General features: G+C 37.6%; 2 protein-coding genes across 4 annotated transcripts; both read left to right on the plus strand.

The window, feature by feature from the left end:
* The first annotated feature begins 9,188 nt into the window (after positions 1–9,188).
* Positions 9,189–33,722, plus strand: GLYATL3 (glycine-N-acyltransferase like 3). Its single transcript, XM_077159423.1, has 5 exons — positions 9,189–9,266; positions 13,276–13,383; positions 14,173–14,299; positions 29,128–29,254; positions 33,296–33,722. Exons 1-5 carry the CDS (start codon positions 9,189–9,191, stop codon positions 33,720–33,722), a joined length of 867 nt encoding a protein of 288 aa, XP_077015538.1.
* Positions 33,723–58,424: 24,702 nt separating this feature from the next.
* On the plus strand, positions 58,425–70,569 carry C5H6orf141 (chromosome 5 C6orf141 homolog). 3 transcript variants are annotated; one of them, XM_077162034.1, is made up of 3 exons: positions 58,425–59,448; positions 59,579–59,623; positions 61,916–70,569. In XM_077162034.1, the coding sequence occupies exon 1, from the start codon at positions 58,467–58,469 to the stop codon at positions 59,061–59,063; it is 597 nt and encodes a 198-aa protein (XP_077018149.1). In that variant the 5' UTR covers positions 58,425–58,466; the 3' UTR covers positions 59,064–59,448; positions 59,579–59,623; positions 61,916–70,569. The 3 variants fall into 3 exon arrangements, with proteins under 3 accessions (XP_077018149.1, XP_077018145.1, XP_077018148.1); XM_077162030.1 differs by having other exon boundaries at positions 59,068–59,448; XM_077162033.1 differs by lacking the exon at positions 59,579–59,623 and having other exon boundaries at positions 59,068–59,448.
* Positions 70,570–72,089: the final 1,520 nt, after the last annotated feature.

Below are 72,089 nucleotides of genomic sequence, written 5' to 3' on the forward strand. Positions count from 1 at the left end.
TTTTTTATATACTTTTTGTATTTTTAATTTTTATTTTTTCTCTCTATTATCATTTTATTTCTTTTTCTGTTGTCTTGCTATTTCTTTTTCTAAATCGATGCAAATGTACTAAGAAATGATGATCATGCATCTATGTGGTGATATTAACAATTACTGATTGTATATATAGAATGGAATGATTTCTAAATGTTGTGTTAGTTAATTTTTTTTAATTAATAAAAAAATTGAAAAAGGGATCAGACTTTGACTAGAGATATGAATGAAGCTTATCTGGATAGGGTTGGCGTAGATCAGAATACAGGGTAAAGTATAATATCGTCCATATTTTAAAACTTCAACTTCTGTGTAAGACCAATAGGAAAGTTGTTTATTTGGTGCAAAATTTATATTTTGGGTAGTTAAATATTATATAAATATAAATTTTATATGTATATTTTGGTGCATGACCTAATTTAACTTGTATGGTCAGTTTAGTTGAACACCATAAGTAAATGGAATCTTAAATATGGCATGAGATTTTATTGGTTTTTCCAGGTTAGTCTGATGCCTCAAAAGATCCCAGAGTAATTTGGGCAGTGAATAAAGAAGTATTTGCCAAGTCTCCCTGGAGGAATCGGGAGAAAGGAAGTATTCAACTTCCCCATTTGGAGAATTTCTGATTCTCGCAAGCAGTGGGGACAACCAAATCAATAGGCTAAGGCTTCGATCTTGGGATTCGCCCCTATGAAACTTATTCCTGCAAAGGATAAACTAAGCCTACTTAAAATTAAGCTCAAGAGTCACCCCCAGAGAACCTCTTTTGTTGCTCAGATGTGGCCTCTCTCTCTAAGCTGACACAGAAGGTGAACTCACTGCCCTCCCCCTCTACGTTGGGCATGACTCCCAGGGTGTAAATCTCCCTGGTAACATGGGTCAGAACTCCCGGGATGAGGCAGGACCTGGCATCAAGGGATTGAGAAAACCTTCTCGACCAAAAGGAGGAAGAGAGAAATTAAACAAAATAACATTTCAGTGGCTGAGAAATTTCAAACAGAGTCAAGAAGTTAGCCTGGAGGTTATTCTTATGCATTATATAGACATCCCTTTTCAGTTTATGTGGTGTATTGGAGTGGCTAGAAGGAAGTACCTGAAACTGTTGAGCTGTATTCCAGTAGTTTGATTCTTGAAGACGATTGTATAATGTTATAACTTTCGCAATATGACTGTGTGATTGAGAAAACCTGTGTCTGATGCTCCTTTTATCCAGCATATGAACAGATGAGTAAAAAAAATACGGATGAAAAATAAATAATAGGGTCAAAAAGATAAATATATGTATGAGCTTTTTTTCTTATTTCATTTTTTGGAGTGATGCAAATGTTCTAAAAAAATGATTATGATGAATACACAACTATGTGATGATATTGTAAGCTGTTGATTGTACTGTATGTGTGTAAAGATTTGTCAATAAAAATATTTTAAAAATAATAATAACAAATGTTGGTGAGATGAAGAAATCAGAATACTTATTCATTGATGGCAGCATTGTTAAATGGTGCAGCCATTGTGAAAGACAGTTTGACAGTTTCTCAGAAAGCTATGTATAGAACTACCATATGACCTGGCAGTCTCAACTACATTTAGGTATATTCCCAAAAGAATTGAAAGCTGGGTTTCATACAGATATTTTCACACTGATATTCACAGCAACATTATTCACAATTGCCAAAAGATGAAAACAACCCACATGTCCATCAGCTGATGAATAGATAAATGTGGCAGATATATGATAGATTATTATTCGGCTGTTAAAAGAAATGAAGTTCTGATACATGTGATGACCTTGAAGACATCATGTTGAATGAAATAAGCGAGATTCAAATGGACAAAAATTGAATAATCTCACTGATTTGGATCAATTAGAATTAGCTTACTCATTGAGTCAGAATCTGTAATATAGGTTACTAGGGGATGAAGTGGGGATAGTTCCTATTTGTTATGATAGAAATGTTTATGTAATGGATGGTGGTGAGGGTAGCAAAACATCGTGTACACAATTAACAACACTGAGATAAATATCTGAATATAATTAAAAGGGGGGAATTTTTAACCCTAAGTTAAACCATGAACTTTCATTAATAGTACAATTATAAATTGTAACAAATGTTCTGCACCAATGCAAGTTATTGGAGGGTGGTGTATGGGAATCCTGTATTTTTGCATGATTGTTCTGTAAATCCACAACTTCTCTACTAAAAAAATTTTCAAAAAGAAAAATACCAATAGGAAAATGAGCTCTTCTCAGAGGAAAATATATAAATGGCCATTAAGTATCTGAATGTTCATCTTAATGATAATCGCTTAAATTCAAATTAAAATGAAATATTCTCACCTATCAGATTAGCAATTTTTTTTTTTAAGAAAAGGCTAAGAGGAAAGTTGCTGAGCATACAGAAAAAATGGATGCCATAATGCTGACAATAGAAGATAAATTGATGTTAACTCTTTTGGGAAGCAGTCTGTACAGGTTGCAGAGCCTTCTAATATCTGTTGTTTAAAATTCTTTCCCTGAATCCTTCTCTTTCCCCAACACTCAGATATACATATGTTTAACGAACAGGTCTTGTTTAAATAAGAAACTCCTGTGCTGGAACCTAAAATTAAGGGATTTACCTTATTTTATTTGGTTGGATAGAATTTCATTGCATTCTTTGTTTACCAAAAATAAATGCAGTTGCACCTGTCAAAATTAGTATTTGATCATTCAGGTTGGCTTAGTTTCTAAACATAAGTTTTTAAATCCTCTCATGTTTCATTCATTTGTCAAGTAATATTTAGCTTTAATCAGAAAAGAGAGAGAGAAGGAAGGAAGGAAAGAAGATAAGAAAAGGCAGAAAAATATTTAGCTTTCCTGGTCAGTTTCATCATGCCCAAAGTGACCTAGCAATTCTTATGTTCTAACTAACTTTTCTTGTTAAGAGCTGCCCCTGTTGCATATATTTCTTCACTGCTAAATCGCCATAGAACTACCATGGGTTTCTTGGCTTAGATATTTATTCTCCTCATTAAAGTGGCCTCTTCTATAATCAGGGGTATAAGGTTGCTATCACAACCATATGCAAAGATTAGTTATAGTTATTAAAATTGGACGAAGACGAAAATGAAGGAGGGATTTTTCTCAATTTGATAAACTACTATATACTATAGAGCACTTTAAAAAATAAACAATTTCACTTTTTAAGTAACAGAAACAACTATGCGTGCCTCTTTTCCACCTCAAAGAAGTTCTTAAAATAAATGTAGGATTTCAAATAGAATGACTAGTCTATATAATAATAACAGTGATAAAAATGGCTCACATTTTAATGTCAGGCACTGTGTTAAGCCATTAAAGTATTTATACTAACATTTACTTCTCATAAAAACCTTAGAAGAATCAAGCCCCATAACAATCATTCCCATTCTGCATGTGAAAAAATTGAGGCACCGAGAGGCTAAGTAACATCTTATGTTCATGCAACTCTAAGTGCCAGAACTAGGAACTGAAAAAAATAATTGAAACTTTTGACTTATTAGAATTTGCTGATAAACTACAAATGGAGCTACTGGATGTAATGAGTAAATCCTATTTCAACAAAGTGAAAAACCCATCTGTTTTTTTAGTATGATAATAAGTATTGTAGTTTTGTTCACTTGGGTTTATAGAAGAAAGTCCCTTTAAATTTAACTTTCATTGGCAACCTCTTTTTTTTCTTTTTCTTTATCCCTGTTAACCTCAAAGTTAAAAGTTCAGCTTTCCCTGAATGACAAATTTTAAATTTACCTTCAACAAATACAGTTTTCCTGGAAAAAGTAATATGTTCGTGCCTTTTTGGCTATCTTTTCTTAAGGCAAAGAACAATTGTTCTAATTAGTTCTGTATATAGAGAACAGAGAAGTTTGAAAAAAGAATAGAAATGTTTGAGCTATTGGAAAGAGGATGTCATCTAAAATTGGGAAAATCTTTATATGTTACTCTGAACCCATAAACAGCCAGCCCCTAACTTTTTAAGATGCCCCTGATATTATACTTAATCTCTAAAATCGTTTTCTGTTTAGATTAGAGCTTCTGCTCAATTTTTTTGTTTGTTTTGTTTCGTTCATTATATTTTGATTTTATGAGACATAAAGGTGGTAAACAGAATCCTCCCATGTGACCACATTCAAATTGAAGCACTCTTATATGCCTTTGGGACATTTGTACTGTTTATTATTCCAAGGCTCAGGTAGTATACGTCCTGTGCCGAAATGCCCATGCAAATTCTTTGTGGTGGTTTGAAATTACAGCCATTTCAGGGAAGCAGGTAAACTCTGAATGATTTTTCATTTAAATTCTCAAAATTGTTCTCAATTCCACAAGCATTCTTTTTAGAGATTTACCCCTTTCACCCTAGAAAGCTTAGAACAGCAAAATCACCTTCTTCAAAATATATAAAAATACAAGAGAGGACAATACCTAACATTATTTTCTTATTCTATCCCCCATTTGCCTGTGCCTATTTTCCTTCCATGAGATTCTGGTAGACACATTTTATGCCCAGAAAATGTCCACCTAAGTTATGATTGGTATCTTTGCCTTTTACCCTAGAAGATGGTGATAAAAACGAAGGAGTGAAAATATTTGTGCTGTTATGTGAGATGATTTTCACCTTACAGGCATCATAAGCCCCTCCCCTTCTAAAGGTGTGGGCACTTTTTTCCTTCTTTTCTTCCCACTAAGGACTCATTAGGGAAGTAGGCTTGAAAAATAAACTCACCATTTGTATAGGAGGACATAGAGCTGAAAGCCCTCAGTTTCAGACTCAACTTCCCACAGGTAAGCATTTATTCATTGAAATAATATATTCCAAATCACCAGTTCATAGCAGAAAGGAATACAAAAATAGAGGAAAGATGAAATTCAATCCTATATAGAACGAATAAATTAATAATTAGCTTTAGAAGAAAAGACATTAAGGCAATAAGATTTTGCTGCTTTGTTTGGTTTTTGTTTTATTTATAATTTTATGGTTTGAATGGAAAAATAAGCATTACGAACTCTTTGCATTGAGCTATGGGGACAAGAAAAGTAACAGATAAGAGAGCAATCTCTCTGAATAAAAAAAAACTATAATGAGAAATATTTACTAGAATTGGATTGTAAGCACTTAAAATGTTTTCTTTCCTCTTCAGTAAATGACGTTTTACACCATAAAAAGCAGGGATCTTAGGTTTTATTTGTTTATAAGACATAAGAGGCTTCTAGAGAGCGCCAGGTCTTCATTATATGATTAGCATTAATGAAATAATTTAGGTTCTTGCTGTGTTCTGATGGACACTCAAATATGCCAGAGAAAGTTCAGTTTCTAAAAGTATATAATTCCTTTCCTTGGCAAAGACTTTCAGTTATTGATATCAGTTTGGCTAAAGGAGTTGATACCAACGCTGTATGGATCAGATCCTCGAAAATGGGTCTCCTGCTCCGTATAGCTCACACCAACAGAATGAAACCAGGTTCAATAAAGCAAAGCAGCATTTTGTTCGTTGGCCAAAGAGTGGAAAAGGGTGGACTCGGGTCCAAAAAGCACTTCTCTCTGAAGGGAGATGAGTGACATTCTTTATGGGGAATGAAGGGGCATGGCATGGTTATGTGCAAGTATTCCCTTTCAGTACTTTTGCACTTTCCATCTGTAGTCAGCATTCTTGAGCTTTTCACTCTACATGATGTTCAGGTGTGGGCATCTGGGCTGTTCTTGTAGTTACTGGCCTCCTGCGCTTAGTTCCTGAATGCAGTTTCAGAAAGCAAGCATAGCTCAGTCAAAGGTTAGGTAGAATGTCTTCCCGTGCATAGTTTCTGAGAGTAAGCATAGTTTAGACAAAGACTGGGTAGAATTTTTATAAGTGTTAATCCAAGGGCAATGCTTCATCCTGGTAACAGAGTTACAAAACTTTACCTTCCAATTCTAGAACACATGTCATTTATGGAAAATCTATAATTGAGTGGTGAATATATGACATTCTAATCTTGTGGTTTTCAGAGCTAATAATTGTCATTATAAGTTTCTAATATAATTCAAAAATGTAAGTAAACATTTCCTGCATTTATGAGAATTTCTGCATTGCTTTGTGGCATTTAAAGAAATCTTTGTATTTAATAAAAGAAAAATCTCTATGAAATTCATTGCTGTATTTACTGAAAGATTATTGACAAATGTTCATTAATTAGTGTCTTCTTTGGACCCATGGGAGAAATGTCTTTCTGATTTTAATGAGAGGAATATTTGTCACCCTGACTAATTTGTCAGCTGCAAAAGCCTGGTCTAGAAAGATAGATTGAAGCCAGATCAAGGTGGGTTTTGTCCACTGAGAAGTTAGTGAACTGGAGATGGCATAAGTGAAAATCAAACAAATGCTCAAGATAAGGAGTTTAAGGATAACTTTATAGACCAAGTGAATGGTGTAACTAATCATGTTTGTTTCTCTTTGTGTTAGCTGCTAGAAGACTTATCAAAATTGGTCCCTCGTGTTCTGGAAGTATATATAGGACTGTACTCCATATACTTGGCATATTAATGTCACATCTTTTTTTGGTAGGGTGGGTGGGAGGCTGGGGGGTTGGGGAGTACATGGACCAAGAATAGAGTCAAGGTTTCCTGCATGGCAAGCGGGCATTCTACCACTGAGTCACCCGTGCACCCCCAACCTCACATCTTGACTCCACTTTACTTTCATAGTTCTAGTTTTTCCTTACCTGACTTTTAAATTTAAACGTAATTTTTCTTGAGATATTTTTATAAATGGTTTTACATCATGTTGAGAGTAAAACATTAACAAAAATGTGGAGTTCCTACTCTTTAACTGAAGTACTTTGCTAAGTATAATGGCATAAAAAGATCTGTGGACACCAAACCTAATAAAGGGCTACATTATCAACTGCCCTTAGAAATAATTCTATTTCATTTTCTCTCAAAAACTACTGAGTTAGAATAAATGCATGTTATTAACATGAAAATCTTAATCATTTATTTTCTATACCAAACAAAGACAAGTAAACCAGAAACTTCCTTCACTTATTTTACTTTACCTACTTCAGATAGCCAAAACAAGATTTTGACCTCCCTATCCCTCTCTCAATAAATGTTAAAGAAAACTGATTTCACATCTCCAAGCTATCGGTAACTTATTCATTAAATTAGGAGGCTTCATAAAAAATTTCAAAGAACATATTTTTGAGTTGAAGAACTGCATGGCTTTTTGGTCCAAAGGCCTTATTATAGTTCTTTAGGAATTAATATTAATATTTGAGTTGGATAGAATCTTCACAGGTGAAGAATGAGGTAGATATGGATTGAATCTGAAAGAAAGAGAGATGGAAGAAATTGCATGAAAAAATCTGGGAATAGGAATCTGATGGATGTAATCAGGAGGAGGTAGAAGTTGATTTTTTGGAGAAGCACAGGTAAATAAAGAGTAACAACTAGAAATTAGTCTAGAAAGACAGACTGATACCCGATGATAGAGAGCTTTGACTACTAAGAAGTTAAAACTGTATCTAGAGGCGGGCCGCGGTGGCTCAGCGGGCAAAGTGCTTGCCTGCTATGCCGGAGGACCTCGGTTCGATTCCCGGCCCCAGCCCATGTAACAAAAACGGAGAAACAGAATACAATAAAAACAAGAAAATGTCTAAAAATGTTTCCCTTTCTTCCTTCCTTCCTTCCTTCTATCCTTCCTTCCTTCTCTCTGTCTTTCCTTAAAAAAAAAAAAAAAAAAAAAACTGTATCTAGAGATAACATTAGTGAGTGAAAAGTCAAGCTGGTATTATTGTGAAAAGGTGAATGCTTCACATCTCCTTTCTTTGTCAATCCTGACATTTGGAAACTTGATCCTTTTGAAGACCAAGTAGTAAGGTCCAGAGACCTCCTGGATCTTCTGGTGATACCCTGGCACTTGGTATCTCTTCTGACTTTTGTAGAGAATACCTCAGGTATGCCACTCAGGAAACTGGAGCCCACAGGTTTGTTCATAAGAAATGCGCTTTCTAGAAATTCAGGTAATTGTGCAGAGTCACATAAACTATATAATATAGCTTCACAGTGGATTTTAGGTAGATCACAATTAAACACTAAGTATCTTTTAGCCACAAAGATATGCCACACAGAGAAGTTAAGTAGTTTTCTCCATCTGGAAAATGCTGTAAAGGAATGATCTCAGTTCTCCACCACCATCCCAGAAGGACCAGATTTAGCTGAAATATATTTGTCATCCTGCTACCTAGCTAAGAGTAAGTGGATGAGATTCATTATATTGAATATAGAAAAATATTTTTTTAATTCAATTCCTGGTTGGAATGTTGGAAAAATAAATTTTCTTTGGAACAAAGCAGGGGGGGTGGAACCCAAAATCTAGAAAATGTGATTGCATGAGAATGGAGTAGATGACATACATTAATATGAAAATGTAGTCCCTTTCTTCCCTCTTTAATTTTATTAGGCTTCAGTGAGTCTAGGCCTCTGCCTGCCCTTATTCTTCATCTTCAATGTAGGCATTTCTCCAAGTTGTTCCTTATAACCATCTGACCCACTTAGGTCTTTTCCTGGTTTCTTCCCCTCATTGTGAAAAAGAAATATCTCCACTTAATTCCAAGATTCTTATCTTGGGCTTCAGATCATCCACTCAGCTAATATTTAGAGTGCCTCTACTATGTGCCAATTACTGTGGCAGGTACTGGGAATTCAGTGGAGCTCAAAGCAATGTGGCCCCCCATCTACATGCAACTCACAGGCTACTTGAAGAGACAGATTTGAATCAAAGAAAACACAAAGAAATGTAAAAGTACAACTGTTAAAAATGCCCTGATGGAAGAGTTTAGGGTATCACCAGAAGATCCAGGAGGTTTCTGGACCCTAGTACTTAGTATTCCATGTATTATAGGAAGAAATAGTGCACGGTAGATACATCTTTCCAGGATTTGGTCATTAGCACTCTCCATTTCCATATGTTCTCTGATTTACTCCTCCCAGAGCCTCTGCATCTTCCTCCTTTCCTAGAGGGAACAACGGCAGTCAGAATTATACTTACTGAAAACAGGATTACAAGAGTTTTCTTAGGTAGGTTAAAACCTGACCAAGCAAAAATTGACGTATACCTTCAGGTCTCTAATTAAGTGTGAAATTGCAGGAACTCTGTAGAAGATGTTGTTACTAAACTGTTCCACCAAATTGCTGATGCTGGAGAAAATGTTGAAGAGTCACTTTCCTGAATCACTCAAGGTACTATTAAGTGGAAAGTTTTATTTTATTTTATTAATCTGTGAAATAATGTCTGACATAACTATTTCCCCGATTTTCCTGATGATAAGACTCTGGGGAGCACTTGTTGACTTACAATTTCTCAGATCTCTCCCACTACAGATTGATTTAACGGTGATGGATGAGGCCTAGACAATTATATTTTTGACAATCACTATAGATGTTTCTTAGGGAAATTTAATTAATGTTGGGCTAGATTATTTCTAAAGTAAATTAGAATTCTAATTTTTTTTAAAATGGCAGAAGGGTTGAATTGGATGGCACTGCTGGTGAGACTATAACTAGGTAAACAATGGAACTGAAGTTTAGAAATTGTCCTAAAAAAAATCTTTCTGGTTCTTTCAATATCTTTATTTTTGAAGTGTTTTCAACGGCTTTGTTGGTCATCTGTTATGGTCTCCTCAAAGTCTAGGAGGGCCTGCTGATAACTAGGGGCTACTGTGGGAGACAACATTAATCAAAGATGACTGATATATCTTTGAGATTTGAATTATTACAAGCATTTTGTGGAAAGAAGTACAGAGTACAGTGAAAGTATTTTTGAGGACTGAGTTTTTTGAGCAAAGACACAGCCATAGGACAGTGGTTTTCAAATGTTTGTTGCATATTACCCAAAAGAGACAAGTCATTGGTCTTTCTTTAGAAATTCTGATTAGATGACATGATTTGACTTGTGCATATAATTTTTTAAATATCTTTCACAGTATTTAATTCAAGCTTCATAAAAACTTTTTGAATAGGCAGGTATTAATTTTGCAATTTCACAGTAACATATGAGGTTACTGAGTTACTTTTTCAACTCTTAAGTGCTAGGGTGTTAGTGTCCTTTTGAAATGTCTGCCTCTAAAAATACCATTTGAAATGAGAGTTAAAAAATAGAACATGTAGATAAAAATCAATGCCTTCTCTGTGTTATAATCTTCTCTTTAATAGCTGCTTTTCTTGTTATTCCCAGCGTCTCACTTTACATACATTGTCTCTTTATCCCTCCCACTTCACTTACTGCATTATTACCTAAAATCTGGCTTTGTTTCCTTAACCATACTTTCAAAATGCCCTTTCAGCTACACTCTGTCCTTCTGGAATAAAAAAGATGGATAAAGATGTTTTTGTTGCTTACTCTTCCTCCATTCTTTGGGGTTTATGGCTTTGTTTTTTATAATCCCAGGTAAGTCACATTGTGTTTAAGTGATTAAATATCCCTTCAGATTTCCTTCACAAATTCTAACTGCTCATTTCTCCAACATCTTTACTTCCCCTAGCTACTCTCCCTGTCTCCATTGAACACTCCACTGAATAGAATAAATAGCTTCTGGAAGGATTGACTTGTTTGTTTGCTTGCTAATTGCTTTTAACCAATGGCAAGTCTATCACTTGGTTCTAAATCTTAAACAAACAGGTTATGTTTTTTCTTTCTCAAGCTGCATTTTGAAATGATTTTGCTTCTTTTAACCTACTGTTTTACTGTCCCAGCTGTAAAAACAAATACTATACAATGGGTTGGCTTAAACAATGGGAATTTATTGGCTCGTGGTTTTGAGGCTAGGAGATGTCCAAAATTGAGGCATTGGCAAGGTGATACTTTCTCCCAGAAGACTGTGGCATTCTGGAACTGAGTGCCTGCAATCTTTAGTCTTTGACTTTTCTGTTACATGGCAAGGTATATGTCAGCACCTTCTCCTTTTTTTCTTCTGGGTTCTGTTGACTTTCAGCTTCTTGCTTCCCATAACTCCCCCTCTATGTCTGAATTTCCTCTGTTTATAAGGATTTCAGCCATGTTGGATCAAAGTCTGCCTTTCTTCAGACTAGGCACACCTTAATTAATAATATTATCAAAGGTCCTATTTATGAATGAGTTCACATCCACGCTGGGATCTGAGCATGCCTGTTGTGGAGGACACGATTCATCCCCAGCACCTTCTGAACATTCCCGTAGTATTTAAGCTCCATTCTTGAATAAAGATGTACAGTTTACTTGTGTGAAGCCATTTTGGCAAATTTTTCACTACATACATAAAATGAGCAGCCACATTAGAATAAATGATTACACATTAGAATAAACCCGATTGAATTTGGAAAGACACCTTCTATGAGAGGATTAGTGAGGGCTCTGATTGATGAAGGCAGAAGAAAATCAGATAATTTTCAGGGCATTGAGGTTAAGTGAGTGATTTAGACTAAGATAATGATAAAGGAGTTGTGCTATCGATTACAATGTCTTTATACTTTAAATTTTTTCATTAAAGTATAGCATATACTAGAAAGTACACACTCTTTAATTATGCAGGTCAATGAATTTTCACAAAGTAAATGCATGTGTAACACCCACTCCCATCAGGAAACAACATTACTTCCAATATCTCCCATCCCAGATGCTTTCTTCCAAATGCTCTTTGTCCCTCCTTTCCAAAGGTAGCCACTATCGTGACTTCAAAAGCCATTATTTAGTATTTACCTGTTTTTTAATATAATATAAACTGAATCATGCAATTAGTATCCCATTATAGCTATCTTCTTTTACTCAAGATTTTGTTTGTATAATTCATCCTCAATATTCCATGTAGTGGTTACTCATTTTCATTGCTGTTTTCAAATCTATTCCATTGTTGATTGACATTTAGGCTGTATCCAGTTCTTGCCTATTATGAAAACGCTGCTATGAACATTGGCCTATTGCTGACCTCATTACCACCACAACTTTTTCCATCCTGTCTAAACACACATATGACATATGAAAAATTCATACCACAAATATCTCTTCCTCCTAGTGGGGAAAAAATGTGAAAGGTCACAGAAGAAATTTTTAATATCCCTCCAATATTGTTCAATCAACAAACATTTGATCAGCTATGTGACGCTCCATGGATATCATAATGAATAAGACAATCAGGAACCTCAAGGAATGCTTTTGCTTTATTAAATCTGAAATGAAGGCCTTGGGTTTTTGTTTGTTTGTTTATTTTTTTTGCAGGGACAGGGATTGTTTCACCCTCATATGATGTTAAATTGTAGTCAGCATTGAAGGAATAGTTGCATTGCACAGATTATGATCAGATAGTACAGTGACCTTCAAAAACAGCTAAGTATCAAAATTATCTGCGGAAGTTTTTAAAGATGTATGAGTCCTAAATTTATATATCAGATTCTGATTCATAAGTATTTATTGCTGACATGTGTGCTAAATACCCATCTAGTCAGTTATCTTAGTTTTCCTCCTAATAAAACAAATGCCAGACAATGGGGTGGCTTAAAAAATGAGAATTTATTGGCCAACAATTTTGAGGCTAGGAGAAGTCCAAAATCAGGGTATTATTAGCAACGCAATGTTTTCTTCCTGAAGACTGTGGCATTCTGGAGCTGGCTGCCAGCAATCCTTGATCCTTAGCTTTTCTGTCCCATAGCAATGCACATGGCGATTTCTTCTTTCTCTTCCGGATTCTGTTAACTTCTGGCCTCTTCCTGTGGCTTTATTTCTCTACATTTGAATTTCATTCTGTTTATAAAGGTCACCAGTAATTCAGATTAAAGCCCAACCTGACTCAGCTGGGCCACACCTTCACTGAAGTAACATCTTTAAGAGATGAAATTTACAATGGTGCCACACCCACCAGTATGTGGACCAAGTCCAAGAACATATTCAAAATGAGATATACAATTCAATCCACCACTAAAGTCTATCGTCTGAAAAAAAAGGCTATCATCTGATAATTCTCACCATAGTACTGTAAAGAACTGTAGGTTTGGGGAGAGTTTTCATAGGATTTCATAGACTTTTCTACCAGTTTTTCATGTACTCTGAAGGAATAACAGGCAGTAGATTTGTGTGTGTTGTGCATATGTGTGCATGTATACATATAATTTTCCCTCTCATGATCATAATTGTATAATAAGACAAGAAGTGAAGATGCTAATACACAACTGAAACAAGTAGTAGTGTTGTTGACTTGTCCCTCTGGGTTCTCTGGCTCAGGTTTATGGAGCAGTGATGAACATAAATCGTGGAAATCCCTTTCAAAAGGAAGTGGTGTTGGATTCATGGCCAGATTTCAAAGTTGTCATCACCCGGCGGCAGAGAGAGGTACAGTTCTGAAAGACATAAAAACAAAGGAGTTAGCATCAAGTGAAAGAAAAGATTAGGTTAAGGGCTTATAGAACCATAGTAGCCATATAGGTTACGCCAACAAGCTATGTATTTCACCATTAGGTCCTAATTGGACTGGCTCTGAAGTGTCAGCCATTTAGAAAACCTGTAGTCTAAATGTATTCAATAAAGTGTTTCCTTAGTGTTTCAAAATCTCTAGACGCATGAAGCAAATATGACTGATTTGTACAGACAAGTTATTCTACTGGATGTATAATTCCCTGTGTGTGATGACTGTGGTCATGTGGGTAAAATATAGAAGACTGAAGACACCATCTGTCCCATTCCCTCTTTGAGAACAAAGAGGCCCAAGTGACCAAAGATGCACTGCCCTGACCAAGTTAGGAAAGTCTGAGAGTTTAATAGAATTATTATAGGAGGAGCCATTGAGGACCTCCTATAATACATACATTTTCATAAATGTATGTGTTATATATAGTCAACCAATAAGAGAAACTCCTTGATAAACCAATCCTAGAAAAATATGAAATGAACATTTTAAAACATCTTGGATGAAATATCTTTCCAGAAAAAACAATAGAGCAAAAGTCCCCAAATTCCTTTTATTCTTCTCAGTGCAGCATATTAGACATGCCCACTTATCTATTGCTTAATTTAGTTGGTAGAAAAGTATCTAGATATGTCTGGCTAATATCTAAATTTGCTAAGATTTGGGCTGTCCAAAGGATATATTTTAGATTTGTATGATTCTGTCCTCTATCCTAGGCTGAGAGAGATAACCTGGACCATTATACAAATGCCTATGCTGTTTTCTACAAGGATGTCAGGGCTTACAAACAGTTGTTGGAAGAATGTGATGTTATCAACTGGGACCAGGTTTTCCAAATACAAGGTGAGGTCAAGTGTAAGATGTCCGTACACAGGGCAGTCATTTTTTCTCTTTTTCATCCTATGTATCAGGTAGGTAGGTTGGTAGGGAGGTAGGTTGATAGATAGATAAAGATATACATATAATAAATATGATATATATATATATATATAAACACTTTCATATATATGCAGAAACACATACACATATATATACATACATTTTATGTATTTACAATTTACATATTACAGTTTTGTATGAACAATTATATGCTATTCCTAATGAGGATAGGCATTAGGGCTAGGGGAAGCCATTAAATGCGACTGCTTTAAAATGACATGTTCTTTCTACTGTTACAGTAATATGGATGTTAGCAGGTATCACTGCATATTTTTCCTTATTGCTCTATTAACCCTTTCCTTAGCCTTTTAAATAACTTTCAGTCTGAGTCAATAGATAAGCTTATTTTTTCTTTCCTAAGAAGATTATTTGGGAGAGAGGTAATCAATAGATCTGCATAGCATGTTGTATAATTGTCCTACGGTGGCCATAAACTACCACAGATTAGTGGCTTAAAACAACAAAAATGTATCACCTCACAGTCTTGGGCTTGAAGTCTGAAATCAAGATGTCAGAAAGGCTATGCCCCCTCTAAATCTGTAGGGGAGAATCCTTCCTTGCCTTTACTATGCTTAAGGAAGTTTGTCCTTAATCCTTGGTGATCCCTGGTGTGCAGCTGCAGCACTTCAGTCTCTGCTTCCATCATCAGATGGTGTTCTCCCCTCCATCTATCTCTTCTCCCCTTCTGTCTGCTGGGGTCTGAATATCCAATCATCCCTGACCAGGCATCTCCTCTCTGTCAGCACTCGAAGCACCTCCAAATGTCTGCATCTCTGTTGGATCTGAAGCAACTGTGTTTTCTCCAAAATCTCTCCCCTTTTAAAGGACTCTAGTAAACTAATTAAGTCCCATCTTAAATGGGTGGAGTCACAGCTCCAGCTAATCAAAAGGCCACACCCACAAATTGGGTGTGTCACATCTCCATAGAAACAATCCAATCAAAGTTTCCACCCCACAATATTGAATCAGGATTTAAAGAAATGTGGCTGCTCCCACAAGATTGGATCTGGAAAAAGGACATGGCTTTTCTGGAGTACATAACAGCTTCAAACTGGAAGAATCACCATGAGAAAAGAAAATAGTTAAAATCAGGGCTCATACGGCTGGTGAAGTGTTCATTCAGATGTTGGTAATTTGTCATCTCCAGTGGGTGATTCATTTATGTGATTTTGGTAGGATCTTCAAAATTGATTTTAAAAAAAGGATAAAGACTATACAGTTGAAGTGTCACCCACTTCATTCAAGATGGATCTTAATTCTATTGCTGGATCCCTTTATAAACTGAATGAATACAAAGAGAGAGGGAAAGCTGTGGAAGGAAGAAGCAGAAATTTATGCAACCAAAACAGAAGGTAGAGATCAGCTTATACTGCCATCTGCCTTACGATGTGACAAAAGAACAAGGATCACCAGGAGCCAGTCTTTAGGGAAAAAAAAGCATCACCTTGATAATGCCTTAATTTTGACAGTTTTCCAGCCTGAGTCTTTAAATTGATAAATTCCCATTGTTTAAGCCAATCCATTTCATGGTTTCTGCTTCCAGAAGCCTAGGAAACAAAAAGAGTAACCTCTAGGGGATGAGGTGTGGAAGGGAAGAAATGGAGTAGATTTTTTAAAGCCAAACTGTTTTTTTGTCCCTTAATGCAAAAGCAAAGTCTCTAAGTGAAGTCTATTGTCTTGTGATGTCTGAGTTTGTCAGTTGTATAATCACTGGGTTGACTGGAGATCTTTTATATATGTGAGTGCTCCTTGTGGGGTATGGCATCTTGCTGTTTCATGTTCCAGTGAGGATTGTGTTGCCCTGTCAGATCTGCACCAATATGAGCAGACTAAGCAACCTAGTGATATTTCATCACTAAATTCCTATCTCTTTACTACCCTGCTACTCTACTATCCCTCCAACCCTACCCACCCCAATTTCAGCCCCATATAAATCACAAAATTTACAGGACAAATATCTGGTGGCTTCACTTTTAAGAGTTCTTAGTGGGATTTTAGTGCCTGAATCCTATCCTCAACCTTTGTCCATCTACAGTTCCTTCTTGAGTTAGTGTACGCACATGTAAGAAATAACAATGGAAAAACAAAATTCCATGTTATTAGTATCTGGAGAATCTTGTAAGATTCTAATATTTAAACTCTAGTAAAGTTGAATTAAAAATAAATTCATGTGGAATGACAAGAAGCCTTGCATTTTAGTTTGCAAGCTGCTGGAATGTGATATACCAGAAACAAAATGACTGTTAGAAAGGGGAATTGAATGTTGGAAGTTTACAATTCTAAGGCATAAAAATGTCCAAATTAAGGTATCCAGGAAAAGATATCTTGGTTCAAGAAGGCCAATGATGTTCACAGTTTCTCTCTCAACTGGAAAGGCACATGGTAACATCTGCTAGCTTTCCCTCCAGGCTTCTCCAACAACTTCCTTGGTGCTTTGTCATTCTGTTGGGTCTGTTGATTCTGGTGGCTTTAAAACTTTTTCCAAAATGGTTCCCTTTTAAAGGTTTCCAGTAAGAAACCCCACCATGGGTGGTTAAAGACATATCTCCAAGGAAACCATCTAATCAAAAGTTACCACCCACAATTTGGTGGGTCATATCTCCATGGAAACTATCAAAAAAATTCTTCCCAGCAATACTGAATGAGGATTAAAAGACATGGTTTTTCTGGGCTACATCATAGCTTCAAACTGACATACCTGACATACCTTGAAAGCCATCTTGAAAAGAACAAAGTCAGAGAACACACACTTCCCTATTTCAAAACTTACTACAGCACTACAGTCATGAAAACAGCATGGTACTGGCACAGAAACAGACATATTCGGTTTGCTAAAGCTGCCAGAATGCAATATACCAGAAATGGGTTGGCCTTTACAATGGGGATTTATTAGTTTTACAAATCTACACTTCTAAGGTCATGAAAATATCCCAATTAAGGCAACCACAGAACGATACCTTCTCTGAAGAAAGGCTATTGTCATCCAGGGTTCCTCTGTCAGATAACAAGGCATATGGGCAGCATCTGCTGGTCTTTCACTCCCAGGTCTTGTTGCTTTCAACTCCTGATTCCAGTGGCCTCCTCTCTGAACTTCTGTGAGTCCCTTCTTACCATGTCTGAGACTTCTCTCTCTCTGCCTGGGCTTTTACTCTAAGCTCTCTCCAAACTTATCTGAATGTTTCTCCCTGAGCTTTCTGGGCTTTTTCTTTCCCTGATCCTCCAGTAAAAGGACTAAGATCCATTTTGAATGGGTGGGTCACATCTCAATTGAAATAACCTAACCAAAAGGTCCCACCCACAACAGGTCTGCACCCACAAGTATGAATTAAAAGAGCATGGCATTCTCTGGGATATGTAACAGCTTCAAACGAGCACATCAACCAATAGAATAGAACTGAGCAATCAAACAGATATCAGAATTAAACCCATACATCTTATTGCCAAATGCTGGTGCCAAGTACACTCAATGAGGAAGGAATAATCTCTTCAACAAGTGGTTCTGGAAAAGTGGATATCCACATGCAAAAGAATGAAAGTGAACCCATTTACAAAAATTAACACAGAATGTATCAGTGGCCTACATAATAGCACTACATATAGTAAGTTTTGGTTTTACTCTTTGAAGAAAACATAAGGGAAAATCTTCAGGACCCTATATTAAGCAATGGATTCCTAGGCATGAAACCATAAGTGCAAGCAACAGGCCTCTTGCCTCTTTGCTCTTGCAAGAGGTTCCTCATGCTCCTTCTGTGCACATGTACTCAACAAATTTTCTACCTACTTGCTCTATCTGTGCTGTGCTCTTGAATTATTTTCTTTTGTGGCACAATGAAGAACCTGGAAGCCATAAGCTGGCAACATATTTTGGTGAGTCAGTTAGGAGTTACTTCTCTTTTCTAAACATCTGGACTGGTGAGTACTGGACATCTTGGCTGTGTGCTTTTGCTTTTGCTTCTTGCTTGGCTCTCTGTCTGGCTTTCAATGCCTTCTAAGACATTCCATCTTTTACAATACAGAATTTTGGGCTAAGGACTTGAACAAACAAGGTGTAGTCTTTGACATTCTAGGGAGTTACCTCTGGTTTTGTCCCAGGGGAATTGGGTCCATTCCAATAGAAGTATCTCCCCCTGAAAGCCAGAAGTGAGACTTGTAGGATAAGCAAAAAGTCTTGGCTATCCTGATTGATGTGAGCTAAGCCTGTGAGAGCCTTTAAACAATCCTGCCCCTGTTTGTCTTAAAATGAGTACGCAAGCACTCTTTCCCTCTACTTGTTGCAGCATCAGCTCTCCAGTCCTCACTGCCTGGGGCCAGCCTGAACAATGGTTTCTCCTCACTATCTAAACACTAGGCACTGCCCTGGAGGGAACAGAGGGTGGAAAGAAGGACCTCAAATAAGGAAGGTGGATGGAAGTAAATGAAGCAAAGTTAATCTGTAAAAACAAATCGCCCCACATTGCCAATTGCCTCTTGCCTCTATCTTCTTGCAAGAATACCCTTATGCCCCATATGCTCCTTCTCAGCATGTGTACTCAATAAATATTCTACCTATAAATATTCTACCTATTTGCTCTAAAAAAAAGAAAAAGAACAAGAAGAAGAATAAAAAAAGTAGTTAAATCAAAATTAAAAAGTTTGGGGCACCAAAAGACATTAACAAAAAAGTAAAAGACAACAACTCAACAACTCAAATCAGAGGAAAAGTTATAAGTCAAATATCTAATAAAGATTTGATATCCAGCATATATAAAGAACTCCTACAACTCAACTACAGAAAAAACAAACAACCCAATTAAAAAATGGGCAAAAATTTGAAAAGACATTTCTCCAAAAAAGCATACACAAATGACCAAAAAAGCACATGAAAAGATACTCAACATGACAGGCATTAGGAAAATGCAAATCAAATATACATATACTACTTCCTACCTACTATGATGACCATTATTAAAAATAATAATAATAAAGAAAATAATGAGGGTTGGTGGGAATGTGGAGAAATTGGAACACTTGTGTATTATAGAGCATGAATGGTAGAGCAGTGCGGGAAACACTTTAGTGGTTGTGCTACTTTGAAAGTTCTGTCCCCCGGAAAAGCCATGCTCTTTTCCTAATGCAATCTTGTGCAGACCTATTGTTTAGTGTGGAAACCTTTGATTAGGTTGTTTCCATGGAGACTGACCCACTCAATTGTGGTGTGATTCTTTGATTAGATTACTTCCATGTAGAAGTAACATCCCACTGTGTTGTGGCCTTTTGATTAGATGGACATGTGACTCCGCCCATTCAATGAGGGTCTTGATTAGTTTACTGGAGTCCTTTAAAAAGGGAAGCATTTTGGATTTGCTTCAGAAGCAACAGAGATGCAGACATTTTGAGATGCTTGGAGTGCTGATAGAGAAAGCATAGATGCTGGGACACAGACATTTGGAAATGCAGAAGCCCCGGGACACATCAGGAGATGAAAGAGCTGATAGAAGTTAGACAGGAACCAGAGCCCAGCAGATGTCACCATGTGCCTTTCCATAAGATACTAAGCAAGCCTGAACCTGGAGAGAAGCTAAGAGATGAAATCCAGATTTCACTCTGAAACACCTCAGTCAGGACCAACAGACATTTAGAAAGGAAGCCACTGTAATCAGAAGCTGGAAGCAATGGAACCAGGAACAGGGACCAATGAACAACAGTCATATGTCTTCCCAGCTGACAGAGGTGTTCCGGACACCATCGGCCTTTCTCTGGATGCCTTAGTTTGGACATTTTTATAACCTTAGAACTGTAAACCTGTAACTTAATAAATCCCCTTTATAAAAGCCAACCCATTTCTGGTATATTGCATTCTGGCAGCATTATCAAACTAAAATAGTGGTTCCTCAAAAAAGTTAAACATAGAATTACTATGTGACCCAAAAATCCCATTTCTAGACATACACTAAAGAATCAAAGAATTGAAAGCAGAAACTCGGATATTTATACACCAAAGCTTATAGCAGCATTATTCACAACACCTAAAAGCTGGAAGAAAACCAAGTGTCAATCAACCAATGACTGGATAAACAAAATATGCTATATCCATACACTGAAATACTGTTTGTTCTAGTTTGGTGGCACTGGAATGCAATATACCTGAAATTGAATAGCTTTTTAAAAAGGGGAATTTAATAAGTTACAAGTTTAGAGTTGTAAGGCTGTGAAAACATCCCAATTAAAGCAAGTCTATAGAAATGTCCAATCTAAGGCATCCAAGGAAAGATACCTTGATTCAAGAAGTCTGATGAAGTTCAGGGTTTCTCTCTCAAGTGGAAAGGCATATGACAAACACAGTCATGGTTTCTCTCTCATCTGAAAAGTCACATGGCAAACACAGCATCATCTGCTAGCTTCCTCTCCAGTCCTCTTACTTCATGAAGCTCCCCCAGGGGCATTCTCCTCATCTCCAAAGGTTGCTGGCTGGTGGATTCTGTTTCATGTCTCTCTCATTCTGTCATCCTTCTTTGCTCTCTCAGAATCTCCAGAGGTCACTGGCTGGTGGACTCTGTGCTTATCTTGGCCTTTGGGCTCTGCTCAGCTCTGCTGTGGCTTTCTTGTCATTCTCAAAAGGTATTCTCTCCAAAAAAATGTCTCCTCTTTTGTAAGATCCCAGTAAACTACTCAAGACCCTCATAGAATGGGTGGAGACACATCTCCATCTAATTAAATTTAATACCCACAAGTGATTGAGTCACATCTCCATGGAGATAACCTAATAGTACTGAATAGGGATTAGAAGAAACCGTTGCTCCCATAAAATTGATTAGGATTAAAACATGGATTTTCTGGGGTACACAAATCCTTTCAAACCAGCACACTGTTCAACCATAAAAAGGAAAGAAGTTCTTATACATGCTACAACACAGATGATCCTTGGAAACATTATGCTAAGTGAAATAAGCCAGACACAAAAGTACAAATATTATGATTCCTCTGATATAAAATATTTATAATAAATAAATTCATAGAGATAGAATATATATTAGAGGTAACCAGGGGTTGAGGGAGGAGAAATGAAGAGGTATTGCTTAATGGTTAATGCCAAGTATACCCAGTGGTAAAAGAGTTTCTTTTTTGGGTTATTAAAAAGGTTCAGAAATGGAAACAGGTGATGATAATACAATAGTGTAAAAGTAATTAATGCCAATGAATTGTGCACTTAAACTTGATTAAAATGGCAAATTTTATGCTATTTATGCTATCACAATTAAATTTTTTTAAATTAAAGAACATGGTTTAACAAAAAAATTTAAGTAAAACTTCTAACTACCAAAGAATTTTCTCATGGATCTATATATGTATACCCAAATATGCCAGCATATTTACATAAACACATAAACTTTGATTGAATATCTAAACCCCAAATCAGCCTCCCCTATCCTATGTTGTGTTTACCATGTGAGGGTAGGAAATGAAAAGTATAACTTGGACACATCAGGCCTTTTGCTCACTACTGATTGCATGAAAGAATGAGGGCTTTCCTACATCACCATTAACCTGAAAATTTCAAAAGCCTAGCCACTCATTGGTCTAATGAATATCCTAAGTTCTGGAATATCCAGTAAATGATTTCCTCTCCTTCTAAGGAGATAAAGCTAAATGTGGGGAGTTGGGGTTGACAGAGGTAGAAAATAAATGGAAATTCCTTTCTCCAATTGGAAAAGTAAAAGTAATTGGTAAAAGCTGTACCCTATTGAGGACAGAAAGACACTGTTTTTATTTTGCAAACTTCTGGAATGCAATGTACCAAAACGGAGCAGCTTTTAAAAGGGGGAATTTATTAAATTGCAAGTTTACATGTTCTAAGGCTGTGAAAATACCCAAATTAAAGCAAGGCTATAGAAATGTCCTATCTAAGGCACCTAGGAAAAGATACTTTGGTTCAAGAAGGCCAATACTCAAGGCTTCTCTATCAACTAGAAAGGCACATAGCAAACATGGCAACATCTGCTAGCTTTCTCTCCAGGCTTCTTGTTTCATGAAGCTTCCCCAGGGGCATTTTGCTTCTTCATCTCCAAAGGTCACTGGCATGGTCTCTGTAGTTTTTTCCAAAATGGTTTCCTCTTAAAGGGCTTCAGTAAGCAACGCCAACTTGAATGGGTGGAGATACACCTCCATGGAAAACATATAAACAAAAGTTACCACCCACAATTGGGTGGGTCACATCTCCATGGATAATCAAAAAGCTCCCACCCAGTAATACTGAATGAGGATTAAAGGACTTGGCTTTTCTTGGGTACACCACAGCTTCAAAACAGCACAGATACAGTCAGCAACATCCCAGAGATGCAATCAGCAAACCCAGACTATGAAAACTACACAGCAAACAACTGGATTCTTTAACAAAGAAATTGAAAGAAACTAAAAAGGAGGGGCGGGAGGGTGTAGGGATTGAAAGGCATTTTATAGACCAAAAGACCACACATTTAAGAAGGAAGAATTAAACAATAATGTTTAAGGATATGCACTTGAATGATAAAACTATAAAGAAAAACAAGGAATTGATTACCGTAAAAATTGGGGTCGGGTGGCAATCAATCCCTTGATGCTGAGCCCCAGTTGTTTCTAGGATTTCTGTCCCACATTGCCAGGGAGGTGTACACCCCTGAGAGTCATGTCCCACATAGAGAGGGGGAGGGCAGTGAGTATGCATACTGTGTTGGCTGAGAGAGAGACATCACATCTGAACAACAAAAGAGGTTCTCTGTGGGTTATTCTTAGACCTAATTTTAGGTAGGCTTAGCCTATCCTTTGCAGAAATAAGTTTCATATGAACAAACTCAAAGATTAAAGGCTTGGCCTATTGATTTGATTGTCCCCACTGCTTGTGAGAATATCAAGAATTCTCCAAATGGGGAAGTTGAATTTTCCCCCTTTCTCACCATTCCCTCCAAGGGATTTTGCAAATATTTTTTATTCACTGTTCAAATCACTCTGGGATTTATCGGGGCATTACTCTGGACAAACCTCAAAAATCTCATACTCTATTCAAGGTTTCATGTACTTTATGGTGTTCAATTAAACTGTCCACATAAGTTATATTAGGAAATGCACTAGTCAAAATATAAATTTTGTACCAAATAAACATTTTTGCTTTAGCCTCACACATAAGTTAAGGTTTTAAAATATGAATTACCATCTATTTTCAACACCCTGTAATAGTGACATTCCTTCATTCTTCCTCATGCAAAAACATTTTTTAATTTGTACATTTAGTCATTATCATTGTACACTCTAGGCATTCCTAGATTATACCATCTCAGTCTTTATCATTTGACTTTCCTTCTGATTTCATTTGGGCCCCCAGCCCTCCTCCCTTTATCATTCTCACATTCAGCTTCATTCAGTGTACTAATATTATTGTATTACAGTTAGGTAGTATTGTGCTATCAATTTCTGAATTTTTACAATCAGTACTGTTGCATATCTGTGCCCCTTCAGCTCCAATTACCCAATATCTACCTTATGTCTTTCTCCTAATGGTCTCTGTTCTTAACTGAAATTCTCCAAGTTCATTCATTAATGTTAGTTCATATCAGTGAGACCATACAGCATTTGTCCTTTTGTTTCTGGCTAATCTCACCCAGCATAATATCCTCAAGATCCATCCATGTTGTTACATACTTCATAACTTTATAGTCTTACAGGTGCATAATAATCCATCATATGTATATACCACAGCTTGTTTATACTCTTGTCTGTTGATGGACATTTGGGCTGTTCCCATCTCTTGGCAATTGTAATTAATGCTGCTATAAACATTGGTGTGCAAATGTCCATTTGTGTCCTTGTCCTCATGTCCTCTGAGTAGATACCAAGCAATGGTATTGTCGGATCATATGGCAATTCTATGCTTAGCTTCCTGAGGAACGCCAAATTTCCTTCCACAGTGGTTGTATCATTTGATATTCCCACCAACAGTGGATAAGTGTGCCTCTTTCTCCACATCCTCTCCAGCACTTGTCATTTTCTGTTTCATTGATAATGGCCGTTCTGATGAGTGTAAGATGATATCTCATTGTGGTTTTGACTTGCATTTCCCTAATAACCAATGAAGTTGAGTATCTTTTCATGTGCCGTTTTGCCATTTGTATTTCCTCTTCTGAGACATGTCTGCTCATGTCTTTTACCCATTTTGTAATTGCTTTGTTTGTCTTTTTATTGTTGAGTTGGACAATCTCTTTATATATTCTGGAACCGAGACCCTTATCTGATATGTTGTTTCCAAATATTGTCTCCCATTATGTAGGCTGTCTTTTTACTTTCTTAACAAAGTTCTTTGATGCACAAAAGTGTTTAATTTTGAGGAGTTTCCATTTATCTATTTCTTTCTTCAATGCTCATGCTTTGGGTGTAAGATCTAGGAAACTGCCTCCTATTATAAGATTTATAAGACATTTCCCTACATTTTCTTCTGAAAGTTTTATGGTCTTAGATCTAATGTTTAGGTCTTTGATCCATTTTGGGTTAATTTTTGTTTAGGGTGTGAGATATGGATTATCTTTCATCTTTTGCATGTGGATACTGAGTTCTCTGGGCAGCATTTATTGATTTATTTATTGGGTCCTGTTTTTTAATCCATTCTGCCAGTCTATGTCTTTTGATTGGAAGTTTAATCCATTAAAATTTAGTGTTATTACTGTAAGGGCAGTACTTTCTTCTACCATTTTGCCTTTTGGATTTTATATGTCATATCTAATTTTTCTTCTTTTTACCTTTACTGATAGTCTTCATTTCTACACTCTTCTCCACACCTCTCTCTCCTATCTTTTCCTATCAGTCTTTAGTGCTCCTTTTAGTATTTCTTACAGAGCCAGTCTCTTGGTCACACATTCTCTCAGTGACTTTTTGTCTGAAAATGTTTTGATTTCCCCTTATTTTTATAGGGCAGTTTTCCTGGATAAAGAGTTCTTGGTTGGCAGTTTTTCTCTTTTAGTGTCTTAAATATATCATCCCACTGTCTTCTTGCCTCCATGGTTTCTGCTGAGAAATCTATGCATAGTCTTATTTGGGCTTCTATTGTATGTGATGGATTGCTTTTCTCTTGTTGCTTTCAAAATTCTCTCTTTCTCTTTGACATCTGACATTCTGATTAGTAAGTGTCTTGAAGTACATCCATTTGGATCTATTCTGTTTGGGGTATGCTGCACTTCTTGGATCTGTAATTTTAAGTGTTTCATAAGAGTTGGGAAATTTTCAGTGATAATTTCTTACATTAGTTTTTCTCCTCCTTTTCCCTTCTCTTCTCCTTCTGGGATACCCACAACATGTGATATCCCAGAAGGTATTCATTTTCTTCCATGCTGTCATTCAATTCTCAGTCCCTGATCATATTTTTCCATTCTTTTCCTTTTATTTTCTTTCACTTGTTGGATTTCAGATGTCCCATCATCCAGTTCACTAATCCTATATTCTGCCTCTTTAAAGTTGATATTGTAGGTTTCCAGTGTTTTTTCATCTCTTCTACTGTGTCTTTCATTCCTATAAGTTCTGTGATTTGTTTTTTCAGTTTTTTAATTTCTTCTTTTCCTCACCCCTTGCCTTCTTTATATTCTCCCTCAATTCATTGATTTGATTTTTGATGAGGTTTTCCACGTGTGCTCAAACATTCTGAATTAATTGTTTCAATTCCTGTATTTCATTAGAATTGTTCATTTGTTCCTTTGACTGGGCCACATCTTAAATTTTTCTAGTATGATTCATTATTTTTTGCTGGCATCTAGGCATTTAATTTCCTTAATTAGTTTATTCTGGAGATTGTTTGGACTTTTTTTACCTAGAATTTTCTTGCTGGATGACTTTGTTGTCTATCTGTTTTTTGATATTCAGTTCAGCTTATTCTAGACCTCTAGCTTAGGTTTTATTTAACAGATCATAATTTTTTAGTTCTTGTTTTCTTGTTTCTTGTCATGCCTGTATGGTGCTTTTTCTTCCCCCTTAGGAGGATTTACTTAGGTATTATAGACCCCAGTCAGATTTTCCCAGACCAAACTTGTCTCATCCCTGGAGGTTAGAGTGTCCTGTGTCAGTTTTCCCTGAGGGTGAGACCCAGCAGGTTGAAAGGCTTTCCTGCAAAGCCTCTGGCCTCTGTGTTTTTCCTATCCTGCTCAGTATGTGGCACTAATGTGCCTGCGGGTCCCACCAGCATAATATAATGTGGTACCTTTAACTTCAGCAGACTCTCCCTGCTGGGAGTATGGTTGAGACAGAGGAGAGGTTGCAGGCTGGCTTTAATTGTTTCACTTTTCCAGACCTTGATGTTTGAATTCCTTGAGGGTGGGATTTCACCTGAGTTGGGCCCCACCCCTCTCCTGGGGAAGGCACAGCCTCCAGACAAGCTCTAGACAAGTTAATTCCACCCTTTCTGGGGCAGTTGGGGCCTGAAAAGCATTGTAATTTTATGCAAAGAGTAATAAAGCCATAGAAACACAGCCACAAGAAAGAAAAGAAAAGAAAAATCCTTGTCAGAGCAAGGCCCGCATTCCTTGGGTTTGCCAATCAAGACTTTAAGTTGGTATGTTGCTCTGTGTATCTTCTAGTCCTATGTGTCCCCTCCTTTGCTCAGGGTCTGGACCCTTTCAAATATTTTGTACTGTCCAATCCATAAAAACCTGTTTTGTTTTGTTTTGTTTCTTTTTCCATCAGCCCTGCCACCTCTGTGCTGGGGCAAAAACCAGCAGCCTCTGCTTTTTACTCAAGGTCCAGCTGAGGTGGGTGCCTATTTTTAGTAGTCAGAATTTGTTAATTAATTCCAAAAGTTGGAGCTTGGTGGAGCTTAGCTCCTTTCTGTTAGTAAAGTCCCTTTCCTTTCCCCTCTGGGAAGCAGCCTGTTGGGGAGGGGCACCAACCTCCACAGGTTGGGGAACTCATGGTTCTGGGTGGGATTACAGCTGGTCCAGATTATCCAGACTGGTGTACAGTCACTGATGTGGCCTCAACAGTTTTTCTGTACTGTTCCTGGCTATTTACTAGCTGCTCTGGATGACAAACTAAATCCCACCCCTCATTAAGCTGCCATCTTCCTAATGTATCCACATCTATAGTTTTAATAGCATTAACAATGCATTGATTAACTGGTCAGAGTTTACTGAAGTCCTGCTTATCTTCTGAACTCTAACTCTGTGAGGCAGGAGCTAACGCTCAGATGTGAGATTTGGTCAAGATGGCTTCCCACCACGTATTTTTCAAGAGAAAGCCTTAGGTCCAAGCTGGAGAAGTCACTTATCAGTGGGGAGAAAATATGCCATTAGATAGGGAAGGAAGTAAGAAAGTCAGGGTGCAGATAATTCAATGAGGACAGATTGGGAAGGATAGAGCAGATGGGGATTTGGAGAGGCAGAGCATGGCTGTTAACCTTTCATACTATAAACTCTATAAGAAAAAAGATCATACCATTCTTGTGTACCACTGCGAAAAAGTTGCCCAACAGTATTTGGTACAAAACAAGTACCAAATAAAGATTTATAGATGATAAATTATGGCTATAAAAAAATGAGTGGACCTCTTTTGTTGCTCAGATGTGGTCTCTCCAAGCCAACTCAGCAAGTGAACTCACTGACCTCCCCCCTACATGGGACATGGGGTATAAATCTTCCTGGCAACCTGGGACAGGTCTCCTGGGATGAGCCAAGACCCAGCATCAAGGAATTGAGAAAGCATCTTGACCAAAAGGAGGAAGGGAGAAATGAGACAAAATAAAGTTTCAGTGGCTGAGAGATTTCAAACAGAGTTGACAGGTTATCCTGGAGGTTATCCTTATGCATTATATAGATATCCCTTTTTAGTTTATGGTGTATTGGAGTTTATGGCTGGAGGGAAGTACCTGAAATTGTTGAGCTGTGTTCCTGTAGCCTTGATTCTTGAAGAAGATTGTATAAAGATATAGCTTTTAGAAAGTGATTGTGAAAACCTTGTGTCTGATGCTCCCTTTATCTGGGGTGTGGACAAATGGGTAAAAAAGTATGGATAAAAAATAAACAAATAATAGGGAGGATAAGGGCTAAAATAAATTGGGAGGATGGAAATACTAGTGGTCAATGAGAGGGAGAGAGTAAGGGGTATGAGATGCATGAGTTTTTCTTTTCTGGAGTAATGCAGATGTTCTGAAAAAATGATCATGGTGATGAATATATAACTATGTGATGATATTATGAGCCATTGATTGTACACTATATATGACTGTATGTGTGTGAAGATTTGTCAATAAAAATATATTTTAAAAATGAGTGGAATCTGGGTAAATTAAGTTCAGGATAAATCTCAACAACACTGTGTTTCATTTCTCTCATGGGCATTTGGCAATGGGCTGGAAAAGTCTTTAAAGTTGGAGTGCTGAGCTAAATACATCTAAGATCTTTTATACTTCTAGCTGTATGGTAGAACATAGACTTTTATAGCAATAAAACATTATCCTCTAACCTCAAGAAGCATAAAATAAGCTTGAAAAATCAGAAAAATAAAAATTCCCGCAGAAATTCTAAAAACCCATGGGATATTTCTACCAGAAATATCCATAGAACTTCATAATGAGTAATCACAATTGGCAGTACAATGAGAATTTAAGAATTCCATCCAAAACTTGAAAATTCAAAGGTGAAAAACCGGTTGTATTGATGACACTCAGTATAAAAATACTGCAACAAATTTCTTTTGTGCTCTTTCGAATAAAATGTGCACACTTTTTTTTTATGTCTTTCTATATGCAGGGCTGCAGAATGAGTTATATGTTGTCTCCAAAGCTGTTGCCAACTCAAAGCAGTTGGATGTAAAGCTAACTTCCTTCAAAGCAGTTCATTTTTCTCCTGTTTCAACTCTGCCAGACATCAGTTCCCTGTATGTAAATTAATTTTCTGTATTTGAGGGAGGAATTTCTACTATAGAAGTACAGACAGCAGTAACTGGGGTACTTAATATCATTAAGGAATATTTAGGCAACTTGGAGTTGGGCGATTGAGTTTAAATTGTTAGTATGTGTATTTACTCTTTTACTCTCCTCTATGCTTGACTGCTCATAACTTCCTAGGAAATCAAATCCATGTCTTTATCCAACATTCTAAATGAATTTGTAGGCCCTGTATCTTTCATAGTATTACAGAAAAAAAATCATTCCTTGTCATCCTCCTCCCCCAAATGATTCTAAATGATTCCTATCTTTTTTTAACTTTTTTTATTAATTAAAAAAATTAACAAACAAAACATTTAGAAATCATTCCATTCTACATATATAATCAGTAATTCTTAATATATCACATAGTTGCATATTCATCATTTGTTAGTACATTTGCATCAATTTAGAAAAATAAATAAAAAGACAACAGAAAAAGAAATAAAATGATAACAGAGAAAAAAACTATACGTACCGTACCCCTTACCCCTCGCTTTCATTTACCACTATTTCAAACTGAATTTATTTTAACATTTGTTCCCCCTATTATTTATTTTTATTCCATATGTTCTACTCTTCTGTTGATATAGTAGCTAAAAGGAGCATCAGACATAAGGTTTTCACATTCACAGAGTCTCATTGTGAAAGCTATATCATTGTTCAATCATCATCAAGAAGCACGGCTACTGGAACACAGCACTACATTTTCAGGCAATTCCCTCCAGATTTCTATCTTTTTAATCTAAGATTTTTGTCATTGTTTTTGTTGTTTCAGGATGGGGGTAAATAACTGACTTATATTGAGCTATTATATACCAGTCATGAAATTTTTTTACTGTATAATCTATTTATTTAATCCTTACCACCACACTTTACAGTAGGACTATTATTCCCTTTTTTAATATAGTTGAAATAACACATAAGAGTAAACTAAACAGCCAGGAAAAAATCTCAAGAAATCCCATTCCAGAGTCCAGGCCCATAAAACATTTGTTTTGCATCCTTCTTTTCCTTTACTTTGGAGTCCCTGCTCTGTCACTTACTAGTTACCGTCCCTTCAGCTTAAGCTATTTCAGCCTCAATTTCTTCTCCTCAAAAATTGTTATAGTCCTTACTTTAAATGCTTTTTGTGAGAATGAAACAAGATACTTAAAAAGTACCCACCTCTGTGAATGTTAGCTTTCTTTACTTCTAAGGGGTATGTTGAAGGAGTTGTTGAACAAAACAAGACTAAAGCTAGAAAATAATGGACCCTTTAGGTCATGGTAAAGCAACTGTACTTTTAAAAAATATTTTCAAATATATATGAAAATTGAGAGAATAGTATAATGAATGCCCCATAAATATATGGATAATCTTATTTCATCATAACCTTATCTACTCTTTCTACCTCCTGGATAACTTTGAAGAAAATATCACAGACATTATCCTAAAATATTTTATGTGTATGACTGAAAGATAAGGATTCTTAAAACAAAGCTGAAACTCTTTACTAATGTATCACCTCTTAAATATATTTTAACACTATGCCCTTAAAATAAAATAAGTTAGTATTCCCATTTCCCATTATAGTTTCTTAACAGTTTCTTGAATCAGGATCTAAATAAGGCTCATGCACTGCAGTTGGTAATATGTCTGTTAAGTGTCTTTTAACCTATAGTTTCCCCATCATCTTTTTTATTTCCTACATTTTTGTTGTTGTTGTTGAAGAAACTAGGTTATTTGTCCTATAGAATTTTCCACAGTCTGCTTATAGACTATCTGTGATGTCATTTATAATTTTCCTCTAATTCCAGTCAGGCCTTTTAAAATCAGGTTTGACTTGATCTCTTCTGCATGAGAAAATAATCTAATTTCTTAACACTCAGCTCATTACTCAAACATATCATTTTCAACACCCTGGCCTTCAGATACCAGGTTATATAATATAGTCTTTAACATAACTACTCTTGAAACCATGTTTTTATTTGCATTGATATTGTTTACCCTGGCTTTAAAGTTCACTTTCAAAAACTAAATTAAATATTCTATTAAGCCTGTTATTGCTTTTATTTATTTATTTTTTACCTCTATTTAGTGGTTAAATGATTGCCTTGTGCCAGAGCCCATAGTATGCCTGGAATATGAGCTAATGAAAAGAAAACGCAAACTTGAGCTTTATAAAGGAAGTAATAGCAAAACTGACATTACCAATCTCTTAGCAATCACTACAGTGGTCTTACAATGTTGATAATTTCAGGTATGATAGGAAGTTCCGAGGGACAACAAGCCCCATAGGCTTTCTGTGACATACTATCTTAGTTCTATGAAATTATACCCATTCCTAAATTTTTGTTTGGGCTTTATACAGTAAATTAACAGAAAACTTATGTAAGACTAAATTAAATATATGAAGGTTAGAGGGCCTATAAAAATAATGCCAGGGGCCACTGAAGGGTTGCTTGTGGGTAACAGTTTTCCTTAGGCATTGATTCCTGGTGACCTTTTCCCACCACCCCAACCGCACCAAATACACACACACACACACACACACACACACACACACACAGACACACTTGCCCTCCTGGATGAGGCTAATGTTGCACTTGGCTGCATTTTGTACCTGTTGCATTCCCACTCCCTTAGGGGTAGGGACATTACTGTCTGAACTCCTGGCTTGGGGCCACTTTCCTTTTCCTCCACTCTTCCCTCTGGCTTTCCATAAGGCAGTCTAGGGGAGATCCCCCTGGCCTTAAAAAGGACCCAAGCCCTATCTCACTCTGACATACTCCCTACTGGCAGCAGCAGGTATGGCCAATGGAGGAGGGTGCTAGGGTTCCGAGGACGTCCCCAGCTAACCCATGGCCTTGTCACCATGTGGGACTCACACCTCCTTTTCTTCTTTCCTCACCTTACTAGGCCCTGCAGTAGGTTGGACAGTGGCCCTTCCTTGGGGTCCAGGAAGACAAGAGAGGTGTGAGCCCCCAACCCCTCTTCCCTAGTGCTCCAGCCCACCTCGTTCCACCCTGGAACCTGAGTATATTGTAGCGACACAGATCTGAGTCTTTTTGTGCAGGTCTTTTTGTGCAGGTGGAGTTGAGGAGGCTAAAATTCCTGTGGTGGCCACCTAAGGTGGGCTGAGGCCATTTCCCCAAATTTATCTGCTTCCACTCTAGGCCCATTTCTCCTTTCCTCAGATGAGGCTCTAATAACAAGATGCTGTGCTTTGAAATTTATTTCTTTTTGTACATGTTATTTCTCACAGAAAAATTTTAAAATAGTCTATTGAGATGATGAAAAAAATACTTATTCCTTCTAGCCTCCAACGTTCTGGAGCAGCTAAAAGGAAAAATCTGAGAGGATGGTATGGTAGCCCATCACAAACTCTGGGATTAGTCCTCTAACTACTTGTTGAAGAGTGCTTTGATAACCGTTGCTTTTTTCTTTCTTTGTTTTGCATATATGTTATATTATATGATAAAAAAAAGTTAGAAGAAAAAGTCCATCATCACTGCAGACACTACCAGCACCAAATGTTCTCCCTCATTGCCCTCCCACCCTCCATTCTACCCATGTTTCCCTCCCTAACTCGTCACAAGGAAAAGAGGCTGGTGTACAAACAGCCTGGGTTACTGTTTACCCCGTCCCAGGGCAGGGTATCCCCTGCCCTCAGGATGCTGCAGCAAGATAAGGAGGGGAAGCCTTAGGATGTTTTCCCCCTGTCCTGTCAGGGGAGGGGGTAGGCATAATTTGTTCTAGCCTGGGGGCCCTCCTCTGTTTCCTATTTGCAGTTACTTCAATTTTTTTTTTTAATCCTTTTCGGGAAGAAAAGTTGAAGGTTAGGGATGTTTAACCTAGAGAAGAGTCGGTCTAGGGGAAGCTCTGGAAGGATTAAAATTTCTTGGTTGAAATTTTACTGGTTCAGTTTGAACCAGTGTAAAAAAGAAGTAGTTCTTTGTGCTCATGTGATTCTGAGCTCATATTTCTTCTCCTATGTCATTTTCTCCTAGAATGGAGTCTTCCCCACGACTGACATACCTGAGCGTTGCTGATGCTGACCTCCTCAACAGGACTTGGTCACGGGGTGGCAACGAGCAGTGTCTCCGCTACATCGCCAACCTCATCTCCTGCTTCCCCAGTGTGTGCGTCCGTGATGACAGGGGAAACCCAGTCTCCTGGTCTCTCACAGACCAGTTTGCCACTATGTGCCATGGCTACACCCTGCCTGAACATCGCAGGAAAGGTTATAGCCGGCTGGTGGCCCTTACACTGGCCAGGAAGTTGCAGAGCAGGGGATTCCCCTCTCAGGGCAATGTCCTGGATGATAATGTGGCATCCATAAGCCTCTTGAAGAGTATCAATGCTGAGTTTTTGCCTTGTCGTTTTTATAGGCTTATTCTTACCCCTTCACCTCTCTCTGTCCAGTCTCACCGCTAGCCTAGTGAGGTTCCAGAAATTTTCTTACTTTCTCTGAATATACTAATGCGGGGAGATGAAATCGGGATTTTCATAATGGATGATGGTGATGTTAGCTCAACATTGTGAGTGTAATTAATGGCACTTCGTTATATATTTGAAGGTGATTAAAAGGGGAAATTTTAGGTCATATATAAGTTACTATAATAAAAATTAAGCTTAAAAAGTAAGACTGTACCGCACAGTGAGCCCTAATGCAAACTATGGTCTACAGTTGATAATACAATTATAAAAATGTTTTTTCATCAATTCTAATAAATGCAAGGAGCATTTATTGTTGCAGCACCAATGCAAGATGTTAGTAATAGGGTGGGATACAGGAACTCTGTATTTTATTAATAATTTTTCTGAAAACTACTGCTCTAATTAAAAAACAAAATAAAACTAAAATAAATTTTTAAAAAGTGGAATCAGAAGAATCTTGGGTTGTTGAAAAGGGGCTGAAGAAGACATTCAGGATTAGCTCTAAAAGGCCTTAACTCTTCCTGTTTCAGATTTCTGTGGTAAATAACTGCAGAGGTGAGAGATAGTTGCAGCTGAGAACAGAGAATGATTGTCTTCCTTTGGGATCCACTACAGGAAAAAGGGCTTTAAAGCCAGCAGTTTTTAGCACAGTAGCAGAAATGACTGCATGTGAGTCAAATAATGTAACAGAGGAGCATGTGACTACCATTTTCTTTGTGCTGCTTGGGCTTCTGCTCTGCATTCTCAGAATTAGAACAGTTCCCTACCGCCCTAACCCTCCCCTATCTACCTGGGGAGGTAGATAGGGGAGCTGCTAGATTTCCCCTACCAGTGTTCCTACTGCTTCTGATTTTTTCCTTTCTAATTACTTCTGTCTACAACTTTAATATGTAGATCTGCCCGGTGAATGCTGGAATGCAGTGGTGCTCACATTTTAGTGTGCATCAGGATTGCCTGGAGGGCCAGCTACACCAGATTTCGGAGCCCCACCCCAAGAGTGTCTGATTCAGCAGGTCTGAGCTCAGCCTGAAAATTTGCATTTCTTACAAGTTCTCAGATGAAGTTGATACTGCTGTCCTAGGGACAATTTGAGAACCACTGCTGTATTACCTTAGGTGGAGGGATGATATAGGCACTTTAAATGCTGAAACCGGATGATGTCATCTCCAGACTGGACCTGACCCACCAACGACCCCAGTCCCTTCATTTATAATCTACTTTTTCATAAGAAACTAAGATGCATATGTGAATGTGTATGTGGATATAAAAAGGCACATATGCGTAGGTATACATACAAATATTCCACTCGTATTTTCTATATGCATATGTAGAATAGATATATATATAAAAGAGAATAGATATATATACACTTAAAGAATATGTATATATACGCATTTATCCATAAAGAATTTTTAAGGATAAATTTTAATTCTTTCATTAAATGAAGAATTTGAGGATCAGAAAAAAATAAGTGACTTCTTCAAAATTACATCAGTCAGTGCCAGAAGCTGAGCCAGAATGTTATTTTTAATTTTCAATTTGTTATTATTTTCATTAAATCATTTACCCATTTTTAAAAGGAATTTAAAGTGATTAAATAATTAAATTAATCCCTTCATTATACTTTTATGTTTCTTGTTATTTGTTTTTTTAAATTCAGTTTCCAATTGTTTACGTATGTTTTTCAGGGACAGTAAAGGAAGAGATAAATATCACGAGCTGTGTTCTTCCACTTGCAATAAAAACATACGCAAAAACAAGTCCAAAACAGTGGTTGGGTTGTCTACCTAGATGAAATTGACTTAGCTATATAGAAATATTGGTTTCTATCCCAATGGAGGTCACAAAATCCTGAATGTAAAGATAAGGGGGAAAAAATCCGAATTGCAAGTGTTTATTCTGAGATAAGGAAACACTGACTGAAAGAGAGCATGGTCTTAGTAAAAACATATGACTCCTTGAGAGTGAACATAGGCCTAGGGCATCCTTAGCCAGTGGCTGGTTGCTGGGAAACATTCTTGGTGCCACAGAGAAGAGCCCCACGTAATTGGAGTCCTTAAACCTCATGGGAGAATGTGGTCTAGTTTCTGCCCCAGGGATGCTCATTATCTTCAGCATTGATTAAACATGAGTTACTCCTTCCTAATATATGGCTTATTATTATAGTCCCATTTTCTTCCATAAATAATACACCTAGTTAAATATTTACTTAATATTTAACTTTATGTTGAGAATTATGCCAAATACTAGATGTATGTAACTTAATCCTTGTGAAGGATAAAGTATTGTCTTATTGTGGAAATTCTGACTCACAGGTGTTATGATTCACCATAAGTTACAAGTTTTAAGTGGCAGAGTCATGATTAGAACCTGGGTTTGTCTGATCCCAGAGTCTGATTTGTTAGTCATTATGCTAATTGACCTCTTAAGCAGCTTGGAATTCTTTGAGGGTAATTATTTATTTCATTGCTTTCTGACTTTTCCACCCCCACCTCCACAATGGACCTCATTTTTTTTACTTTTTAAATTGTGTAATATAACATATACAAAACAAAGAAAGAAAAAAAGCAATAGTTTTCAAAGCACCCTTCAACAAATAGTTACATGACAGATCCCAGAGTTTGTCATAGGCTACCATACCATCCTCTCAGATTTTTCCTTCTAGCTACTCCAGAATATAGGAGCCTAGAAGGAATAAATATTTTTTTATCATCACAATCAACTTTCTCTTTTAGTGTGTGAAAAATAACATATATACAAAAAAGCAATAAATTCAAAGCACAACACAACAAACTAGTTGTAGAACAGATTTCAGAGTTTGGCATGGGTTACAATTCCACAATTTTAGGTTTTTACTTCTAGGTGAATAAAAAATATCAATTTAATGGTTCAGCAATCATATTCGTTTGTTAAACCCTACCTTCTCTGTATAACTCCATCACCTTTGCTCTTGCTATCCCACTCTTTAAGGGTGTTTGGGCTATGGCCATTCTAACTTTTTCATGTTGTAAGGGACTGTCAATAATATGGGATAGGGACATGGAACTAGCTGATGTTCTGGAAAGGCTGGGTCCTCTAAGTTTCAGAACTTATCTGGTCCAGGGACCCAGCTGGAGGTTGTAGGTTTCTGGAAAGTTACCCTAGTGCATGGAACCTTTGTAGAATCCTATAAATTGCCCTAGGTGTTCCTTAGGATTGACAATGGTCTTGGTTGAGGTTTGGCAAATTATGAGAGTAGCAATGTCTAACTGAAGCTTGCATAAGAGCAACAACCAGAGTATCCTCTCCACTCGTTTTGAACTTTCTCTGTCTCTGATTCTTTATTAGTTACACTTCTTTCCCCCATTTTGGTCCAGATGGAATTGTTGATCCCATGGTGCCAGGGCTGGACTCATCCCTGGGAGTCATCTCCCACACTGCCAGGGAGACTTTCACCCCTGGATGTCATGTCCCACGTACCAGGGAGGGCAATGATTTCACTTACAGAGTTGGGTTTAGAGAGAGTGAGGCCACATCTGAATGGAGCTCATATTTTGAAACGTTCATATTCTGAAAGAAATTTTTGTGTCCCAAATTTTAACTTTAACCTATCTCCTGGTCTCTTTGGTTTAACATTATTCTTATGGTATATACATTCAAGTGATAGGATCAAGTTGACTATTTGATTTTGAAGTTCTGAGAAGTCACCTTGTTTCAAAATTCAACACCCTTAACTGACATACCATCTCCCCCACTCCCACCTGCCCCAGACCAGGCTCTGTCTACTTCAGCACTTCCTGTCTCAGTGGAAAGAGAGATAAATATGGAGTCATCAGCATATACATGGTAACATAATTTAATGAGTTTGGCTAAGATTGCCTAGGACTAAATCTTGAATGCATTGTATACTTAAGATTGAGTCAATGAAGTCTCCAGAATAGTAGAAGGAACAGCCAGATATAAGAGGAAAGCCAGAAGATGACTTCATGGAAGAAAAAGAAGAAAATTTTCTTTATGGGAGAATGGTCATCAGTGTCAAAGTATGCTGAGACATCAAAAATATATAAGGAATGAAAATTTTCCATTGCACTATCAAATATTTTAAATGTATATACCAAAAGCATAATGTTAAACCAAAGAGACCAGGAACTATAAGATTCCACTTATATAAAGCTCAAAACCAAGCAAAATTAAACTATAACCTTGAAGTCAGGAATTAGTTAACCTTAAGAAAGATAATAAAGATATTGTTTTAAATGTTGTTGGGTCTCTTTTAGAAAATACTTATAAGAAAATTAGATTGTAGGCTCTTATAGCAATCACAGCTGTAAATGTTATTTCTAGATTTTGAGATGCTCTGCTATGTATGTATAACCTGGTATCTTCCTGGAATTTTGGCTACCAATGTGACACCTAAGACCCAGATTTGGAGTTCTGCAGCTCTGAAAGTCAGCCTTGCTACATATAAGAACTGTTAAAGAAACCAGAAAGAGATCAGGCTTCAATTAAAGATAAGAATGAAGCCAATCAGGTCAGGACTAAGGTAAATCAGAATACAGGGGTAAGGAGGACATTGTGCTAGTATTTTAGAACTTTACCTGCTGTAGAAGACTAAAGTAAGAGAAGTTAAGGTCATCAAAAACCAAAATTTCCTGTAGCATATAAGCTAACTTAACCTGTCTGGATAGCTCATTTAAACAACCCGAACACATGGAGCCCAGAATGGGAATGAGGGCTTGTAATTCTGTGTAGCTTAATGTAATACCCAGATACATCCCAGAATATGTCAAGTAGACAATTAAAAAGCATTGGCAAAGTTCTTTGAGAGAAGGGAGAAAAGTATGGAACTGTTAAGCTTTGCTACCCGGAAAACCCTGATAATGTCTCAAACATTAGGGACTCCCAAGTAAATCAAGGCCAAGCCCTTGATCTTGAGGCTTGCTCTTATGAAGCCTATTTCTGTAGTGGAGAAGCTAAATCTACCTACAGTTATGCCTAAGAGTTACTTCCAGAAAACTTCTTTTATTTCTCAGATGTGGCTTCTCTCTCTCTAAGCCCAACTGCAAGTAAAATCATTATCCTTCCCCCTACATGGGACATGACATCCAGGGGTGAATGTCTCCCTGGCAACATGGAACATGACTCCCAAGGATGAGTCTGGCCCTAGCACCATGGGATTGTCAATGCTTTCCTGACCAAAAGGAGCAAAAGAAATGTAACAAAATAACGTATCAGTGTTTAAGAGAGATCAAATAGAGTAGAGAGGCTATTCTGGAGGCTCTTATACTAACTTCAGCTAGATATTGCTAATTACCAAGATTTCCCAAACCCCAACCAAAACCATTCCTGTCAACTCCAAAGGACACCTAGGGCTTTATCTGAGATTCTACAAAAGTTTCATGCACTGAGATCACTCTCCAGAAACCTACAGAACAGATGTTTTCCTAGGTGAGATAACGTACTGAAATCCAGAGGGGCCAGCCTCTCCAGAACATCTACTAGTTCCATCCCTCTATCCCACTGTGCCAGTTTGGAAGTATTATGTACCCCAGAAAAGCCATGTTTTAATCCTGATCCAATATTTTAGGTCATAAACTTTTGATTAATTATCTCTACAGATATGTGGCATGACCAACTGTGAGTGTGACCTTTTGATTACATGGAGATGTGACTCCACCCATTCAAGGTAGATCTTCATTAGTTTACTGGAATCCTTTAAAAAGAGAAAATATTTTGAAGAATCTCAGAGCTGAGCCAATGTAGACGTATGGAGACTGAGACAGAAATAGCCTGGGTGCTAAGGAAGGACTCACAGAAATAGCCAGAATCTGAAGAGAAGAAATCTCCAGCCCTGACAGATGCTAAACTGAGAAATGAAACCCAGAGTTTCTTCCCACAGCAGCTAAATGAATTTCCACAGACATTTAGAGAGGAAATCACTGGCAGTAGAAGGTAGAAGCAACAAAACCAGGAACAAGAACCAGAAGACACCAGTCACGTGCCTTCCCAGATGACAGGAGTGTTCTGGACAGCATCAGCCTTTCTTAAGGAAAGGTAGCCTCTTGTTGGTGCCTTAATTTGCACATTTTCACAGCTTTAAAACTGTAAACTTGTAACTATTAAATTCTTTTTCAAAAAGCCATTCCATTTCTGGTATATTGCATTCCGGCACCTTAACAAATGAATCCACCCCTTTATTTAATAGCCTTTTCCAACATGAAAAAGTTACAATGGGGATAACCCAAATACCCCTAAAGATTGGGAAAAAGATCAAAGGAGAAAGGAGGAGTTATACAGAGAAGATGAGATTTCACAAATGAATGTAACTGCTGAATCATTATATTGATATTTCTTTTAGTCTCAGTGTCTTAGAGCAGCTAAAAGGGAAAACCTGAAATTGCAGAACTGTAACCCTTACTAAATTTTGAAATTTGTTCTATAACAAATTCTTAAAATGTAATTTATTGCTTTTTTGTAGATACATTTCATAATAAAAAATGTTTAAATAAATAAATAAATGGTATTGTTTTGGTTTGTTAAATGCAGCCAGAATGCAATATACCAGAGACAGAATGGCTTTTAAAAAAAAGGGAATTTATTAAGTTGTACGTTTACAGTTCTAAGACCATAAAAATGTCCAAACTAAAGCATCCAGAGAAAGATATCTTGACTGAAGAAAGGCTGATGGGAAGGCACGTGGCTGGCATCACTTAGCTCCTTTGGGACACAATTTTGCGTTCTGGCCTGCTTAGCATCTCACGGGAAGATACATGATGTTAGTTGGGCCCTGCATCTCCAAACATTCCTATCCAGGCATCTGCTCTCTCTGTCAGCACCCCAAAGCACCTCCAAATATCTGCATCTCTGTTGGCTCTCTAGAAACTGTTCTCCAAACAACTGATTTTCCTCCGAAATGCTTCCCCTTTTAAAGGACTCCAGCAAACTGAATCGAGAACCACCTTGAATGGGCAGAGTCACATCTCCATCTAATCAAAAGGCCACACCCACAATTGGGAGTGTCACATCTTCATAGAGGTAATCTAATTAAACGGTCACACCCACAATTGAGTGGCTCAAGCTCCATGGAAACAATCTAATTGAAGGTTTCCACGGCACAGTGTTGAATCAGGATTAAAGGACATGGCTTTTCTGGGGTACACAGCACTTTCAAACAAGCACAGATATGTTCCTTTCACCAAGCAATTCCACTTCTTAAAATTTATCCATTGCATAATGCCAACTATGCAATGATTTATATAAAAGAATGCCCATTACAAGCATTGTTATTTAAGGTAAGATAAACTATTTTTAAAGTAACTCACTGATTCAATATAGTACAACCATTTGATGAAACAGTATAATTCTAGAAAATTATGACTGCTGATATGGAAAAGATGTTCATGACAATACTAAATGTGAAGAAATTACAAAAACGTATGTATAGATTTGTGTAAAAATGGTTAAACACGGGTTTTAATGACATGGAAATTTTTTAACTGTCTACACTTTAAATTATTAAATAACTTAATCTTTGGGGAAAAAGGAATTGGCTTCTGAGAAGAAATTTTACCTTTCATATTATAGCCTTCATACTGAAGCTATACTGTGAACATGCATTAATGTATAATCAAAAAATTTTAAAAGAAAATTCTCTGGTAGAAATAATGACCTGGAGATTATTGGTGATCTCTGCAAAAACTGCTTTAGAAAGGGCTGACTACAAGTGTCAACAACTTTTTTGAGAAATTCTATCATGAATGTAGAGGCAGAGCAAATAGATAGAAAAAATTAATAAAATGATTTTTAAACATATGAAAAGATGCTTCCTTTACTCAAAAGAAGAATGCTGCTTAAACTGTGGAAGTGCAAATTATTACAACTTCAGTAAAGAGGAATTTAATAATATCTAATAAACTACATATACATTTACTCAAGCAATTCAACTTCTAGGAATTCACCCTGAAGATTCATCCATAAATATAAAATAATGTTTGAGCAAGGTTATTCATTTTGATAGTATTCATATTAGCAAACTTTTGGAAACCACCCAAGTTCCCATCCATAAGGGTCTAATTGAAATAATTATAATATATATACACAATAGAGCACTATGTAGTGCAGCAGCAAAAAAAAATTAAAATATAAGTAAGTTGCCTATGATTTGATATGGAGTGATTTCCATGACATAGTTTTAAGTAAAAAAAGCTAGATGGAAAAGTGTAAGAAAGAAAGGGAAATGCATATATAAAATAAGTCTCTGCTTAATTTTGCAAAAAGAAATATTGAAAATATAAGCCAGAAACTGATTTTAAAAAAAGAAAACAAAGGTGACCTATAAGTGATGGAGATAAGGATATAGGCAACACTTCTCTGAATAAATCATGTTTTATAGTTTTGACTTTTCAATAATCTATGAACCTGGGATTAAAAGTGAGGTCTATTCCCAGCTCTGTCTGCTAAAAAGGCCTACAATTAACACTTTCGAAACAATGACTTTTCCTAGTGTGCAGATCTTGGTTTCTAAATACCATTCCCCGTAAACGTAACAAGCTGATACCAGGTTTGTGGCAGGGAATGAACATGGTGAGCCTGTAATATCTTGGGCAAGAAAGTAAGGAAATGTTCAAAGATTATGCCAATGAGGTTCATGTAAAGGAACTCCTACGTGCCAAATTTGGGATAATTGGAGCATCAAAAATAACAATGATACGAATAAAGTGTAACACACTGCAGTTTTTTAAACTTCTTGAGTCCACAGTGATATGAAAGAGGAAAGAATTGGCAAGTGAAAGCAATTCTTACAGAAGAATACCAACTAAAGAATATAGAAGGAACGACAAAATTTAGAAATTGCCATTTTGTAATTTCCAATTTAATAATTGCTTCTGGTAAGGATCATCAATGGATGGTAAAACTAATGACTGAATGGCTGCTGGGAACAGGATATTAACACAGTCTTAAATTCCCATCCCATGGATTAATTATTAATTGTAATGGTGAAACATACCTTTATAATGGCAATGTTTGGTAGCCATGTAAGGGTAAATTAAAAAAAAAATTCCCTGGTGCAAAAAGGGAGAGATCCCCCCCTCCCCGCTTCCTTGGAGCATTTACTTTTCAAAAACTTTTCATTGTAAATTCTTTCTCATATCCCTTTGAGATGTATGTAAATCTTTTAAAAATTTAAACAAGCTTCTGGCCAACTCTACAGCACAGGAGTATCTTTCTCATGGACAAGGGAAACATTTCTTTGAAATGTAAGGATCATGAAGAAAGCACTCCTTTCTTCAGTTTCAGTAAGTGTGTAGGATCCTATCTCCTGTAGGTGCCTGGCTGCAAGTTGCAAGCCCATCTCCTATCATAAGGATATGAAAATTCGTAAGGATATGAAAATCATAATTACCTTTATCCGAAGGCAATTATGGAACACAGGTGGCTACCCCAATTACTAGGTAAACTTAATGAGTAACAAATAGTGCTGTCAAGTTCCCTTACTTGAGGAATATCGTTTTTCTTGAGGACATACAACAAATGAGTTGCACTTATGTAGTTATATGGTAGGGTCAAATTTCTTTAGGTCTTCATAGTCTCTTTAGTGCGTTACCTGTGAAGCACATCCCATTTAATACTTATTTGATAATAAAACTGCTTCTTTCTCTTCTAATTTTGTAGAGAGGTTTTCTGGGTTGGCAGAAGATTTTGTTTTTAATTACATTCCCCAATAGTCATCATCTCAACCAAGTGATCAAATTTAGCATGAGCAATACTGGGACAACCTAACAGTACATGCAGTAAGAAGTGCGAAATGTCACCCATGTAGAATTCTTATCAAAAGTATTTAACCTGAGTCTAATCATAAGGAAATAATCAGAAAGATCCAGAATGTGGACTATTCTACCAGACAATTGGCCTAGACTCTTCAAAAAAGTCAACGTCATGGAGGGAAAAAAAAGGTAAGGGTGCTCCATACTAGATTGAAAGAGACTAAAAAGATCTAACCAACTGCAATACATAAACCTTGGTTGAATCCTGGATCAGAGAAATGAAATCTAAAATACACATTTTGGAGCCCACTGAGAAATATTAAATATGAACTCTATATTATATGATATTATTTAATGTTAATTCTCTTAGGTGTGATGTTGGTAATGTGGCTGTGTAGGAATGTATTCTTTTTAGATGCATGATGAAGTATTTAGTGATAGGTATAACAGGTGTAACATTTTCAAATGGTTACAAATGAAAGGATGTCCATGCGTGTGTTTATGAGTGTATTTGTGTTGTGTGTGTGTAGAGAAAGAGAGAAAGGGAGAAAGAGGAAAACAGAGAAAAAAGAGAGAGCAAACGTGAAAAAATAGGAATAATTAGTAAAAATCCATTTGGTAAATGGATATAAAGCCATTTATTATACTAGCTCTTCAACTATTTTTTTTGCTTGAATCAAAGTAAAACTATTAGTAAAAGTGGTAGATTTATAAGCAGCTAGAACTAGGTACAAATGATTGAAACAGAAGGTTTCACAATTAAATGTAAAAATATTATATTAAAAAGTTATATTAAAAAAATTAAATTAAATTTTCAAAAAAGTTTTATTTTCTCACTTTTCCTTGATTAAGGATTTCTTCTTTATATTTTCATCAACAACCCCATGGCTGATAGTTATTAATAAATATTTAATTTGTGATATTTTACTACACCCAAAAACCTTGAACCCAGACAGAAGAGGCAAGACTGTCAACAGAGGATGATGGAAACCCAAAAGGCAAAAACTGCAGAAGTAGAAATAAAGTAGTCCCAAGGAGGAAAGAAAAAGAAAACAGGGCTCAGAAATTAGAAAGATAAATACGGTAGAAGTTAAGTAATGACCCAAATTGATTAATTCAACAATCATGTCAGGCACAATTGTAATTGATATTTTAGAAGAAAAAACATTTATTATGCCTGGCATTGTTCTAGGTAGGGGCTTTACATAGATTAACTCACTGAATCTTTACAACCACCCTATACGTTAAGTACTGTTCTTGTTAGGCCTGGAGAACAGGACCCCTTCCCCCATGATGTGACTTACCCTTGGCAAATATTTCAGAAAGCCTCTCCCACCCCAATCCAAGCCAGTCTGCATCTCCATCACCCTCCAGCCGCTGACCTCTGACCTCTGATGATAACCTCCCATTACTCAACCAACACCCACTGGCAGATGCATTCTTGTGATAAATGCCCCTTACTCAATTTCAGCTTTCAGACAGTTAGGTCCCTGCATAACTAAGGCAGCGTTTAAATTTTAAACTTCACCAATGGAAGGCTGCCAACTCCCAAAAACCCACCAGTGAAAACCAGCTTAACTTCTACCTCCAACTCCCTACCCCCAAGCCATAAAAACCTTATGCCCTGCCACCCCTGGGCAGCTGTTGTTTCTCCCTCTCCTGAAACAGGGCGGCTCTGTTTCTTCCTGAAATAAAACTTTGGCTGAACTTATTCGCAGGGTTTTTGGTGAGCTGAGTTTGCCTTTCAATTCATACTCCAATTTTTCAGATAAGGAAACTGAGTCAGAGACATTAAGTAACCTGCCGACAGTCATACAGCTGGTGCATATCAGAGGTAGAAATTAATCTGGGAGTTTAGCTCCACCATCCACATCACTCAATTCTGCAGTATATTGTATTATAATCTAAAGAAGGGACCACAGAAGAGACAAAAGAGAAAAAAATCAGAGAAAGGGAGAAAAAGAGAAAAAGCATGGTAAGAATAAAGTAGCTGTCAGGTGTATTAAGGTGAGGGAGGGCTAAATCTCATGCTTTTTAGAATGAAATTATAGTATTGAGAATAAGAAATTTGCGTAAGATTGTCCTTAACATAAGATTTGAAAAAGGGAGGGGGTGTGTAAAGTAGAGATAGGAAAGTGGAGCTACTAATGACAAACTTAGCCTACTTTATCACTTAGTCCAAGCCTTGCCCCTGAGGGGAGAATTACATAGTATATAAAAGAGATAAAGAGAGATTATTATTATTTTTATTTCTTTTTTTATTAATTTAAAAAATATAACAACAAACTAACACAAACATTCTTAACCTATGATTCTTTCGTTCTACATATAATCAGTAATTCACAATATCATCACGTAGTTGCATATTCATCATCATGATCATTTCTTAGAACATTTACATCAATTCAGAAAAAGAAATAAAAAGACAACAGAAAAAAATTCATACATACCATACCCCTTACCACTCCCTTTCATTGATCACTAGCATTGCAATCTAAATTTATTTCAACCTTTGGTCCCCTATTATTTATTTTTATTTCATATGTTTTACTCATCTGTTGATTAGATAAAAGGAGCATCAGACACAAGGTTTTCACAATCACACAGTCACATTGTGAAAGCTATATCCTTATACAATCATCTTCAAGAAACATGGCTACTGGAACACAGCTCTACATTTTCAGGCAGTTCCTTCCAGCCTCTCCATTACATCTTGATAAACAAGGTGATATCTATTTAATGCATAAGAATAACTTCCAGGATAACTTCTTGACTTTGTTTGGAATCTCTCAGCCATTGACACTTTATTTTGTCTCATGTCACTCTTCCCCCTTTTGGTCATGAAGGTTTTCTCAATCCCTTGATGTTGAGTCTCAACTCATTTCAGGATTTCTGTCCCATGTTGTCAGGAAGGTCCACACCCCACGTAGACAGGGGGAGGGTGGTGAGTTTGCTTGTTGTGTTGGCTGGAGAGAGAGGCCACATCTGAGAAACAAAAGAGGTTCTCTTGGGGGTGACCCTTAGGCCTAATTTTAAGTAGGCTTGACCTACTTACCCTTGTGGGGTTAAGTTTCATATGAAGGAACCCCAAGACTGGAGGCTCAGCCTATTGATAAAGAGGGATTATTACTAATAGTTTCTTTGAGTTCATGGGCATTCCAGTTCAACTTGTTTGCAGACTTACTAAATGGGCACACTCAATATTTTCCACCCGCTCTTTGCTCTATTGATGTAATTTAACATAATCCTCTTATGGGGCAAGATATTTTGGGAGTTAAGGCTCTGTGGATATAAAATATTATTAAGGATTTCCACAGACCTGAAATCCCTAACCTGATTACATTTATATTAATTAATATAATAATTTTCTAGGAAGAATAATTGCCTTCTGCCCCTTAATTTTTTTATTATACCTAATCAAATTGAGTACTGAGATCATGACTTTTATTTTACCTATCCTGGTGATTATTTTATTTGTAGAATTTAAGAATATTAATTACTTATATTGAGATCAAAGATTAAATTCTCTCTGGGATAATACTACATGCTCCTGTTGAACATGTAAATTTTTGTTTATGTTCAAGATGGATGCTGGCTAAGGAACATTGTTCAATTATCATCATTACAATTCTAACTCCATTACTTGTGATGCAATTTCCTGTTTAATAAATTGTTAACTAATACTCAATGAGAGATCTTTAATCTCTGACAGGATAATGATGAATATATTTTAAAACCTTGGAAAATGTAAGTAGTTAACCCTGAGTTACAATTTTTAAGTCTTTCACTTAAGGACCTACTACTGAATGTACTACATGAGTTATTCCTTACAGAAATAACTGGCAAGTCTAGTATTCTTTGACCTTTAACCCCAAATTTCAAAGTGCCTTGCAAACATCATTTAGGGGTTACTACTACCTCTACAGCATGAGAAAAAGTGCTTAAATGTTTCATTTTTTTAAATTGTGTATAAATATATACATATAAAGTTAGTCTTGTGGTCACACATTAAGTAAACCTATGCTTCTTTTATCTTTAATTTTAAAATTTTCACCTCAGTTTCCATTTTATATCAGGCTACTGGTCTAAGCTGCTTGACAATTGACAGAATTGCCAGGCTCCTGCTCTTTCCCAACCATTTATAACTGTTAACATTTGTTCCTCTATCTCAAGAGTATGAGTTCTTATTCTCATTTTCTAGCTCAAGCCCTTAACTTCATCAAAAACTGTACTTTGGATACCTAATTCTAGAAAAAATAATCCTGAATTTTAAAAAAATCTCAAATTAAAACCTATTTTACAATTTCAACTTTTCTGTGAGACCAAAGGAAGAAATGTTTATTTGGTACAAAATTTATATTTTGGATAGCAAATTATCTAATTTAATTTATATGGTCAGCTTATTGGAACATCATAATTACATGAAATCTAGAATAGGGCAAACCTTTGTTGGTTTGTACAGGTTAGTGTGAGTAATTCCAGAGTAATTTGGGCAGAGAATAAAACAGTATTTGCAAAGTCCCGGGGGAGGACTGGAGAGAAAGGAGGAAACATTCAACTTCCCCATCTGAGGAATTCCTGATACTCTCACAGGAAGTGGGGACAACCAAATCAATAGGCTGAGCCTTCGATTTTGGGGCTTGCCCTTATGAAACTTATTCCTGCAAAGGAGATGCTACGCCTACTTATAATTATGCCTCAGAGTCACCCCCAGAGAACCTCTTTTGTTGCTAACATGTATTCTCTCTAAGCCAATATGGTAGGTGAACTCACTGCCTTCCCACTATATGGGACATGGCTTGTGTGGATGAGCTGGGCCCCAGCATCATGGAGCTGAGAAAGCCTTCTTGACCAAAAAGAGGAAGAGAGAAATGAGACAAAATATAGTTTCAGTGGCTGAGAGATTTCAAACAGAGTTGAGAGGTTACCTCGAGGTTATTCTTATGCATTATGTAGGTATTCCTTTTTAGTTTATAGTGTTTTGAATGACTAGAGCAAAGTACTTGAAACTGTTGAACTGTTTTCCAGTAGCCTTGATTCTTGAAGAAGATTGTGTAACTGTACAGCTTTTACAGTGTGACTGTGTGCTTGTGAAAACCTTGTGGCTGATGCTTCCTTTATACAGGGTATGACAAATGAGTAAAAAAATAAGGGCAAAAAATAAATGAATAGTAGGGGGGTGGATAAGGGGTAAAAAATAAAATTGAGTATATTGAAATACTAGTGGTCAATAAGAGGGAGGGGTAAGGTACATGGGATGTATGAGTTTTTCCTTTTTTCTTTTTATTTCTTTTTCTGGTGTAATACAAATATTCTAAAAATGATCATGGTGGTGAATACTCACTATGTGATGATATTGTATAGCCACTGATTGTATACTCTGGATGGATTGTATGCATAAAGATATCTCAAAACATTTTTTAAGCCCATTTTACAGGCTTTATAGTTTTCAAAGCACTGCTAGAATTTTTATTTGATCTTCACATCAACACTGAGAAGCAAGCAAGGCAGGTATTATTTATCCCTTGCAGATGACAACATCGGTTTGAATAAATTGGGAGACTTGCCCGAGGTAATGTGACACACAAAAGTCTTCTGACCAGAGTTGTTTGTTTTTCTTCACACAATTTGGGCTCTCTAGGTCACAAAAATCTCAAGTGTCAAAGAAAATATGATTAATATCTCTTATAAAAGACTCTCAGTTTTCAAGGTCCATCCATAAGGAGGCTGAATTGTATTTATATAGAATAACCTCAAACTAGTGTGAAAAGTGTGCTTTGTGCTCATTTAGGCTGTTTGTTCCTCTTCATTTATTCAACCAACCACATCACATACAACAATAGGTGGGGGTAGGATTATGAAGGTTTTTTAATGCGATGCCTAAACGTCTGGGCTTTATATTTGTAGTTGTAGGGATTGGACCATAGAGTTTACAAAAGGAAGGATATTAAGGAAGTAGAATCTATAAGACCTGGTTAAATTAGATAAATGGGTGGTAGGCTAAGAGGAAGGGAAGAGAATAAAAGTGCCAGTCATGCTAATCTTTGAGATAAGGAACATAGGAAAAGGGAACAGATTTAAAATAACAGATGATGAGTTCAGTCTTGGGCATGTCGTGTTTAGGATGACTGTGGAACAGTAGGAATTTAAATAGAAAAATTTTCATTAGATTAACCTGTGATAACAAATAACCCCCAATTTCACTGGCTTCTGCTAACAAGTTTGTTTCCTGTTCAGAATATGTGACAAATGATGCAACTTTGCTAGAGTCTACTCAACTCCGTTCCACGGTTGTCTTCATTCTCAGGTTAAGGCCCAGAACCAACCTTGCAACGTCTCTTTAAGCATCTGTTCATATGGGTCTATTATTATATCTGTTCACATATTTCAAAAATATTTTTATAGTAAACAACATACAAAAAAAATTCTTGACATGGTTACAATGGCTCACAATATCATAACATAGTTGTGCATTCATCACCATGACCATTTTTTTTTAAACATGTGCATCTCTCCAGCAAAAGAAAGAAAAAATGAAAAAGAAAAAACTCATACAATGCCATACCCCTTATCCCTCCCTCTCACTGGCCGTTAGTGTTTCAATTTACTCTACTTTAACCTTTGTTTCCTCTATTATTTGTTTATTTCTTATTTCTTATCCATATTTTTTACTCATCTGTCCATCCCATAGATAAAAGGAGCATCAGACACAAGTCTGATCACAATCACACAGTCACATTGTGAAAGCTATATCATTATATAATCATCTTCAAGAAACATGGCTATTGGAACACAGTTCTACATTTTCAGGTACTTTCCTCTAGCCATTCAATATATAGTAACTAAAAAGGGGATATCTATATAATGTGTAAGAATAACATAAGATAACCTCCCAACTCTGTTTGAAATCTCTCAGCCACTGACATTTTATTTTGTCTCATTTCTCTCTTCCCCCTTTTGGTCAAGAAGGTTTTCTCAATTCCTTGGTGCTGAGTCCCAGCTCATTCTAGGATTCCTGTCCCACAGTGCCTGGGAGGTTTACACCCCTGGGAGTCATGAGCCATGTAGAGGGTAGGAGGGCAGTGATTTCACTTGCCGTGTATCTGCTCACATTTCATAGGCCAAAGCAAGTCATGTAGCCAAAGTCAATATCAGTTGTGTGGGAAGATGGTTTTCCCTTATAGAAGGGGGATTGCAAGTTATATGATAAACAACCCAGGAAGTATGATCCTCTTCAGATGAAATAAATACAATCTAACTCACATTTGGAACTAAGCAGTATGTTCTAGGATAGAGATATAAATTTGAGAATCATCAAGATACAGGTTGCAATTGAAGTCATGGGAATGGAAGAAATCATGGAGAGTATTTCAGACAAATAAGAAGAGAAATGTCAAAGAAAAAACTGTTATTCTAGTTTGCTAGCTGCTGAATGCAATATACCAGAAACAGAATGGCTTTTAAAACGGGGATTTAATGAGTTGCTAGTTTACAGTTCTAAGGCGGAGAAAATGTCCCAGTTAAAACAATTCTATAGAAACGTCCAATCAAAGGCATCCAGAGAAAGATACCTTGGTTCAAGAAGGACAATGAAGTTCAGGGTTTCTCTCTCAAGTGAGAACGCACATGGTGAACACAGTCAGGGCTTCTCTCTCAGCTGGAAGGGCACATGGCAAACACGGCATCATCTGCCAGCTTTCTCTCCTGGCTTCTGGTTTCATGAAGCTCCCCGGGAGGAGTTTTCCTTCTTCATCTCTAAAGGTGGCTGACTCATAGACTCTGCTTCGTGGTGCTGCAGCATTCTCTGCTCTCTCTGAATCTCCCATTCTCCAAAATGTTTCCTCTTTTATAGAACCCCAGTAAACCAATCAAGACCCACCCAAATGGGTGGAGACATGTTGTCACCTAATCCAGTTTAACAACCACTCTTGACTAAATCACATCATCCAAGGAGATGATCTGATTACAGTTTCAAACATGCAGTATTGAATAGGGATTATTCTACTTTTATGAAATGGGGTTTTGATTAAAACATGGCTTTTCTAGGGGGAATACTTCCTTTCAAACTAGCACAACTGTTTTCTTCATAGACCTTCATACACTGCACTTTGTTCACAAGGTTGCATTATGCAGAATACTCTATTTGGAAATCCCTTATCCAAATTCTTTTTGTAATACAATGTGTCATAGACTAATTTTTTATCCTCTAAGAATTCACTACTTCTTCTTAACAACACTCTAACTTCCTTTTTGGAATTTTACCTCTCCCTTGGCTTCTATAATGGAAGAGCAAATAGCTGAACTTACTAGCCTAACAAGATCCCCAAGGGAGTCCCCAAAGGATTCTTGTACTATATCTTTCCTTTTTTTGCCCTGTATTGAAGAGGTGAGCAGGTGACATAAATTCATCCAATTGGATAATTTTGACTCCTGAGGTAAGGGCCTCATGATAAGTGAGAACGTTTGTGTTCATTTAGCCCAGAGATGAAATCTGCTATATAACTGCTTCTGTAGTGCCAATTTGCTATCCCTTCAAAAGGGCTTGGATTTTTCTACCTATTTTAAAGTTTGTTTCTCCTATATCCCCAATGAATCTGTGTGCTCCAGCTTCCATCCAAAGCACCCACACTGATCCACATAGACTTCCATTATTCCATGAAGCCTTTCTCATCTAGTTTAGCTCTAACTCATTTTCTTCCATTCATCAAATTTCCCCTTTTTATTAATTTTTTAGTTTTTAAAAAATATAACAACAAACACAAACATTCTTAACATATGATCATTCTGTTCTACATATATAATCAGTAAATCACAATATCATCTCATAGTTGTATATTCATCATCATGATCATTTCTTAGAACATTTATGTCAATTCAGAAAAAGAAATAAAAAGAAAAGAAAAAAATTCATACATACCATACCCCTTTTCCCTCCCCTTCATTGATCACCAGCATTTCAATCTACTAAATTTATTTTAACATTTGTTCCCCCTATTCTTTATTTTTATTTCATATGTTTTACTTGTCTGTCAATAAGGTAAATAAAAGGAGCATCAGACATAAGGTTTTCACAATCACCCAGTCACATTGTGAAAGCTATATCGTTATACAATCAGTTATACAGTTAGGTACTATAGTGCTATCCATTTCTGAATTTTTACAATCAGACCTGTTGTACAATCTGTATCCCTTCAGCTCCAATAAACATGGCTACTGGAACAGAGCTCTGCATTTTCAGGCAGTTCCTTCCAGTCTCTCCCTTTCATCTTGACTAATAAGGTGATATCTATTTAATGTGTAAGAATAACCTCCAGGATAATCTCTCAACTCTGTTTGGAATCTCTCAGCCATTGACACTTTATTTTGTCTCATTTCATTCTTCCCCCTTTTGGTCAAGAAGGTTTTCTCAATCCCTTGATGCTGAGTCCCAAGCCATTCTAGGATTTCTGCTCCACATTGCCAGGAAGGTCCACACCCCTGGGAGCCATGTCCCACATAGAGAGAGGGAGGGTGGTGAGTTTCCTTGTTGTGTTGGCTGGAGAGATAGGCCACATCAGAGCAACAAAAGAGGTTCTCTTGGGGGTGAAACTTAGGCCTAATTTTAAGTAGGCTTAACCTATCCTTTGTAGGGTTAAGTTTCATATGAACAAACCCCAAGACTGGGGGCTCAGCCTATTGCTTTGGCTGTCCCCACTGTTTGTGAGAATATCAAGAATTCTCCACTTAGGGAAGTTGAATTTTCCCCCTTTCTCACCATTCCCCCAAGGGGACTTTGCAAATATTTTTTTATTCCCTGCTCAAATCACTCTGGAATTTATCAGGGCATCATTCTGGACAAACCTACAAAATCTTATGCCCTACTCAATGTTCCATGTTCTTATGGTGTTCAACTAAGCTGTCCACATAAGTTATATTAGGAACTGCAGTAGTCAAAATATAAATTTTGTACCAAATAAACATTTTTTTTGCTTTAGTCTCACATATAAGTTAAAAATTTTAAATATTAATTACCATCTATTTTAAACACCCTGCAGCATTGACATTCCTTTGTTTTTCCTCATGCAAAAATATTTTTAAGTTTGTACATTTAGTCACTATCATTTTACACTCTAGGCATTCCTAGATTATACCATCTCAGTCTTTACTGTCTACCTTTCTGATTTCATTTGTGCCCCCAGCCCTCCTCCATCTATCATTCTCACATTCAGCTTCATTCAGTGTTCTAACATTAATTGTACTATAGTTAGGTACTATAGTGCTTTCTGTTTCTGAATTTTTACAAACAGTCCTGTTGCACAATCTGTATCCCTTCAGCTCCAATTATCCAATATCTTACCCTATTTCTATCTCCTGATTCAAATTCCCTTTTAACTTGTGATTCATAATACACACTTTATTCTTAATTTTCTCGATTTAGTGTTTTATAAGCCCCAGAAGAGGCTTAAAGGCAATCTCAGTGGTTCTCAGTTTGGTAGCCTGTTAGAATCTCCTGGGAAGTTTTTTTAAAAACAATGCCAGTCCTTCCAGCCACACCCTAGGCCAATTAAACCAAGACCCATGGAAGCAGGGTCTGACAACTTTTTTTTTCTTTTTACTATTTCCTAGGTGATTTCAATATCCTGTAAAGTTTGAAAACCACTGAGATAGTTCAATCTCTTTTACAAATGGGTAAATTTTGCTCTTTTATGTCTAACCTGATTGTAACCTCTGAGAAATAAGTTCTTGCACTTCTCCAACCTCCAGAAAGCAAATAACACAATCATACATGGCGGATGTACACCTAGCAACAAATAAATATGCTCCATACCCAGGATTCTTAATCTTGTAGCAGGCAGGCCTTGCCCTCTTTCTGGTTTAGCTGTGCTCTCTGTGGAAAATCCCCAACCCCCCTCTCCTTGCAGGCAAGTGAGATAAGGTTCATTTCCTGTTATAGAACCCCCCTCCCCTAGCCTTCAGGAACTGGTAAAAATGCACATAGGCAAAAGAAGACATTCCTGGGGTGGGGGCCCCTCAACGGTTCAGCTCTGGGCCATTCTCAACTTAAATCAGCCAATTGTGTACCTTGTCTTTATCATGTCAAAAAGTCTATAAAAGCTAAGGTTGCCTTTTGTTCGGGGCTCAGACTTTTGAGGTGACTCATCTGGGCCCTTGTGTGCACGAGCTAATAAAACCTGCTTCCCGAAACTATGGATCCTTAGTCTCAGCCTGTTTTAACTTCGCGGAACGTTCCTGGAGGCCTGCGGCCTCGTTCCTGGTTTTCGCACTACAATCTTAGTCACATATTAATCATTTGGGACAATACTAGGTATATACATATGGATAGCTTCCTCCCCCCTCTTCCCACTTCCACTCTGATTTACAAGGTGCTGCCTAAATTTCATGTTCAGCTAGAGTTGCGAACGTTTACTAAACTATCTTTTGGAGACAAAATTTGCATGTGAGCACAACTGGTCATAGTACATCGGGCTCCTTTAGCTCTAAGAATGAAAAGCATCTAAATTGTGAGTTCTCCTGCCAAAAGCACCATGATAGATTGCTGATTATGCCAATGTGTGGAGGATCTCCATAGAAAGGAGTGTTACATCAACTGTTACCAGATATAAGAATACAAACTGTTGCAAAGATGATGAAATAGAAAGGTTTTATGCTACCTCACTCTCCCCATGGTCATTGGAAGGTGATAGAGACAAGGCCATTACAAAACAAAAAAAAGATTAAAAACCCTCTCTTATGACTAACTTAAGTGACTATTGCTCCTTTAGCAAGGATACTTCTAGTCTATGCTTACTTTAATCCTCCAATCTCCTAGATAAAAATTACCCAGATGTCCTATCACTAAATTGTTCCCACCTCTTGACAACATCTAAACCAACACTGGCATTGAATTCTGCTTCCTTAAGTTCTCTTTAGAATTATCCAGCACAAGCCTGAATCCTATAAGCATCCTCTTCCATCTCCACTAATGAGATGTCCATCATAATTCCTCCAAGGTCCTTTCCCCCTTGTAAACTATACAAGCCTCACATTAAATAGCATATAGAGCCATGCCCCCAAATGAATGTGAAGCAGAAGGTGCTTGGAAAGGATGGATTTGCAGCTGTTTGGCTGGCCATGACCATAGAGTACCTCACATGAACAATGTCTATATTCTGGAAATGTTGTATGGTCAGTTGGAACTGTCATGGCCTGGCTGCCAATAGGGTCGCATTTTACTTTTTCACAAGTAAAAAATCTGGTGGGTAGATCCCTTTTTTCTACTCCAGAATTTTAGCTTTGTTAGGAGAAAGCTGAAAGATGTTAATATGAATGCTAGAGCTCGAGGCCTGTGGCAGGTAGGTAAAGTTTCAGAGGTACTAGAATAACAGGGTGATACCATCATAAGATTTCTGTTTGTAAAATTTCCAAATCTAATAGACAAATTGAGAAGGTCTACTTGGTGGGAGATTAGACTATCAGTTACAGGCTTCTTTTGAACCTACCAGGGCATATGATAGACCGATGTCCTTCCATCACCTTTTCAGACTGAAGGGATGTGAATTGCTTTACCGATCCTCACTAGCATGTACAATTGCCTCTATGATAGGCAATTCAGAGAGGAAGTAAATGGGTCCACTTTAGCCTTTTCGGCACTTTGAGATATTAAAGCACAGAACACACCCCTATCCTGGAGGTACACTACCTGTTCCTCCAGTTCATTTTCCATTTAGACCTTATCTCTTTTAAGTTTAATTTACTTTGGCATTTCCTCTTAATGACCTTTTGTGCATTAATACGCAAGTTCTTGCCATCTAGAAATTCAGGTGCTTTGGCAAATAGGTTTTCTCCTAACCCATCCTCTACCTTTACCATTCCCTTATTCTAATCTCAAAAGGCAAGAAAACTATTTGGAACCATTAAGTCTTGTGGTTTACTTTAAGCTTTTCTCAGAATACAGGCAATTTCATTGGAATTTTCCCAGTGTTCCTTCTAGGAAGGAAAATAGAAGGGTTAGAATTTGTGCAGATGTTTAGTAATGTTTTCTCATGATGCTGTTCATGGATCACCAGCATCTGTATCACCAGGGCCTTGCTAAAAATCCATATTCCTTAACCCTACCCCAAACCTATTAGAACAAATCTTTGAGAGGCATTAATCTGCATTTTAACAAGCTGCTCTGAAGGTGATTTTCATGCATATTTAAGTCAATTTATTATCTTCTACTTCCGGACAAAGAATTTCAAATATAGGTTACCATATATAAAGAACGAAAATTTCAAAGAACAAGTAATTTTATTTGTTCCCCAGGTTTTCACATCACCTAAAACAGTGGCAGACATTTACCATGTGCTCAGTAATTGCTGACTAAAGAAAATGAACAGAAAACAACATGAAGTCATAGGTTTAAAATTGGAGAGTAATTTAGAGGTTATTTGGAAGCAAGTATTTAAACACAGGTTAGAATCCTGTCTCCAATGTTTGCCAGTGTTTGACCTTGGGCAAGTATTTAACCTCTCTGTTTTAAAGTTCTCAGGGGACCTTAGTAATGGCACTGTTCCCTTAATTTGTTGTGGCGAATAAATGAATTTAAATAAATAAAGTGCTTTGGATAGTTCTTGGCTCAAATGCTAAGAAATGTTTATTAGTCAAGATTTATCAGTAAACAGCCCCAAGTCAGGCATCTCATCTTTAATGAGCACTAACCCAGGTTTTCTCACTCATCCAACACTTTTTTAAAAGATGATTTGGTAGATGAAAAGACCTCTCTTTCCAAAATATCTCTTTTACAATATTACTTGGTCCTTCATATATGGGCAGAAATGTTCACCATAACAGTCTTTTTCTAAATCAGATACAGAAAGGGCACATTTTCTACTAAGACAAATGCTTGCTACCTAAAATGAACAGAAAATCACAAGCTGTACTCTTTTTGTGTTAACTAGCTTTTCTCATGAATCTAAGGTAAAGATTACTGTGTCACCTGTTGGTGATGGGTAGATTCTAAAAGTCTGGTGGAAATAAACATTTTTAAACCTCTGAAATTGAAGGGAATGGGCAGAAGAATTCTTAAGCTGCATGTGCACACAAGGGAACATTTCAATCCTCAACAAACCCATTTAGAGATTTTGGTGTCGTTCTCTATTTTCAAAGCAAAAGCACTACGGCCCTTCCTGAGGTAGGGCATTGATTATTACCAAAATGAAGAGAGGTGTGAGCACTGTCATCACAAACCCTGGCTCCCAAAGGAAGGAAGACATCCCAAAAGCTGTTTTCTCAAAGGCTTAAAATTCTTCCAAACTGACCCTCTGATCTACATTCCATAGTCTTGGCAGCACGGTGGGAGGTAGGTTAAGAATAGAGCCGAAATTCTTTACAGAATAATTTGATGGAATCAGATGTTTGTTTTTAACTTCCTTGTTCCTTCTTCCCTGGAAAGAAGACTCGCTTTGTCTTGGGCACTTTAAGCTGCGCGCTCCCGCACCCTTCCCGCCTTCTCCAGAGACCTGTCTCCCACCCACTTAGAGGACGTCTTCTGAGCTTCACGTGGGAAGTATAGAGGAGGGGAGAGAAACCAGGATAGAACTCGAGAATCAAAAAGAGAACAGAATCAGGGTGCACGGGTGGTTCAGTGGTAGAATGCTCGCCTTGCATAGGGGAGACCCCGGTTCGATTCTCGGACCATGCACCCAATAAACAGACCCGAGTTAGAAGCCCGAGAAAGGGAGCAGTGCTTGGATAGAAGTGGGGAGGAGGGATCAAAAGTGCGTTTGGGTCTAAATCCGGCCTTTCTAGCTTTTTAAGCGGCTGGAATGCTGCGGAATGATCGACCCGGAGGGAAGGGGAAAGGGATAATAGGGGTGGTCAGCCGCAACTTGGCCTAAGACTGATTCAGATTGCAGCTCTTGAGGGCGGGGCGTCCCGGGCGGGCCGCGGAGGCCACACCCACCCAGGGCCCGCTCGTCCGGCGCTCATCCAGAGCCCAGCGAGAGCTTGCCGACTCAACTCAGCAACCCGCGAATAAATGAATGACTCTTCCACCAGGATGGAGAATCCCGGATCCTGCGAAACTGCGAATCCCGCAGGCTTCCAAAGCCCGGGGCAGGTCTGGGAGCCGGGGCGCGAGGTTTCCCTGGCCCTGGGCCCCTCGAATCCCGGGGCTGCAGGGGCGAGAGGAAGCCGGGGAGGCGCCCAAGAGAACTGGCCGCCAACGCGGGCCCCAGGACCGCGGGCTGCAGAGAACCTGAACTGTGAATCCTGGGTCAGAGAGAAAGTGCTCTTTCTTTTGCACCCGGAAAGGTGGCTGGGGACTCAGAGGGGTCCTGCACAAGAAGAGGTGGCCGGTGGGGAGCACCTTCCCCAAGCGCGCAGAGACGGCCCGGAACCCGGCGGCTCTTCCCTCTCTCCACAAGAAACCCGAGTGTTTGGCGGCCAGGTAGAAGCTTCCTCCGGAGCTCCGCCGCGGGACCCCGCAGCCCCACCCAAGTCCGTACTCGTGCGGATCGTGGATTATCAGGTGACACAAGAGGTGCTGCAGACCGCATGGACCACAGGCCGCTTGACCACAAGGACGGAGGAGCGTTCCATAACCGCGGTCACTGTCCGCACCTCCAGGGAGTGAGACAGTTTCGGGGAGCGCCGGGATCCTCCCTGGAGAACCCCGAGTTCTCCTGGCACGGAGAGAGGCACCTGCCGCCTCGCCGCGGGGGGATCGTTTATATTCCAAAGACCGCATCCAGGAGAGAGCAAGCAGTGAAGAGGAGCCGGAGGAAAGCTCGGGGTTGGTGGACCAGCGCTAATCCTTCAGAAGAGACATGCCATTCGGGGAGGTCCACCTGCACTTAACCCGCAGAAAACCTTCTGAGACGCGCGCGCAGCGCTTCCGGGAGGCAGAAGGCTCCCGATACAGCCGGAAAAAACTGTAAGAAGCATAATACCTCGTTTGTGATTTAAATACAAGTGACGGCCCAGGGACCTAAGTCATTCAGAGCAGAGAGAGAAAAAAGGTATTTTCACATTGGCAGAATGTGGGAGTTTTAAAATAAGACAACCTGTTCTTATTGATCCATACTTCTAAATTGCTCTTTTTCCTGTTCCCTACCCACCCCCTTCCCCCTCCCCCCCCCTTCTCTTTAGGACCTAAAAGCAGGAGAAAAGATGGATGTGCACCCTGCAGGGGAGGTGAGAGTGGGTGAAGAGAGGCTTGTTTTAAAAATTGAAAAAGAAAACAAAAAACAGATGGGGAAATGAAAAGTGAAGAAAACTTTAACAGCAAGTAAACAAAATCCTGCCACTCTCCAGCAGGGCACAGTTTTCTTTTTCTCACATTCCAGTGTTCTGAAGAAGAGAGAGGAGGTAGGAAAGGAAGGAGGAAAATTGAAGACAGAGCTTTGAAGGAGAAAGACTATTTAGAAGGCCTTCTCCCCAAGGACTATCTGAGTCCAGCATAGATGAGATCATATTGATTTCAGCATGCTTTTAATATTCTGAAAATTAGTATGATTTCAGTGTTAAAAACACTGCAGGTAAACTTCCTGATCCAAAGGTAAATAGAAGTGTATAGTTTGCCCTGAAGTGATTGAATGTCTCATTCTTGTCCATACTTTCTTATTAATAAGAACTATAATCAAGAGGGGATTGATAATACATCTCTTATGGTGCTGTTGGGAAAAAAACTTCTTTGTGTTATTGAAACAACTCATTTTTCTTATTTTACTTATTCCTCTTTATTATTAAACACTATCTTTATTAACTCTTTAGTAATTTAGACTCAGTTTGGGACTGTTTTGGAAATTTGTGAGAAGCAAAATGCTCTCTCTAGATCAACTACTTTGATTTTGGTCATTACTAAGGTAGTAATTGGCATACTTCAAGAAATACCCAATCAAATAGGACTCTGACTTTTGTGAGGTAAAGGGTTGAGCCGTGTGCTCCACACGACCACTTGTACTCTGCCCTTTACTTTCAGTTAGAGTTCAAAATGCCACAAAGATCATTTGATTCAGATCTTGTGTCCTGGGAGGCAAGGTATGCCCCTATTTTAAGAATGAGCCTAAGAAGGTCTGGGCTCTTGTGGCTTGTGTTGTGTTGAGCTGGTAATTGCATATGCTTACTAAATAGATAAAAAACATGATCATCTCACTCCCTATCCTAAAGGCTTGGGATAACACAGGAATCAAAAGTTCACTGAAGTCATCCTAGGCTTTCTGACTTGTTTGTGAGGACTAACATTTCCTTGATGTCAAAATGTAGTAAGGCCTATTGATGGGAGAATCACTACTAGTGGATCTCAGGCCCTTGAGATCCTCACTTGAGAGAGGAATCCAACACCTGAGCTCTTCTGTTTTCCAAACTGCTTGACAGGTAGAAAGGGTAAAATATTTTGACCTTTGAATTTTATCCTCCAACAACACTCCCTGGCTTCTATGAGTTTGAACTTAACCTCTTGGCACACAAATTTCAGCTCTGAGCTTTAAAAAATTTGCTTGTGAGTCACCACATGCCCTAGGTGATTGAACATGAGTATACACAATGAGAAAAGGCTCTTTAACAGTGACCAAAAGTGGTAACATCATTCAGTTGCCCTATCTATAGAGGTTAGCTTGGGAGTTCAAACTATGTGCAAAACTATCTCATTTCTTACTCTGCCCTTTGGCAATATGCTAAATCACCATATGCCTCTGCGTCCTTATTTGTTAAATGGGATGATAAATAGTTTCTACATACAGTTTTTTTTCCCTAGAATTGAGTTAAATGAAAATACTTAAAACAGTGCCTGGCATATAGTAAATGCCCAACATTAGCTGTTATTGTTATCATTGTTTAGTTGGTTTTTTATGCTAACCAGGCTTTATCCTTTTATTTAATAACAGTATAAAGCATACAGCACAAGAAATACTATGAAACCAAACCCAGTGATTTTTACTGAAACTTTTCTGCACTTCTGAAAGAATTTATTTCTAGCTTTTCATGATATTTAGTGGATCAATACATTCCTTAAGTTCCTTAGATTGACCTCCTAATCTTGTGATAAAGACTCATCCTAAAGCTGAAAGGCCTAAGATGATCCTAGGTGGGTAGAGTCTGTGGGAAGGCAGGGTTCTTGACAGGTAAAAGCTTCCAGTACTTTCTTTACGACCTGGTCAGATTAGTTTGTTTTCTTTCTGGGATTTTAAACGTCATCTCAAACAAAAATCAAAAACCAAAAGAGGCACAATTGTTTTTCATTTTATCTCCTTTCAGCCAATAATGTATTCATTGAAGTCAATTTAACTCCTTTTAAATCCAAGTGTGTTTGAGTTAATATTATCTCCTTTAGGTGAAGAATTATTCTTAAAGCACTTTATACAATTTATCTGCCTCCTTGTTAACTGCCTACAACTTGGCCTTCTCAAATGCTTATAGATTTTCCTTAAACCAATTTCTCACTGGAAACCAAAAGTAATATATTGAACTGTTGAATTTGTTTCACAGGTTTTCCTGATCCAAGCAAAACCCATCCTGTGAGGAGCCTGAGGAAGCCTTTCCCATTACCAGAGTCCTGGGTGTGAATCTTGTGGGTCTTCAGTGCTAAGAATGGCTGGGTCTTGGCTCTTTGGTCTTAACCTCCACCCCACTCAAAAATGTGGTCATCTAAAAGCATTGTGTTGGGTGGCTGAGTCACAGCAGGGGCTTCCAGAAGCCACTTGAGTGACCCTCGGACAGATGTCACCAAGCAAGGCCAGACCTTTCAGAACCACTGTGGATTAGGCAAGTGTGGACCTCTGTTAATGTCCTGCGGACCCACCTTTTTCAGCTTTGAGATTCATTACATTTGACTTGCAACTCTTATTCTTTTGTTGGCTGTCACCAGCACTTGATGATGACACCTGATGTGGCTCTTTGCTTAAAAAAAAAGAGAGAGAGAGAAAGAATTATTTGAGAAAATACCTTCTGTGAGAAAAAAGAAAAGTATGGGGGTGGGAAAATAAAAAACTCACCCATGACCTCAAATCCCTGTTAATTTTTGCATGATTTCCAGTGAGATTTCATTTATTCTATTTTATGTATAAAATACACTTTTCTGACTATAAATTATATACATATATAAACTACTGTAACCTATATATGTATTTTCTTAAATTTTTCTTTATATAAACTCTATGATATGATATACACTGCTGGAACTGAAAAGTGTGGTCCATGGACCAGCAATGTGGGCATCTCCCAGAAAAATATTAGGAATGCAAAATCTCAGTCCTCTCCCCAGATCTGAGTAAGAATTTTGCATTTTATCCAGATTCCTGGTGATTCATATTTGCATTTGAGAAACCTTGACATATACCTTAAATTGGGTTCTATATCCTCTTGTATCACTTAGAAAAACTAAAATGATTTTGTATGTCCCATTAATTGTTAGTAATGCCATGAAAATATTGATTTGAAGAATTACAAAAAGATTTAGAGATAACAGCAAGGTAAAATATAATATATATGGATTTGTAAATTGGTAAAGAGATCTCTACAGAGCTTTATTGTGCCTTTTTAAAGAATTTCTGGTTCTTACAATTTTCCTAAGGCAACCTTGCTTGCCCACTGGAATTCAAACTATTTCAGGAATGGGCTTCTTTAAGAGTGTGAAATAATACATTCCAAAAAACTCCTGAAGAGAGAAAGGGTGGGAAGTCTTTAAAGTAAACACCATTGCCACACTTCTGCAGGCTGAGTCAGGACTTGTCAGCCACCTGTGTTGAATTACAAGTGAGTGGGAGAGGGTGGAGCTTGAATTGGAGTCAACTGATTCAGATAAGAAAATAAAGGGCTGTGATTCCTGAACCCTGACTTCTTTATAGCCACAGTCAGTACTTTGTTTTTTAAATAGGAAGGGCAAATGTAAATACCTTTATTTTCCTAGATTAATAATAATATCAAATAGCCCATTTTACTTTGACAAGAGTAAGGAGTGCCAGTTTTTAGGCACTATCTGGCCAATAAAACACAGTTTTTAAGACAGCCTAATAGTGCTTTTTAGGATGCTGCAGATTTCACAAAAAATACATGATTTTAGAGTGTTAATAAATGAAAACCCACATGGAAACAAATAGGTCATTCAGGGCTTGGTATAGCAGGGAATCAGCCACTATTGTTTGGCAGAGACTCAATGGCAGGCAGTGGAGTGGGAAAACTAGTAAAAAAGTGAGGGCCTCAGATATGCTCAGCTGTGTGGTTAGACTTCCCAAGCCCACTTCAGTATTGACCCAGATCCCTGAAGTTACAAGCCTCAGGATACTGTTTTTCCATTCCAATGTAACTGGATGGGAAAATGTGCAGACTTACAAAATGAAATAATCTTATAATAAAAATTGGGTCATGTCTCCCCTCTGTTGAAATTATGTTGGAGTAGAAGAAAGGATTCCGTGACTGGGTGACCTGTAAGAAGTGGCTATGGGCAAAGTTTTCCCTGGGTACTAGCAATAAGAGGTGAACTGGCTTGAGATTTTAAAACTATGGTGACTGAAAGTCTGTTTGCTTTTTATCACCATGTATTTAATGATAAAATACTCCTCTTTGAAAAAAAATCTTTTATTGCTCTAAATTTTAAAAAAATCTCTGTGATTACTGATTGAATTTTAGTAGCACAGATTAAGCTTCAATGTAACACATTCTTACTATTATTCTTTAATATTTTTTCCACATGGAAGTTGATTTGATGAACTATTAGTATTATCTCCGTACACACAGACTCAGCAGCGACATGTATTCTTTTTGAGAGTAAATTTAAATTCCTAAGGGTTCAGAGTCTTTCCAGCTCGCTTGGGGAGCATTTGTGTCTCCAGTCCTTTATTTCCCTGCTTTACAAGAGCAGCTTTAATGTAAACAGTAACAGCACAGCGATTATAGTGATTTAAGGAAAAGAATTTGAGTTATTTTAATTCAGTCATTGTATATGACTGCTTGGAGTTGTGACGTGCAAAGTTTAAAACTGGGAAACAGCAAGATGTAATATTTTTGCTTGGTAAGTGCAAATTTAGCTCATATATTTTACTGGCTTTGAGTATCTTTAATGTTGAAATTTATTTTTTAATTGTTTTAGAACTAAAGAATGGACCAAGAAAATAGAACAATTATATCAATGTTACGATCAATTTAATCAATTTAGTAGTTGCTGTAATTGTTTTTTTCAGACCTTACAGTTTGATATTAATTTACATAGTTATGTAAAATGTCAGACTGTAACCAAAGGATCAAAGTTATTTGTTTCGTTTATGATAATTTCTGTACATAATTTTATCATATTGATGTTAAAAATGTAATGCCCTGTGTATCAATAAAATGACTGTCTATATCAGGCATTGATGGGAGGTGCCCGTTTCCAGGATTTCCCAGAAGGCGAAAACAATTGACATGCAGGCAGATAAACCATACCTGGTGATCGTTTGGGTCCAGTAGAGATAGTTTATCAAAATGGACAAACCTAGCATACTAGTCAATATATATATCTGCTACCACCTTTGTAAGACCTCCCTATCTGATAAGGAATTTAATGTCAGCTAGTGATTGTAGACCCCCATTTGGTAATTTCCTAAATACCTTTATAAGCAGCTGTGATCAGATGGTTATTGAGACACCAACTCCACATTTGAGATCTCACTGCTTTAGCAGTTTCTACTTCAGTAAACATGCAGCTTTGATTATGCTGGTGACTTTATCTGTCTTGGCAGTAGAAACATCACTGTCATAAAAATGGAGGGCTAGAATCAATGAAACTAAAACTCAGGTTCCTCATCTCAGATGAAAGCTGTTTCAGTTATTGCCCCTGAAAGACAAAGCAGTCCACTAATTTAATTTTTACTTTGGGTTTAGAATTATTGAACTCCAATTATGTGCTAGTGAAACTCTGAAAATGCAGTACCCCTTGTATATGTTCATACGGCAAATTAAAATTAGCAGATCCCATTTCTTCATTTATGTTTTCATTTCGTCCATCTGGAAAGTCAGAGAACCTGAGTATTCCCCATTAGACTATTTTAAAAAGTTTTGGGGGAAAATGCTGGATTGGGGATCATATAAGAACAAGGCGAAAGTGCTTAGGTTGATGGAGTGGTACATTTGACTTTATAAAGGCTAAGGATGCTGAAACTAAGTATCGAGATTTAAGTAACTGACAGCTTTGATATATGTTACACTTTGAAGTAGCCAGAGGCAAATATCTAACTGTTATAACTCACTTGTTTCTTTGATGCTGATGCCACATTTTGTAACTGCATAATCTTTACGTTATAATTGGAGAGTCATGAGTTAATTCGTGACTGCCTCCCCACCTGTATACCCTTAGTTTATCAAACGTGCCCCTGCTGGATTTTGTCAGTTCATAATAGTCCTTAAGGGCCTGTTTTGTTTAGTCAAGTCTCCTTACTTGTTATCTCATGTTAATTAAGCGATTTATAACCAATTAGCCTTCTTATTTATCTTATGTGGATTGAACTACTGTAACCTCTAACCATATGTATTGAACCATATTGTAACCTATAACCATATGTATTACCCCAGCTAGACTTTGTCAGTTCCTAAATGGCCTGTTCTGTTTAGCTTAGTCTTTATTACTTGTCATCTTATATTAAAGTAATTTACTGCCCGCTTGTAACCTGTAACCTAATGCTTACTCCAGTTGGTTTTTGTTGATGAAGAGCAGCCTCTGGAGCCCACGTTTACACACTTCCAATTGAACAACTCATTATCTCCCAACATCACAAATCTCCAGCTCTCTTTGTTCCTTTATTTGAATTTCAACAAAAACCCAAAGTTTCTCCAATTTAAGGGGGACAAATCTGAGGTATTAAACTCCTGTTCTTCCTGCCTTGTGCAACTGCAATAAAGGCTCTTTCTTGAAATCCTGGTATCTCAGGATTAATCATTGAGGACATCAGACAGTTTACCCACATCTTATTCAGCAACAATGCCTTGTGTCTTGGGAAATGATTTTATCTGTTGTCAGATCCCTTGCACATGCCTTTACTGGGGTGTCAAGAGTTCCGGACTCAGGGCTATGGCATGTGCAAGGTTCAAGTTTCAGTTATGCCAGGAGAAGGAGTATTCACATTCTGTCCTCGACAGGCTGGGTCAGATAATTGGATAATCACCTGTTATCCATTCCTAATGTTTACCATTGTCCTTATTAAGAACTACAGTTTCTTCAGTGTAATTTTGTAGATGTTCATGGTATCCCAGGACAAAGTGTAATATGTTTTCTGCCCCTGACCTGCCAATTATAACAATTGATTGGTTCACTGGAACTCAGGCTGGCCTGGCCTGACCTGACCCTCTTTGAGGGTGTGACTGAGATGGGGAAATGTAACTAAAAACAAAATCTTCTTCCAACCCAGAAAACTTCACCACGAAAGTAGAAGAGAAAGAAAAGCCATTTTATTATCAAATAAGCATTAAAGTGAGACTGATGAATCACAGACAATCTGCAAAAAGATTGCAAAAAAATCTCAATATTTTATATAGCCACCCAGATACAACCCATTGCATATATGTTCTCAAGATATATGATAAAGTCCTCACATAAGAGAACTTGACATCACCATTATGTGACCCACAGTTCATCTTAAATTCACCTGTAATTGGAGTGGTTTTGTGTTTCCTAATTGCCCCTATCCAAAGGAGTAATGAAATGTCTCATATCTCCATGACAGGAAGGTAGTTACAAGACTGAGCAAAGCTCATGGAAATGGGGAAAGCAGGCTTCTAACTTACGGACAAAGGGTGTAGGTTATTTTGCATGATGTACTCAGCCAACTCCTGAGACACCAAAGTTTCAAATAGAGATAGAGTTTATTACCAGGTGCATAATAGGAGAGCAAATGGCCTATGGGCCCAAAATCTGTCTGCCTGAATTTAGGGGGTTCAAGGATTTAGCAAGGGAAAATGAGGTCATTTTGGATAACAGGTTCAAAGCAGAAAAGAAGACAGTGTTATCATTTCAATAGGAGAACATAAGCTGAAAGGAGGGGAAGCAGAGCTATCACTTCAATATTAAAGGTATAAGCCCAAAGGAAGGGAGACAGGTTATCTCTCAAAGAGTCTAGCCATGTGATTTACAAATGTCAGGGACTGTAACTAGCTAATGGCTGACTTCAAATTCTTCATTAGCATTAGGTCCTTTGCCCTACAAGAAAATGACCAGATAAATGAAGTAACAGCTCTTACAGTCACAGAGGCACAAAATAACTTTTACAATCATTTCAGATATCAAGGCAGCTTAATTATAGTTGAGGGATTTCAGATATTTCGCTCTGTCTACTCCAATATACCAGAAAGCAAAAAGGAATACAATGATTCAATAATCAAAATCATCCCTTAAATCCTAATTTTTTGGTTACATAACTTCCTTGATGTTTGTATTTCTAAGAAATGGCTTCCAGGCTCGTAAGAGAAACATTTCTTTGTTGTAAAACTAGCAAAAGGGTTATTTAAATTTAACAAGATTTACATACAGAGAAAGGATTCATAATTACAAGTTTTCTAAAGACTGCTCTAAGAAAAGGGAAGGGAGGATCTTTTTCTCTTTTTGCACTAGGGAAAGTGAATATAGATATATTTTCTTTATTATTATTTTTTCTATGTATAATATCAGGGGTTGGCAAAATGCATGAAAGCGAAGTGTGTGCTAAGGTCAATAAGAGAACATCAAGACCTGGGGCTGCAGAGCCTGCCCGAGCCTAGGCATGAGGCAGAGCACATATTGTATGAGGCATTGGTTGGGCGGTGAAGCCAATGTCTGGGGTTAGGTCCAGATCCAGATGGGACATTCCAGATGGTGGCTGGAAGGTGAACTTCTGCATGAGGCTGGTAAAGAAAAGAAAAAGCTCCATCTTGGCCAGTGACTCACCAGCACACATCCGGCGACCTGGAGAGGGGGACATGGTGGGAGCTGATGAGAAGTATGGGCACAAAGATCTGAGAAACCATCTAGACAGAGACAGTCCACGCGTGATTTCTCCTACTTCGATATGCTTGCATCTGTCTCTTAACCTCTTCCTTGCTTCATGGGTTCTGTCTCCCATTTAAACATTGGCAATACAAAATTGAATATAAAAGCTGGGTCTACATTATGACATCATTAGGAAGACAAGTTAAACAAATACTAACATTTTAATATGAAAACTGTTGTAACAGGTGATGCAAAAAGTGTGTCATGGGAACTCATAGTAAAGTTACCTACTGCGGATTGGGGGGTCAGGGAGGGCTTCCTGTAAGAATTGATACCTAAGCTTTGATACAAAGGCTGAGAAGAAATTAGCCTGGCCAAATGCGGTGAGAGGTGAAAAGGGTAATGGTACATTTGAAGGTGCAGAAGAACTTTGTTTCTGGGGGAGTATAGAGCAAGAGAATAGGGGTGTCGGATGTGAGGCTTGCCAGATGAGGCCCTTGAAATTCACATTAAGAAGTGGCTGAAGGACTTCCGGAGAAGATGGCAGCTTAGTAAGACGCGCGGGTCTTAGCTCCTCCTCCAGAAAAGCAACTAAAGAGACAGAAACAATACGAAACAGCTCCCGGAGCCACAACAGAGACCAAAAAGACAGCGTACCCCATTCTGGAACGGCTGAAGGGGCAGGGAGAATCCGCTGCGGTGAGATATCCAAGGGGCGCGTGTTTTCCCGGCCGGGGCGGCTGGCGACTGGGGTCCCCTCCACGCACGTGGCTCCCCGGTCTGAGTGGGAACGTTGGATAGTGGGGCCCTCCCGCCACGCTTGGCGTCTCGGGCCAGCTGGGCAATTTGGACCGGAGTCCCCCAAGCCACGGCGGCCGGCGATCCACCCCCTCCACGCGCGGTTTCCCGGGCTGACTGCAAGATTCGGACTGGCCAGTTAAAGGAGCCACAGCATCTTTTACTGGTGGGCCCCGCAGACAGACGAGCGCCACGAGTGCCACCTACCGGGCAGGAAAAGAAAAACAGCCCAGAGACTTCACAGAAAAACCTTTCAACCAGCCGGGTCCCACACCCAGGGAAATCTGATCAAATGCCCAGACACCAGCAGAAAATAATGGATGACGCTCGGAAAATTAAAGATATGGCCCAGTCAAAGGAACAAACCAATCGTTCAAACGAGATACAGGAGCTGAGACAACTAATGCTGAATATACGAACAGAAATGGAAAACTTCTTCAAAAACCAAATCAATAAATTGAGGGAGGACATGAAGAAGACATGGGCTGAACAAAAAGAAGAAATAGAAAATCTGAAAAAACAAATCACAGAACTTATGGGAGTGAAGGACAAAGAAGAAAAAATGGAAAAAACAATGGATACCTACAATGGTAGATCTAAAGAGACAGAAGCTACAATTAGTGAACTGGAGGATGGAACATCTGAATTCCAAAAAGAAACAGAAACTATAGGGAAAAGAATGGGAAAACTTGAGCAGGGGATCAGGGAACTGAATGACAATATGAAGCGCACAAATATACGTGTTGTGGGTGTCCCAGAAGGAGAAGAGAAGGGAAAAGGAGGAGAAAAACTAATGGAAGAAATTATCACTGAAAATTTCCCAACTCTTATGAAAGACCTAAATTTACAGATCCAAGAAGTGCAGCGCACCCCAAAGAGAATAGACCCAAATAGGCGTTCTCCAAGACACTTACTAGTTAGAATGTCAGAGGTCAAAGAGAAAGAGAGGATCTTGAAAGCAGCAAGAGAAAAACAATCCGTCACATACAAGGGAAACCCAATAAGACTATGTGTAGATTTCTCAGCAGAAACCATGGAAGCTAGAAGACAGTGGGATGATATATTTAAATTACTAAAAGAGAAAAACTTCCAACCAAGGCTTCTATATCCAGCAAAATTGTCCTTCAAAAATGAAGGAGAAATTAAAACATTTATAGAGAAAAAGTCACTGAGAGAATTTGTGACCAAGAGACCAGCTCTGCAAGAAATACTAAAGGGAGCACTAGAGTCAGATACGAAAAGACAGAAGAGAGAGGTATGGAGTAAAGTGTAGAAAGAAGGAAAATCAGATATGATATATATAATACAGAAGCCAAAATGGTAGAGGAAAATATTATCCAAACAGTAATAACACTAAAAGGTAATGGACTGAGTTTCCCAATCAAAAGACATAGAATGGCAGAATGGATTACGACCCAGCAATACCACTACTAGGTATCTACTCAAAGGACTTAAGGGCAAAGACACAGACGGACATTTGCACACCAGTGTTTATAGCAGCACTATCTACAATTGCAAAGAGATGGAAACAGCCAAAGTGTCCATCAACAGACGAGTGGCTAAACAAACTGTGGCGTATACCTACGATGGAATATTATGCAGCTTTAAGACAGACTAAACTTATGAAGCATGTAATAACATGGATGGACCTAGAGAACATTATGCTGAGTGAGTCTAGCCAAAAACTAAAGGACAAATACTGTATGGTCCCACTGATGTGAACCGACATTCGAGAATCAGCTTGGAATATATCATTGGTAACAGAGACCAGCAGGAGTTAGAAACAGGGTAAGATAACGGGTAATTGGAGCTGAAGGGATACAGACTGTGCAACAGGACTAGATACAAAAACTCAAAAATGGACAGCACAATAATACCTAAGTGTAATGTAACTATGTTGGAACACTGAATGAAGCTGCACCTGAAATATGGTTTTTTGTTTGTTTGTTTGTTTGTTTGTTTGTATCTTCTGTTTTTGTTTTTTTTCTTTTTCCTTTTTATATATATATATTTTATTAGTGTTATTATTTTAATTCCCTTCTCTATATTAACATTCTATATCTTTTTCTGCTGTTTTGCTAGTTCTTTTCCTAAATCAATGCAAATGTACTAAGAAATGATGATCATACATCTATGTGATGATACTAAGAATTACTGAGTGCATGTGTAGAATGGAATGATTTCTAAATGTTGTGTTAATTTCTTTTCTTTTTTTTGATTAATTAAAAAAATTTTTAAAATTGGATAAAAAAATAAAAGCACATAGTAGATTCAGGGAAAAAAAATAAATAAATAATAGAGGAAAAAATGTTAAAATAAATTCAGTTTGAAATACTAGCAATCAATGAAAGGGAGGGATAAGGAATATGGTATGTAAAAATTTTTTTTCTTTTTCTGTTTTTGTTTTATTTTTCTGTTGCCTTTTTATTTCTTTTTCTGAATTGATGCAAATGTTCTCAGAAATTATCATGATGATGAATATGCAACTATGTGATGATATTGTGAATTACTGATTATATATGTAGAATGGAATGAGCATATATTACGGATGTTTGTGTTTCTTTCTTGTAATTTCTTTTTAATTAATAAAAAATTATTTAAAAAAAAAAAAAAAAAAAAAAAAAAAAAAAAAAAAAGAAGTGGCTGAAGCATTTTAAGCAGGAGAGAGCTTGGTTGATATTTTTGAAACATGGATTATTTGGGAAAATGTCAGGAAGTCTGAAAAGTGGACTAAGTTAATTTTTAGGAAGGAAGCCTTCTAGTTAGGTTTTTATTAAAATAACTGAAGTCTTGATAGTTACATTTCAAAACATACTGTGTTGAGAATCATGACTTTTTTCTTTCTTTTTGCTTCAAATTTAGTGAGCTTCATGTTTATTCTATAAAGCAAAGACTATATTTGGCTGAAATATAGCAATATAGAATTATTAAATG

Source organism: Tamandua tetradactyla, chromosome 5, assembly GCF_023851605.1.
Source record: "Tamandua tetradactyla isolate mTamTet1 chromosome 5, mTamTet1.pri, whole genome shotgun sequence".
Classification (NCBI taxonomy): Eukaryota; Metazoa; Chordata; class Mammalia; order Pilosa; family Myrmecophagidae; genus Tamandua; species Tamandua tetradactyla.

What these genes read in the sequence shown, in the direction of transcription:
- GLYATL3 (XM_077159423.1), top strand. Translation starts at nt 9,189, where the DNA reads ATGTTGTTACTAAACTGTTCCACCAAATTGCTGATGCTGGAGAAAATG. An exon ending in ACTTTCCTGAATCACTCAAG is followed by an intron (nt 9,267 to 13,275) that starts GTACTATTAAGT and finishes TCTCTGGCTCAG; the next exon opens with GTTTATGGAGCAGTGATGAA. An exon ending in TCACCCGGCGGCAGAGAGAG is followed by an intron (nt 13,384 to 14,172) that starts GTACAGTTCTGA and finishes CCTCTATCCTAG; the next exon opens with GCTGAGAGAGATAACCTGGA.
- C5H6orf141 (XM_077162030.1), top strand. Translation starts at nt 69,448, where the DNA reads ATGCCCAGACACCAGCAGAAAATAATGGATGACGCTCGGAAAATTAAA.